At 39.4% G+C, this 72,089-nt stretch overlaps 1 pseudogene; it reads right to left on the bottom strand.

The window, feature by feature from the left end:
* Positions 1–17,395: 17,395 nt before the first annotated feature.
* On the bottom strand, positions 17,396–45,139 carry LOC123332476 (annotated as a pseudogene).
* Positions 45,140–72,089: the final 26,950 nt, after the last annotated feature.

The following is a 72,089-nucleotide window of genomic DNA, read 5'->3' as shown; positions in this document are numbered from 1 at the left end:
AGTTTTAACCATAAATGGGTGCTGAATTTTGTCAAAGGCTTTTTATGCATCTATTGAGATTGTCATATGGTTATAAGCTTTCAATTTGTCAATATGGTGTATCACATTGATTGATTTGCATATATTGAAGAATTCTTGCATTTCTGGAATAAACCCAAATTGATCATGGTATATGAGGTTTTTGATGTGTTGCTGAATTCTTTTTGCTAAAATTTTGTTGAGGGATTTTGCATCTATGTTTATCAGTGATATTGGCCTGTAGTTTTCTTTTCTTTTTTTTTTTTTTTTTGCATTGTCTTTGTCTGGTTTTGGTATCAGGGTGATGGTGGCTTTGTAGAATGAGTTTGGAAGTGTTCCTTCCTCTGCAAGTTTTTGAAAGTTTTAGAAGATTAGGCATTAGCTCTTTTCTAAATGTTTGATAGAATTATCCTGTGAAGCCATATGTTCCTGGACTTTTGTTTTCTGGGAGATCTTTGATCATAGCTTCAATTTTAGTGCTTGTAGCTGGGTTGTTCATAATTTCTATTTCTTCCTGGTTCAGTCTTGGAAGATTGAACTTTTCTAAGAATCTGTCCATTTCTTCCAGGTTATCCATTTTTTTGCTATATCGTTGTTCATAATAGGCTCTTTTAACCCTTAGTACTTCTTCATTGTTTGTTGTAACCTCTCCTTTTCATTTCTAATTTGGTTGAATTGATTTCTCTCTCTCTCTCTTTTTTTTTTTTTTTTTTTGATGAGTCTGGCTAAAGGCTTGTCAGATTTGTTTATCTTCTCAAAGAACCAGCTTTTAGTTTTATTAATCTTTACTATTGTTTCTTTCATTTATTTTTAATTTATTTCTGCTCAAATATTCATTTTTTTTTTCCTTCTACTAATTTTGGGGGCTTTGTTCTTCTTTTTCCAGTTGTTTTAGTAAAGTGTTGGTGTAACGTGTAAAGTTGGTGTAAAGTGTAAAGTTAGACTGTCTAGTCAATGTTTTTCTTTCTTTAAGTAGGATTGTGTTGCTATAAACTCTCCTCTTAGAACTGCTTTTGCTGCATCCCATAGGTTTTGAGTTGTTGTGTTTTTCATTTTCATTTGTTTCTAGAAATTTTTTTAATTTCTCTTTTGATTTCTTCAGAAACCTGTTGGTTATTTAGAAACCTGTTGTTTGATCTCCATATGTTTGCGTTTCTTACAGTTTTTTTCTTTTAATTGATATCTAGTCTTGCAAGCACTGTGGTTGGAGAAGATGTTTGGTATGATTTCAATTTTCTTAAAATTACTGAGGTTTGATTTGTGACCCAAGATGTAGTCTATGCTGAAGAATGTTCCATGTGCATTTGAGAAGAAGGTGTATTCTTCTGCATTTGGATGGACTGTCCTGAAGATAGCAATGAGATCCACCTCATCTAATGTATCATTTAAGACTTGTGTTTCCTTATTAATTTTCTCTTTTGATTATCTGTCCATTGGTGTGAGTAGGGTGTTAAAGTCTCCTACTATTAATGTGTTAATGTCAATTTCTCCTTTTATGTATATTACTGTTTGTCTTATGTATTGAGATACTCCTATGTTTGGTGCATAAATATTTAAAATTGTTATATCTTCCTCATGGATTAATCCCTTGATCATTATGTAGTGTCCTTCATTATCTCTTGTAAACTTCTTTATTTTAAAGTCTATTTTGTCCAATATGAGGATTGCTACTCCAGCTTTCTTTTGCTTCCCATTTGCATGAGATATATTTTTCCATCCTCTAAGTCTATATGTATCTCTGGTCTGAAGTGGATTTCTTGTAAACAGCATATATATGGGTCTTGCTTTTGTATCCATTCAGCCATTCTATGTCTTTTGGTTACAGCATTTAATCCATTTACATTTAAAGTAGTTATTGATATATATGTTCCTCTTGCCATTTTCTTAATTGTTTGGGGTTGATTTTGTAGATCATTTTTTCTTCTTTTGTATTTCTTGACTATACAAGTCCCTTTACCATTTGTTGTAAACCTGGTTTGGTACTGAATTCTCTTACATTTTGCTTGTCTGAAAAGCTTTTTATTTTTCCATCAGTGTTGATGGAGATCCTTGCCAGGTCCAGTAATCTTGGTTGTAGATTTTTCCCTTTCAGTACTTTAAATATATCCTGCCATTCCCTTCTGGCCTGCAGAGTTTCTGCTGAAAGATCAGCCATTAAGCCTATGGGGTTTCCCTTGTATGTTACTGCTTGCTTCTGCCTTGCTGCTTTTAATATTCTTTCTTTGTGTTTACTCTTTGTTAGTTTCATTAGTATGTGTCTTGGCTTGTTTCTCTTTGTGTTTATCCTGTATGGGAGTCTCTGTGCCTCTTGGACTTTATTGACTATTCATTTTCCATGTTGGGGAAGTTATCAACTAAAATCTTTTCAAAAATTTTTTCATACCCTTTCTTTTTCTCTTCTTCTTCTGGGACCCCTATTATTCGAATGTTTGTGTGTTTGATATTGTCCCAGAGGTCTCTGAGACTATCCTCAGTTCTTTTCATTGTTTTTACTTTATTCTGCTCTTCAGAAGTTATTTCTACCATTTTATCTTCCAGATCACTCTTTCATTTTTCTGCTTCAAATATTCTGCTATTGATTCCTTCCAGAGTATTTTTAATCTCAGTAATTGTGTTTGTCTCTATGTGTTTATTCTTTAACTCTTCTAGGTCTTTGTTAATTGATTCTTGTATTTTCTCCTTTTTGTTTTCAAGGTTTTTGATCATCTTTACTATCATTATTCTGAATTCTTTTTCAGGTAGTTTGCCTATTTCCTCTTCATGTATTTGGACTTGGTATTTCTAGTTTGTTCCTTCATTTGTGTAGTATTTCTCTGCATTTTCATTATTTTTTCTTTAACTTACTGTGTAACTTACTTGAGGTATCCTTTTCCTGGGCTTCAGTGTTGGAGTCTTTCTTTCTTTTGGTGTCTGCCCTCCTGCTGTCAGTCCAGTAGTTTGTGTAAACTTCATATAGGGTGAGATTTGTGCTGAGATTTTACTGGGTTGTTTGTTTTTCCTCTGATGGGAAAGGCTGAATGAGGTGGTAATCCTGTGTGCTGATGATTGGGTTTGTATTTTTATGTTGTTTGTTGTTTAGATGAGGCATCCTGCACAGGGTGCTACTGGTGTTTGGTTGATGCTGGGTCTTGTATTTAAGTGGTTTCCTTTGTGTGAGTTCTTACTATTTGATACTCCCTGGGTTAGTTCTCTGATAGTCTAGGGTCTTGGAGTCAGTGCTCCCACTCCAAAGGCTCAGGGCTTGATCTCTGGTCAGAATGAAGATTCCACAAGTGGTTTGTTATGGCATTAAGTGAGATTAAAATAAATATCAAAAAACAAGAAACCAAAAGTGAACCCCAGACAAATGGCACTTAAAAAATCAGACAAATAATAATTAAAATAATGGAATATACACATATACAGATACACCCATGAGCAAAGTCAAAACAGTCCAAAAAAATAAAGTACAATTGATTGACCCAACAAAGGAAAAACAAAACTAACTAAAGCAGAAACTGAAACACAAAACCAAAGCCAAGTGCCAAGTCAGGAATAAAGCAATGAAAAAATTAAATAAAAAAAATAAAATTTAAAAAAGAGAGGAAAAAAAAAAAAAAAAAAAACAGAAGAAGAAAGAAAAAAGGAAAACTCCACAGAACTGCAAAAGCCCAACATAGAGGCAGAGGTTTACAACAACAATAAAAACTGTGACTGAATATACACATATACATATACACCCATAAGCAAAATTAAAACAGTCCAACAAAAATAAAGTATATAGATTGACCTGGCAAACAAACGAAACCAAAACAAACTAAAGCAAAAAAACTGGAAAACAAAACCAATGCAAGGTGTCAATTTGGGAATAAAGCAATGGAAATAAAACTAACAAATGTGTTGAGAGGAAAAGAAAGAAAGAATAGATATGTAAAGTAATTAGAGGTAGATGTGATTCAAGGGGTTGCAAAGAGTCAGATATGACTGAGCGATTGAACTGAACTGAACTGAACTGAAAGATTTATATACATGAAAGATTAACTGCAAGTGGAAAAGAACAGTAGGAAAAGCACACAAACAAATAAATGTAGAAATAATAGTAACAGGTTTAAGAAATTAAAATTTTAAAAAAAGAGAAAAGAAAAAATTAAAAAAGAAAACTGCACATAACTGCAAAAGCTCAGTGTAGAGGAAGAGGTTTCTAACAACAATAAAAAAGGGTGACTGAGAAAAAAAAACTGAAAAGCTTAGTTAGATTTCATAATGTCAAAAAAAATAAACAACTACAAGAGAGGGGGAATAAAAATTTAAAAAAAAAAGAAAAGAAAATTCCAGAAGAATCTACAGAACAAGTCAAAACTTAAGAATAATAAATGTTTTTGAGTCACTGCTGTGAGAGTCCTTTACCTCACTGGGAGACACAGTCCACTTCAACTCCCTAGGATGCCCTCCAACACTGTGCTGATCTCTGGAACTGCTGTGGGGGCAGCTCAGATTCCAATCTGGATCTACTCCTATGTGTTCTTGCCTCCAGTGCTCACGGCTATCAGAACTAGTGTGTTTTCTTTTGTGGGAGCTCTCAATGACCTTTTATATATTCCATAGACACAGAGTCTGCCTGGTTGAACATGTGGGTTTAATCTGCAGCTTGTACAACTGGTAGGAAGATTTTTGGTCTTCCTCCTTAGCGACACTGTCCCTGGGTTTCAATTGTGGTTTTATTTCCACCTCCACATATGGGTCATCCACTGGGGTTTGCTCCTGAGGCTGCCCTAGAGAACTTGAGTTTGCCCCTGTGAGGGCCAGGTGTGGAGGCTGTGCAGCTGCTTGGGTCACAGGGGTTCTTGCAGCACCAGGTACTCAGGGAATTTGGTGACTAGGGCAGCAGGAACTATAGTGCTCTAGAAGGGTATGGCAGCCAGTATTGGCCAATAAAGTCCAGTATTCTTGTCCGGAGAACCCCTCTCCCTGACAGAGAAGCCTGGCAGGCCGCAGTCTACAGGGATGCAAAGAGTCGAACACGACTGAAGCGACCCTGCACACATAGATGCAAGACTTTTTTTGCCTGTGGCAGCTCTGCCCCACTGAGAGTTGAGCATGAAGGTGGCACAGCTGCTTGGCTTGAGAGGACTCTGGCAGCACTAAGTGTGCAGGGACACAGACTGCCTCCCTCGCAGGAGTTATGGTCCTATCAGAGTCTCTTGTATCTGGCAATTAGAAGGCCTCTTTGGCCAGTCTTTCCCTGTAGCTCTGTCGGTTGGGGTCCTTCTATGTTGTTTGGTGAGTCAGGCACATCCAAGGGCCTCCTTGGTTGGGGTCCTACTCTGTAGATCAGCATTTCAAGAACTTAAGGAGCACTCTGGTTGGGGTCCTATTCTGTAGTTTAGTGCATCAGGCGTTTGGTGGACCAGCCTCTCTATTCAGCTGCTGATGCGGGCATGTGGGGAGAAAGAGGTTATGGTGATGGCTCCACCCACTACACGTGACTCAGCAGTAATCGACTTGCTGTCATGGCTACCCAGCTTTCCTCCAAAAGCATTTCCCACCACAATCTCCTCCATCACATCCCCTCAATCCATCTCTTCACAGTCAACAGCAACCCTTGCCCTGGGATTGCTTCAAAATCCCTAAACTCCAGCTCTCAGTTGCTGTGCCTTCCAGGGGACCTGCATCCCTGTCCAGGGTATGTATGGCTGTGGAGGGCTGTCTGGCTCTCATTCCACTTAGGCTGCCACAGATCAGCTGTTTACTCTCAGCCTTAAATGTTTCTCCTCTGACTCAGACAGTTTCTCCAATGTGGTGATCGGACCCCTGCTTCAGTTCTCCCATCCCCCAAGGGCAGGTCCAATCCTACTAACATTCCTGTTTTTTCCCCTACTTCCTTCATCCTACTGAGTTTTGTGTGGTTCTAGATATTCTTTTCCTCTGGTCAGGTACTCCTGACCACTCTCAGCTGGTGTTCTGCATGCACTTCTGTGTCTGAAGATGTATTCCTTATGTCCGTGGAGAGAGAGGTACTCCATGTCCACCTACTCCTTCACCATCTTGTTCTTGCCTCAACTGGGGTTTTGATTTTAAAATTATTTCACAGTCATGGGTCTTATGCTCAGCATTTGCTAAAGCCCACTAATAGGCTAATAACTGTTTCTCAAAGGCAGTGATCTTTTTAGCTGACTGCAGGAATTTATGAATCTAAAGTTTCAGTGTGTGCCTCTGGCCTGGAGTGGTAAAGCCACTTTACCTCTTTACCACTCAGCTGGCTCAGTGGTAAAGAATCTGCCTGCCAAGCAGAATATGCAGGTTTGATCCCTGGGTCAGGGAACTCCCCTGGAGAAGGAAAATGTAACCCACTCCAGTATTCTTGCCTAGAAAATTCCATGGACATAGGAGCTTGGCAGGCTACAGTCCATGGGGTTGCAAAAGAGTTGGACATGACTTAGAGACTAAACAACTAAAAGGTGAACCAGGAGGTTGACAAGACTGTAGCCCAAATGGTAAAATAGTTCAGTGGGTCCTGAGGAAGTATGGCCTGGGTGGCCCACTGAAGCATTTCCAGAGCATTCTTTGACTGGGACTTCACTCAAAGATAATAGCTTATCTGAGATTCTGGTGTCACTCATGTCTGGACTTTGTTCTGATTTGTTGGGGCAGAAAGGGCCAAATGCTTGGCAGCCTCCTGAAATAATATACTGTTTTCCTTTCAGATTATGCCCAGGAATTTTGTTTGGGTGTTTGATTCCTACATATTGCCTATGCTAAAGTATAAACATATAAGATTCTATTTCCCTGTGGTACTTTTCCATCTCATACTCAAAGAAGATTTGTTCTTTCTGCACCTGTGTTTTCAGATGTAAAGTAGAAAGCAGTGTGGAAAGAATGACAGGGCATATCAGATAGTTCAGTTCAATATTGTTACAGCAGATGAGTTCTTGATCCATTCTACTGTGAAGAAGATCTAAGCACACTTTATGTCCCTGATGTTCTGAGCACTTAGCAGTTTATCCTTCATGGGTGAATTGCAGGTTTTAACCCCAGGAAAGTGTTATATACTTGTGAGTGATAATGCCAGCTGACCAGTATCAGCAACAGCAGAGCTGAGGGTCACCCATTCTATCTCTTCCATTCTGCTCACACCAGTCTTCCTTAATTAGTACATTTGTGTAATTACTCATTCAGCCCATCTTCCTTGGTGTTTTGAAGTTCAAGGCTAAGAGATATTTCAGAGCCTGCAATTTCAGTGAAGGGATCAAGGTTTGAGATGCTCAGATCTGCACAACCATTATTGCTGACATATGGAAATGTATCAACTAAGAGTATAAACCTTAAATTTGATCCAAATTTCAGATATTGCAGATTTTCCTTATTGTTTATATTTGGGATTTCATTGTAATTGTTTCTTACTTTATTGGACTTTTTTTTGTTTTGCTTGTTTGGTTTGCTTATTTTAAATTGAAATGTTTACTTATTAAATTTTAACAGCTTTATTGAGGTATAATTGGTATATGAAAAACTGCACATATTTAATGTATACAGTTGGATAGATTAAACATATGCATGTACCCATTCAACTATCACCACAAACATATTCATCACCTCCAAAGTTTCCTCTCATCTCCCTTTTTGATTTTTTTAAATTTCCGTAGCAAGAACAGTTAACTTGAGATCAATTTTCTTAACTTTTTCCATGTACAATAGGGTACTGGAAACTTATATGCATTATGTTATATAGCAGATGTGAAGAAATTATTCATGTTGCATAACTGAAACTCTTCTGAATATGTAGATTTTACCCTCTCTTTTATGCTTTTGGGTTGTGAATTTTTGCTTTCCAGAGGTAGGGTAGATAAGTATTTCCACTCCCCATCTTAAATAAATGTATAAAGCATCATATATTTTAATCTTAGAAATACAATAATTACCTCAAAAGAAATATTGTTGAAGAATTTATCATTTTTCTTCATCCTTTGTTAATATTACCCTGTTAAAGAGAGATGCAAATTAAATTATTTTTTGCAAAAAAAATGCTTAAATTGCTCTTCAGAAATTTAAGAATGTCAGTGTTTTTAGTATCATATTTGTGGTCAGATCAGATCAGATCAGTTGCTCAGTCATGTCCGACTCTTTGCGACCCCATGAATCGCAGCACGCCAGGCCTCCCTGTCCATCACCAGCTCCCGGAGCTCACTGAGACTCATGTCCATCGAGTCAGTGATGCCATCCAGCTATCTCATCCTCTGTCATTCCCTTCTCCTCTTTCCCCCAATCCCTCCCAGCATCAGAGTCTTTTCCAATGAGTCAACTCTTTGCATGAGGTGGCCAAAGGACTGGAGTTTCAGCTTTAGCATCATTCCTTCCAAAGAAATACCAGGGCTGATCTCCTTTAGAATGGACTGGTTGGATCTCTTTGCAGTCCAAGGGACTCTCAAGAGTCTTCTCCAACACCACAGGTCAAAAGCATCAATTCTTTGGCACTCAGCCTTCTTCACAGTCCAACTCTCACATTCATACATGACCACAGGAAAAACCATAGCCTTGACTAGATGAACCTTTGTTGGCAAAGTAATGTGGTAACATTTATCAAATTTGTGGTAACATTTATCAAATAATTAAGGGTAGATCTAGTACTGTTTTTAAATACAATGCTTGAGTTAACAAAAGAACTATTAATTTTCAACTCAAGTATATTTCCTTGTGAATTGTTTTCCAGAATTAAATATTAGATGTGCTAGTTACTGCAACTTCAAGTGAATAAGAACAGTAATGCTATGCAAGAAACTATGTGTGAGTTGCTTCATCTTCTTAGTGTATTACTCAAATACACTAAGAATGTATAGTTGAATGGCTGTAGTTATTTGTATTCACATTCTACAGATAAGGAAGCTGAAGCTCTAAGAGTTTAAGTCACATGGCCAACTTCATATAAATAGTAGATTGAAACCATCATCCCTGTTCTGGGAGATTGTTATAGCCTCCCAACTGATCTCTATACTCTCAGTCTATTCTTAACCAAACATGTAAGTTACTTCTAAAAAGTAAACCAAAACCACAGTGAGATATCACCTCACACCTGTTAGAATGGCTATCACCAAAAAGTCAAAAGATGACAAGTACTGGTGAAAACGTGGAGAAATTGAAACTCGTATATGTTTTCAGTGGGAATGTAAAATGCTGGAGCCATCATGGAAAACAGTATAGAATTTTCTCAAAAACTTAAAAATAGAACCACATGGCCCACCTAACAATATAATTTTGGGTATATAAAGCTAAAGGAAATGATTGTCTTGAGGAGAGATCTATAGTCTCATATTCACTGTAGCATTATTCACAATAACTAACATATGGAAGCAAGAGTCCATTGATGGATAAAAGGATAAATAATCTATGGTTCCATACATTTGTTTTTGTTGTTCAGTTGTTACATCATGTCTGACTCTATGAGACTCCATGAACTGCAGCACACCAGACTTCTCTGTCCTCCACTGTTTCCCAGAATTTACTCAAATTCATGTCCACTGAGTCATTGATACTATCTAACCATCTCATCCTCTGCCACCCTCCTCTCCTTTTGACTTCAATCTTTCCCATCTTGAGGTCTTTTCCAGTAAGCATACACTGGAAATACAACAAAATGTTATTCAACCTTTAAAAAAGAAGAAAATCTTGCTATTTTTCATAGCATGGATAAATATAGACGACACTAGGCTATGTGAAATAAGACAGGCACAAAAAGACAAACACTGCATTATTCTATTCATGAAAGTGAAAGTGAAGTTGCTCAGTCGTGTGCAACTCTTTGTGACCCCATGGACTGTAGCCTATCAGGCTCCTCCGTCCATGGGATTTTCCAGGCAAGAGTGCTGGAGTGGATTGCCATTTCCTTCTCCAGGGGATCTTCCCAACCCAGGAATCAAACCCCGGTCTTCCGCATTGCAGTCAGACGCTTTACCGTCTGAGCCAATACATGAACTCAAATAATGTCAAGCTTATAGAAATGGAAAGCAAACTGGTGATTACTAGGGCCTAGGGTAAAGGAGTGAAATGGGGATATGTTCGTTAAAAGGTACAAACATGCAGCTATAAGATGAATAAGTCCTGGAACTTTAAGGTACTTCACGGTGATTAGTAATAACAAATTAATATAATGATGTTTACTAAAAGAGTTGATCCCATACACAAAAAAAGTATAACTATGTATGTTGATGGATGTGTTAATTAATTTGACTGTGGGAATCATTTTATAATGTATTTATATAATCAAAATATCACTTTGCATATCTTAAATATATACAGTTTTTGTTAACCATGCTGCAGTATAGCTGTGGAAAAAACCCAAACAATTAGCAGGTAAAAATTTATGTTAAGTCACTATTGGGAGGCAATTCTCCATGTTTCTTTTATTTCTGCAAAATTTGGATCTTCTAAGCAAAGGACACATTTGAAGAATAAACAGTATTCTATAGGTTCCTCCAAAGATGTTTAGTAACCTACCATCTCAAAGACATCCTGTGGCAATAGAAATAAATTCCTACTACCCTCTTCCCAAAGATATATCCTTCCTTTTCATGGTTATGAACAATCTCTCACTTCGAAAAGGAGAAAAGGGAAAAACAGGATATATAGCAGCCCTATGAAAGCTCATAATTGTCTATGCTTCAGATGAACTCTACTGCCCATTTGGGTTACAAAGGGCACTCATCCCCTTGCCTTGCTGAGCTTTGGTCATGGGACCATCATGAGATGCTTCCTCCATAGCTATTGATTTTGTTTTAAGTAATAATGGTCTGAGTCTCAATCAGTACTGTGGCAGGATGACTTGTTAATTTGTAAGTAGAGTAAAAGCTCAGATCCTTCACAGTTTCTAACAGTCACTTTTCTGCTTAAACACAGCCATGATTTTCCCATCTCAGACAAAGAACCTCATCATGACTTTACAAAGCTTCATGTAACTCACTTTCCATTAGCTGCATATTTTCTCTTCTGTTTGCTCACTCTACTGATTTCTTTGCTGATGCTTAAACACACCAGGCAGCATCTCACAAGTGTTTGTATTTGCTGTTCTTTCTGTCTGAAAAGCTCTTTGCTCATATATCTGCACGTCCCATTCTCACAACGGCTCAAATCATTGTTCAAGCTTCACATTCTCAATAAGGCCCTTCTCTGACCAACTTTTTACAGTTGCAAACTCTCAGTATTCCTCACCTCTGTTATCTGCTTTATTTCTCCACATCTCGCCTATTCCATGTTTTATTTATTTATCTTATTTATTGTCTGTTTCCTCTAGTCAGAATGGGAACTTGATGAAAACAGGTATTTCTGTCTTCTATACTAACCGCTGGCTGTAGTTACTATACCTAAAATAGTACTTGGCCAACAGCAAAATATTACAGAGAATTTTAAAAAGTATACAGAACTAAATGCTGTACATTTTGTACAAAACCAACAGTTTAAAAAAATTGAAATCAATTCAAAGACATACGTGCTCTGGGCAGATCCTTTAACCATTTTCTAGGAATCAGGGGAGCCTCCTTTCCCAGATAGTTAGGTGACATTTTGAGTTCCAGAATATTTGATTCTAAGATATTTCACTACAAGACAAGCTAATCATCTAGCCTCAGTAAATGGCTTAAAATTTGTTTTACTCATCTTTTGGGGTCAAGCATGGTCCAGAAACCCTTTCCTTTACAAAATATGTGATATGAGCCACTTGGATATGATTCTTTCAATTGTCTAAAGGGATAATTTACTAGGGATAATTTACTAGGATTGTCAGAGAAGGGCCTTATTGAGAATGTGAAGCTTGAACAATGATTTGAGCCGTTGTGAGAATGGGACGTGCAGATATATGGGCAGAGAGCTTTTCAGGTATGAACAAGTCATGAGTTGGTAGGTTCCAGTTGGTTCCATTGGTTTTATGAAAAAGTAAGGATGGTGAAAAAAATGCCAAAGAAAATGAAATTAGTGTGTTTTTTACTCCTTCTGTAAGAGGCTTGGGCCTTAGCCTACCTTATCCTAGCTTTCTTACAAACAAAATGGAGAGGGTAACATCTGTGTCTGAGAATAGACAAGAAATAAAGGTGGGAATTGACATACATACATTCATTTCAGTTGTTCAGTTGTGTCCGACTATTTATGGCCCCATGTACTGCAACACGCCAGGCTTCCCTGCTGCTGCTGCTAAGTCGCTTCAGTCGTGTCCAACTCTGTGTGACCCCATAGATGGCAGCCCAACAGGCTCCCCCATCCCTGGGATTCTCCAGGCAAGAACACTGGAGTGGGTTGCCATTTCCTTCTCCGATGCATGAAAGTGAAAAGTGAAAGTTAAGTCATTAGTCGTGTCTGACTCTTCATGACCCCATGGACTGCAGCTTACCAGGCTCCTCTGTCCATGGGATTTTCCAGGCAAGAGTACTGGAGTAGGGTGCCATCGCCTTCTCTGCCAGGCTTCCCTATCCATTACCATTACCAACTCCTGGAGCTTGTTCAAACTCACGTCCATCAATTCTGTGATTCTATCCAAACATCTCATCCTCTGTCATCCCCATCTCCTTCTGCCTTCAATCTTTCCCAGCATCAGGATCTTTTCCAATGAGTTATTTCTTCATATCTGGTGGCCAAAGTATTGTGGCTTCAGCTTCAGCATCAGTCTTTCCAATGACTATTCAGGAGTGATTTCCTTTAGGATGGGCTGATTTGATCTCCTTGCAGTCTAAGGGACTCTCAAGAGTCTTTCCAACACCACAGCTCAAAAGCATCAGTTCTTCAGTACTCAACTTTCTTTATGGCCCAACTCTTACATCCATAAATGAGTACTGGAAAAACCATAGCTTTGACTAGACAGACCTTTGTTGGCAAAGTAATGTCCCTGCTTTTTAATATGCTGTCTATGTTGGTCATGGCTTTTCTTCCAAGGAGCAAGTGTCTTGTCTCTTAATTTCCTGGCTGCAGTCAGCATCTGCAGTGATCTTGGAGCCCAAGAAAATAGTTTGTCACTGTTTCCATTGTTTCCCCATCTATTTGCCATGAAGTGATGGGACCAGATGCCATGATCTTCGTTTTATGAAAGCTGAGTTTTAACAACAACATCAACGAAACTCAAGAACAAAACTCAACATATTTATACACTACTATGCATTAAATAGATAACTAATGAAAACCTACTGTGTAGCACAGGTGTCAAAAAAAAGAAGGTACAATCTGTTTGTGGGGCCTATATTAAGTTAACCTTAAAAAGGCATTCTAGTATATGTTGTGTGTGTGTGTTAATCATTCAGTTGTGTCTGACTCTTTACAATCCCATGGACTATAGCCTGCTAAGGTCCTCTGTCCATGGAATGGTTGCCAGTCCAGGTTCCATGCACGATACTGGATGCTTGGGGCTAGTGCACTGTGATGACCCAGAGGGATGGTATGGGGAGGGAGGAGGGAGGAGGGTTCAGGATGGGGAACACATGTATACCTGTGGCGGATTCATTTTGATATTTGGCAAAACTAATACAATTTTGTAAAGTTTAAAAATAAAAATAAATTAAAAAAAAAAAAAAGGAATATTGGAGTGCGCAGCCATTCCCTTCTCCAGGGAATCTTCCTGAACCAAGGATCAAACCCAGGTCTCCTGCTTTGCAGTTAGATTTTTTTAACCATCTGAGCCACTAGGGAAGCCCCAATACATATTACCTGCAGACACATGCTGTTTGATTCTATTTATATGAGGTACCTAGAATGGTCAAATTCACAGAGTTAGAAGATACACTGGAAGGTGTGACCACCCCGCTAGGGGTGGTCAAAGGGTGGAAGAGGGAAGGGAAGTTAGTGTTTAATGGGGACAGAATTTCAGTTTAGGAAGATTAAAAATCCAGGAGATGGATGATGGTGAGAGTTGTACAACAGTGTGAATATATACTAAGTGTCACTGAATTGTAATGGTTAAAATAGTATATAATTTATTACGTGACTTTTACCACAACAACAACAACAAAAAATGGAAACGAATAAAAGTTCTACAATGTTATACAGATCCAAGGATTCAGTATGGCAGAAAGAGAGAGAGATGAGATAGTTGATAAAATACAGATGTCAGCTTTTCATCCACACTGAGACACATTTTCCATCTACACTGAGATACATTTTCCAAACCTCAGACAAAACCTGGATGTTTTCTATAATCTGTGTGATAGGAGGTGATTAGTGGTAAAACTAGACACATTCTAGGAAACACTTTTCATCGCGACTGAAGGAATAATAAAACCTACTCCTATGACTAACACTCTGTAGTCAGAAGCACCTACCTGACTTGTGAAATCCCCTGAATCTGAAATTTAATATGAATTCAAATTGCTGAGGCTCTCCTACATGTTTTTGAAAGATCAACCTTCTGCTTTTTAGGAGAAGCGTAGCCAAGGGATCATTGTATCTGAGTATGACTGACTGTGTGTGTGTGTGTGTGTGTGTGTGTGTAAGCATGGTGTTGTGTGAATGTGAGTGTAGGTGAATGTGATTGCATGTGTATACATATCAGCATGTGTGTGAGGAAGACTATGTATGTATGTGTGAGTGTGATGTGTGTGTGTGAGTGTGTGTGTGTGTCCTCAACTCTCTGCCTCCTCTTTTCCTTTTGTCCTTTAACAGAATGGCAGAGGGAAGAAAAACCACCATAAGTATCCTCAAAGGAGAGAGTCTTTTTCAAAGATGAAAACATTTACTCTCTTACAAGTAAAACATAGTATGTAAAATTATAAAATCAATGTGGCTAAAAATGTTAAAAAGAATCATCCTTTCAACTTGATGACACAAGAAACAGCGTAACGCAACAGCTACAACAACCTCAGTACTTCATCCAACTCTCCAAGTCTTCATGACTTCAGATTCTCATCTCTAATCCTCTTCTTTCCTGAAAGAAATCAGAACTTCTTAATGAGTGTTTTACTCCAGAGCACATGGCAGTGAAAAGTTATGTTGTTTCCAGGAAAGATAAAGCTCTTACCCTTTAAGGCTGTTTGTCACTGTAAAAGCTGAAAGTACACAGCCAAATTTTGACAATTTGAGTGAGCATCAAAATAATAGTAATAAAAATGATAAGTTAAATTGATGAGATCATAAACTCATAATGACACAAAAAAGAAACAATGTTATAATATGGAAAGAGAGAAAGGCAAATCAAAACTACAGTGAGTTATCACCTCACATGGGTCAGAATGGCCATTATCAAGAATTTTACAAGCAATAAATGCTGGAGAGGGTGTGGAGAAAAAGGAACCCTCGTGTACTCTTGGTGGGAATATAAACTGGTACAGCCACTATGGAGAACAATATGGAGGTTTCTTTAAAAACTAACAGTAGAGCTACCATACAATCTAGGATCCCACTCCTGGGCATATATCTTTAGAAAACTATAATTTGAAAAGATGCATGCACATCTTTATATAGTGTTGTATTAAATAGTGCTGTATTCTCCACAGCACTATTTGCAATAGCCAGAGATTGAAGCAACCAAGCAGTCAACAGATGAATGGATAAAGAAGATGTAATATACATCTACATAGAATATTACTCAGCCATGAAAAGAATGAAATAATGCCATTTGCAGCTTACCAGGTGATTCAATTGTAAAGAATCTGCCTACCAACAAAGCAGGAGACATAGATTTGACCCCTGGGTCAGCAAGATCCCCTGGAGAAGGAAATGGCAACAAGCTCCAGAATATTTGCCTGGAAAATTCCATGGACAGAGGAGCCTGGCAAGCTACAGTCCATGGGGTCGCAAAGAGTTGGACACAACTTAAGGAACTAAACAACTGCAAACAATGCCATTTGCAGCAATACAGATGGACCTAAAAATTATCATGGACTTCCCAGGTGGTGCTAACGATAAAGAACCCATCTGCCAATGCAGGAGACATAGGAGACCTGGGTTCAGTCCTTGGATTGGGAAGATCCCCTGGAGGAGGACATGGCAACCCACTCCAGTATTCCTGCCTGGAAAATCCCGTGGGCCAAGAAGCCTGGTGGGCTGCAGTCTATAGGGTCACCAAGCATCAGACACGACTGAGGCAACTGAGCATGTGCATGTCCAGAGCTTATCATACTAAGTGAAGTAAGCTGAACAGAGATAGACAAATATCATATGATGTCTCTTATACATGGAATCTAAAAACAGTGATACAAATGAACTTATTTACAAATAGAAATAGACCTACAAACATAGAAAGCAAACTTATGGTTAACAACAGAGAAAGAGGAGGATAAATTAGGAATTTGGGATTAACATATATACACTAGTATATATGAGCTAGGTAACCAACAAGAACCTATTGTATAGCACAGGAAACTATACTCAGTATTTTGCAGTAACTTATAAGGGAAAAGAATATATGTATATATGTATCTCCATATATTTATATATTTTGTCCATGCTCATGCTCAGTTGTGCCCAACTCTTTGTGACCCTTTGGACTTTAGACAACCAGACTCCTCTGTCTATGGGATTCTTCAGGCAAGAATACTGGAGTGGGTTGCCATTTCCTCCTCCAGGGGATCTTTCTGACCCAGGGATTGAACCCATGTCTTCTGCATCTCCTGCATTGGCAGGCAAATTCTTTACCACTGAGCCACCTGGCAAGCCATTCATCTAGTATCCAACATAATATTTACCTACATAGATTATACACATATATACTTTAGTCAGTGGGAAGAAAATTCAGTCTTTAGTACATTTTGATTTGATAATTAGAAAGCAACTACTATGTTTCCAGATGAAATATGACCACAGAGTTAGTTCAAAAGAATAGAGAGGAAGAAAATGGAGCCAGAGTAGAGAGGAAATAAGATTGGCCAGGAGTTGATCATTGTTGACATTCAGTGGTGAGTCTATGTGGGTTCATCATACTGTTTTGTCTATTTGGGTTTGAAATTTTCCATAACAAAAAGATTTCTTAAAATATAAGCAATTAATATAAGCAACAAAGACCTACTATATAGAACAGGGAAATATATTCAATATTCTGTAATAATCTATACTGGAAGAGAAGGTAAATAAAGAAAATATATATTTTATATATGTGTATAATTGAATCACTTTGCTGCACAGCAGAAACCAACACAACATTGTAAATTGAAAATACTTCAATAATTTTTTTAAAAATAAACAATTACAAAAACTATGCAATTACATTTTCTTTTGAATTATGATTCAAACACTAATCACAAAGAAAAATAAGAAAAGAAAAAGAGTATCAAGGAGTTTTTATGTCTCTACTATAAAACACAAAAGCCCAGACAAGCCACAGGTTAATCTAATATACATGGGTTTCTCAAAATAAAATAGCAGTAACATGGACAAACCTGGAGAAATCCACAATGGCGGTATCTGTCAAGAAAGCATAATCGAACATATTGTCACTTTGTTACATGATTGGGGTAGGGATGTAATATTTACTAGCATCATCACTGAAGAAGAGAATAGTTCCAAATTGTTTTGAGTGTAAATTCCAATGTCCTGGTAAGGTCTTCATCATTCACCACTTTATCTGTGTTGTACTCAACCAGGCAGCCATCCACAGGGGACCATTCTGTGTTGATGGCCCCTCCTCTAACTGTGGGTGGGAACTGCTTTACCCGTTCAATAGTGTCTTGATTGAGTTCTTTCATTCTTTCTTCTACTTTGTTCAGAAGACTCAACTTTTTTGCCTTGCACATCACTGTCATATCTCTGAAGGTCCAGGAACACCAATCCATGCAGGTAAATTCTCAAATAGGCAAAGTTGCCTTTTTCGTTTAGGCAGGTTGCTAAATAGCTATGGTCCTGCTAGATGTGCCCTGACTCTGTCAACACTCTATTGCTGGGAAACGGACTGGAGGCATTTCAGACTGGTCTCACTATCAGCTTTGGCACTGGGCATGAACTCGAGGGTGCTGTGCAGTGCTGCTTTTTCAGTCTGGCTTTAGATAGTATATACATGATTATAACATGTATATATGTATGTGTACTTGCATTTATAAAAACTATGTATATCTCCATATGGCTAAAATGTATTATACATGTAGCAGACTTATGGACTCATCCGGAGGTTGGAAGGAAGGTAGTACAGTAGGAGAAAGTTTATTAATCTAGTTGTATTATGTGAGTCACTCAGTCGTGTCTGTCTCTTTGCGACCCCATGGTCTATCCATGGAATTCTCCAGGCAAGAATACTGGAGTGGGTTGGCATTCTCTTCCCCAGGGGATCTTCCTGACCCAGGGATCGAACCCAGGTCTCCTGTATTACAGGCAGATTCTTTACCTTCTGCTGCTGCTGCTGCTAAGTCACTGTAGTCGTGTCCAATTCTGTGCGACCCCATGGACGGCAGCCCACCAAGGTCCCCCGTCCCTGGGATTCTCCAGGCAAGAACACTGGAGTGGGCTGCCATTTCCTTCTCCAATGCATGAAAGTGAAAAGGGAAAGTGAAGTCACTCAGTCGTGTCCGACTCTTAGCCACCCCATAGACTGCAGCCTACCAGGCTCCTCCGTCCATGGGATTTTCTAGGCAAGAGCCCTGGAGTGGGGTGCCATTGCCTTCTCTGTCTTAACCTTCTGAGCTACCATCATATCACTGTTGTATTAGAGTTCATTTAAATCACTATCCAATCAATCAGACTCACCTAACTTTGCAGAAGTCTCACACCTGGGCAGCCACTGATAGCTGAAGTTTTACTCTGAACTACTTTTTTGAAATAATATTTGAAAGCAGATGGGAAACTTATTTGACTTTGACATGGGATGATATTCTCAAATAGAACTGTTCTTTGATGTGTACTCAGTATGGGGACCAGACCTTCAACCTGCAGTTGGTTGACCAGCAGAGAGTCTTGAATTTTCCACTAGCTACTTTTCTTTAGCCAGTATACTCTTTGAATAATGGTGAAAATTTATTCACAGTTTAGTCAAACACTCTTTCTTTATATATGGCAACATGAAGGGCAATTTATCAAAGCAACAGCAGCTCTCTTGGAAGCCTGCAATTCATCATTTGGAAAAAATAAAAATAAAAAAAACCTCTAAATGATACTTTATAGCACTGGTGTGGATGCAAATTTCTCTAAAATCAGAAACCAAAGAGTCCTAAGAAACAGATGAAGAAAGAGTCTCCCTGTGTTCTCACAAGGAATTTGCATTCTAACCAGAATCCTCTGTTCTCTGTTTTAATCTCCTAATAAGAAAGAATATGTCAGAGGCTGCTTTCTGACCTTATTCAAGTGGAACATTTGGGCTGAATATCTTTTCACAGTCTTTCACTGTTTTCATTTTCCAAAACTTCTCTATAAAATATAGGTCCTATGAAAATGTAAGACTTTTAAAAGTCAAAAATAGTTTTTTTTTTTTTAAAGGAAAAAAAGATAGGGATCGAACCCAGCAGAACTCAAAAGCCCTAATTCTTCTTGTCAGTTTTCCACTGCTTTCTAAGCAATCAGTTCAGTTCAGTTCAGTCGCTCAGTCGTGTCCGACTCCTTGCGACCCCATGAATCGCAGAACGCCAGGCCTCCCTATCCATCACCAACTCCCGGAGTTCACCCAGAATTGATGGAAGTCTGGAAGACTGAGAGTTCTAAGAGAGATTGTACTTGAAGGAGGGTAGTTCAGGGGGGTGGGAATGGTTCAATGCGATGGTCCAAGATTCTTAGGGAACAGGAGTTAACTTCAAAATAAAGGTGAGGATTTATTTTTTGATCAATGAATTATAATCCAAATGGAGACTGCATCGAAGATCAGTTTTTTAAGTTAACTGATCAAATAGCTGGTTATTTTATTTTAGGGGATAGGAAAAATATTCAGCATTTAAGTAATCTTTCTTATGACCCCAAAACTATAATCATTTTTGATAAATATAAGTAGCAATTCAAACACTTTAATAATGCAGATATGACTACAGCATGCATTTTCAAGAGGGGCAATGCTACTCCTAAAGGACTGAAAGCTTGTTTTTTTGAGGGAGAAATTATTAGATATTACAATGATTTGTGGCTCTTTGAAGCCAGGCTTGCCCAGTAAAATCTTATTTCTTAATATTTCATTTCTATCATTGGATTTTCTTGGATAACACACAGCAATGCTGATATTAACTTAATGGCATTGATCCGAAACATATGCAAAGTCAGGTTACAAGGCTGTGGCAAATCGATGCCTGTGAGTGGGAGATTTTCCATCAGCTGTTCCATATGAGTCACACAGTGCAAGAGTTAGCCTGTGCCCCTTGTCTCCTCTGTGGACCGTGTTTGTTTGATCTCAGCAATCTTATATACCACTTTGGTTTTGAGGGCATTGAGAATTCAATAAAAATGTTTAGATTTTATCATTTTATTCTAAAACTGTTATTTAGTCCACCATTAATTATGTCAAGTGGTGAAAATAAAAAACAATTGATAATGTCTGAAAGAGAATTCAAAGTTATCCTCTTATATCAAATAAGAATTTCATTTTGCTACATTTTTAAGAAATTAATTTTTAAGTTATTTTACTCTTGCTGAGAAAATAAAGTTTTGAATGATTTTTTAAATGTGTACAATACTATTTTATGTATTTATATGTAACTAATAGACATTGAAATTTAAATAAATTACATTAAAACTTGTTCAGATAATCAAGTTAAATAAAATGTTATAGCTTCTCACCAAGGATTTACTGTACAATGGGGAACTATAATCAATATCTTTTGATAACCTATAATGAAAAATAATCTGAAAAAATATATACATATGTATGTATATATATCACTAAATCACTTAACTGTGTACCTGAAACTAACACAATATTGTAAATCAACTATTCTTCAATTAAAAATAAATAAAATTTTAAGATATAGATTTTAATTTTTATTTTAAATTTGAACTTAAAATTTGTGTTTAGTTATTTTTAAGATTCAGGTAATAAAATGAGTAAGATTCATGCTTAGTATTTTTGTATAAAGCACAATGGTATACAACACATAAGCAGATGCATATCAATTGTATTAAAATTTCTTGAAGGTGATGAATAGGCAAAAAGTAGCTAAACAGGCTTTTGGCCTATGTTTCTGGATGGAGGTGGAAGAAGTTGTTAATAATAAGGGGAAAACATTTTTAAAAATGCCCTACTAGAGAAAGATACTCAAACACCAGAGGTGTTTCCCCACCACCCATCCCAAGGTTCCAGGAGCCTGATGGCAGTTTGTCTGGTGGTGCCTCCTGCAAGAACAGAGCAAGACAAGAAGAGAAACTGATCAGGTTGACAGTCTGAAACTTGGTTTCAGCCACTCGCCAGTCTCCACCCCAACTCCAGCCAGTCGCATCTTTCTCCTCAACAGGCAAGACCCTGGTTCCACTGCTCTGATGTTTGCTCTATGGAGGGTGCTCACTTCTTGGAGGTTGCAGTTTACTCTATATCAATTTCAATTCACCTGATATCTGTTTTCTCTTCCCTGTATAGTAAGGTAATGTAATATCAGCGTTAAGCAAAGTTCAGACTCTCAGTAACAGAATTTGAGACATTTAAGAAATCCTCCCTAAATTAAAAAGTTGGTGAATTTTTGGTTATCCAATCTGCCTCTCTTTCCCTGAGATGTCATGAATACACTGAAATTGGTTTGGATTATCTTGGTCCATGATTTTTTAATTTTTCTAAATATGAATGTACATATAGTGCATCAAGTAATGAGTTACTAGAGGCAGAATTTTTTGAATGAACAGTCACTGATATTTGTTCCCACAATCTGGATAAAATTAAGCTTCTGGGCTGGGTTCTTGCTATAGGCCTGATTTCTCTGACCCAGTCCTGATGACCTGTTAGTAAAAGCTCCCTTCTGTGTTCTAGTAGTTTGGTCATTGGGAAACGTAGGAATTCTAGCCATTTCTATCTTGAGATTGAAAACTCAGTTTTTCAAAAAAGCCTTCACTTTAAGATTTAAATTTTCCCCAGAAGCTGAGTGGTTTGACATGGGGAGCTGCCCTAAACATTTTTCTCTGCAAGCAAGTTGTCACTGTAATATTTGGATTAACAAGATAGGCAATCAGTGGAGCAGAGCAGGATACATATTAAAGACAGCATCATCCCTCAATTTACATCCATGTGATTTAGACACACAAATACATGCACACATGCACAGAACTTCATAGATGCAGAAGGACACATTTGTTTTTTCCTAATGGCAGAGTATCACCTGTGATCTAATCCATCTCACAGAAAGAGCCTCTTGTTGTAATGACATTGTGAACACTATATTCACTGTGGAACTACAAAAGTTAATCTCCAATTTCTCTTACTGCCAATTCCCAAATTGTGTATCCTTTAGCAAAAGAAAACTCAGGGGACATTTTTCTCCCCCTGAGATTCCTGTTTGCACCTTAGCATGTGTCTGTCTGATAATTGCTTGTCTTCTTGAGATGACATATATCAAGTACACAGTCTCTCAGCACCCACTTTGTCATAAAATACCAGAAGCTGGTCCCTATGACTCATGTCTGGCAAGCCTGAGATTATTTTCCCTCATATTTACAGCCTTGTCCACGGAGACTTGGGCGTGGTCCTGCTGTGCTGAGAGGGTCTCCAAGGAGAGCGTCAGCTGTGACATATCCCCAAGACCACTTGGGGTTTTGCTGGCATTTGCTGATGGATACTCCTCATGGTCAGCTTCTAGTTGTATAAGAATGTGTCACTTTTCACCTAAAGGATTTGTAGAAACATCTAGAAGCACTCTTTACCTCCTATATATATGCAGACTAATGTCCACATTCGTAATTTTCTCTGCATATCAAGATGTCCCGCCCATCAGGAAATCTTTCAAGCCAAACACAAGCATTTACTGTTCCTTGAATGTCTCATATGCTTTAAGCTGTATTAGTTATCTATTGCTTCATAACAAAATACTCCCAGAATTTAATAGCTTAAAACAACAGCCATTGTGTTTGCTTTGAATTCTGTGGATCTGAGCCTGAACAGAGTATGAAGGAGGTAGGTCTCTGCTTCATATGGCACCAGCTGAGGCAGTCGGCTGTGCTGCAGACTGGTGGGCACTGCTCTACCAGGATCCCACAGCTGGTTCCTTGGTGCTGTCAGTTGGCTTCCTGATTCTCTTGAATGTGGCCTCTTCATGTGTTCTGCTTGGACTTTCTCACAGCACGGTGGTCTCAGGAAGTAGGATTTCTTAAATGGTGACTGACTTCAGCCAGAATGCAAAAGCAGTAGCTTCAGCATGTTAAGTAGTAGATTTAGACTTGGAACTGGCACAGTCTAGTGATTAAAGCAAGTCCCTGGGAAAGATCAGATTCTAGAGGAAGTGGGACTACCAGGAGATATGGTACATCTGAGGTCCCCAAAGCTTCATTTGATTCCTTCTCCCTGGAATGGCTATGCCAGTTTCTCTGAAAGCTTATACTTTACCCAAATATCAAAAATGGCCTCACACAGTCCTTCCTAAACTCAAATTTTATGATACAGGTTGGTACTGTGGATCAGTAACTGCTCCGAAAGGAACAGGTGTTTACAAGGCAATACTACTTCCAAGCTTAAAAATTATTTGTAAGGCCAGTGTGTTAGAAACCAAATGTATACAATTCTCCATCTCCTTGGTATATTATTATATATCTATACACTCTTAAAAATTCACAACATACTGATGAAAAGATCATAAACATATAAGAATAGTAGGAAGAGAAGTAAAGATATCATTATAATTTGGAAAATAATAACTATAGAACCAAATATAAAAGGATTCATCTTCACAAAACTAGATTTTAAACTTAGTTCTAATATTTGATATCTCAATTCTAAAAGCAATTAAATCATTAATGATAATCATTCCATTATTATTGCTGCTTTCCATACAAAGGTAGTAACATCAATTTGTGCTATACATGGTTACTATGGATATTACTTATGGGTATTACTTATTTGCAGATTTCTAACATAAATTTGTGTCATGACAAGATAATTTCTGAAAACTGCTTCTGTCCATTGAAGATTTTTGAAATGAATATGGAAGAGGAAAAAAATTCATTCTTCCCCTGGAGATCTAAGCCTATTAACAGGTGAAGCACTAAGCTTATTATTTTGCTTCCTGTGCACTAATGTCTGCTTTAGGGCAGTCCTTCTGATCTGCCTAAAATGAAGCATTCTGATACACATATAAGGTCCTTTGGGATTTAAGAAAAACTCGCAGTGGGAAAGAACGTTAAAAGATCAAGGCTTGTGTCAAGTAACTGAAAGAAATTCAATTTTTTTTTACATATCAATTTTGCCTTGGGGACATTCTGGGTGGCATAGTTCTTCCTTTAGAGGGACTACATTCCATCCTTAGCATGCTTCCCTGCTTCCAGGATGGTTAGCCTCCTCCTAGTGTATGCTGCTTTTTCTTCTCCAGTCATTGTGAAAGCCAGAAATCTCACCATGTGCTCTCTGGGCAGGAATAACATTTTGGGATTGAGAACCATTGAGAGACACTGTGGATGATGCTCTTTAAAACGAAGACAAAAAAAAAAAATGTAGCTTCTGATTACCTGTTTATTTCTATCTTGGTCAAGCAACACCCAGTGTCCTCTCCACTCTCCAAAATATAAACCACCCTAGTGCTAGGGAGCACAGCAACTTGAAGATTTTGGCTAAGTTTGTGCTTGCCTCCTAGAAGTGAATAAAGCCATGAAGAAAAACTTAGCCTTAACAGTTTCTTGGGGTTGCTGCAAGACCATTACTCTCATCCCAGGAGTGTATGAGTCCCTGTGGGGATGGTTGGGTGGAGGACAATGGTTCTGGGTCTCTCCACACATTCAATTGCTCTCCTGTGAATGGGAAGTACATAGGGCAGGGACTCTATTTTTAACCTGTCATAAAGTCCACTTGGCTTACTAGCAGACATGTAGAACTAAGGGCTGTTTTTTCTCAAAAGGCTTTGACACTGACATGCCACCGTCTAGGGAAATGCCTACCAGAAAATAGAACATTATGAGCATGTTATATGCTGGGAAAAGATGGAGACAGAAGTTGGGTGAGGTTAATTATTTAACACAATGAAAACTCAAATTACAACATTTTGCTTGTTTAAAGTTTAACTTCTTTTTATTATTTTATTTTCTTTAGGTATTTATTTATTTGACTGTATCACACGCTAGTAAAGTAATGCTCAAAATTCTCCAAGCCAGGCTTCAGCAATATGTGAACCGTGAACTTCCTAATGTTCAAGCTGGTTTTAGAAAAGGCACAGGAACCAGAGATCAAATTGCCAACATCTGCTGGATCATGGAAAAAGCAAGAGAGTTCCAGAAAAACATCTATTTCTGCTTTATTGACTATGCCAAACCTTTGACTGTGTGGATCACAATAAACTGTGGAAAATTCTGAAAAAGATGGGAATACCAGACCACCTGATCTGCCTCCTGAGAAATTTGTATGCAGGTCAGGAAGCAACAGTTAGAACTGGACATGGAACAACAGACTGGTTCCAAATATTAAAAGGAGTACGTCAAGGCTGTATATTGTCACCCTGTTTATTTAACTTCTATGCAGAGTACATCATGAGAAACGCTGGACTGGAAGAAACACAAGCTGGAATCAAGATTGCCAGGAGAAATATCAATAACCTCAGATATGCAGATGACACCACCCTTATGGCAGAAAGTGAAGAGGAACTCAAAAGCCTCCTGATGAAAGTGAAAGTGGAGAGTGAAAAACTTGGCTTAAAGCTCAACATTCAGAAAACAAAGATCATGGCATCCGGTCCCATCACTTCATGGGAAATAGATGGGGAAACAGTGGAAACAGTGTCAGACTTTATTTTTCTGGGCTCCAAAATCACTACAGACTGTGACTGCAGCCATGAAATTAAAAGACACTTACTCCTTGGAAGGAAAGTTATGACCAACCTAGATAGCATATTCAAAAGCAGAGACATTACTTTGCCAACAAAGGTCCGTCTAGTCAAGGCTATGGTTTTTCCTGTAGTCATGTATGGATGTGAGTGTTGGACTGTGAAGAACGCTGAGCGCTGAAGAATTGATGCTTTTGAACTGTGGTGTCAGAGAAGACTCTTGAGAGTCCCTTGAACTGCAAGGAGATCCAACCAGTCCATTCTGAAGGAGATCAGCCCTGGGAGTTCTTTGGAAGGAATGATGCTAAAGCTGAAACTCCAGTACTTTGGCCACCTCATGCGAAGAGTTGACTCATTGGAAAAGACTGATGCTGGGAGGGATTGGGGGCAGGAGGAGAAGGGGATGACAGAGGATGAGATGGCTGGATGACATCACTGACTCAATGGACGTGAGTCTGAGTGAACTCTGGGAGTTGGTGATGGACAGGGAGGCCTGGCGTGCTGGGATTCATGGGGTTGCAAAGAGTCGGACATGACTGAGCGACTGATCTGATCTGATCAAGCCTTAGTTGAGGCATGCAGCAATCTTTTATGAGGCATACATGCTCTTCGTTTTGGTGTACCGGTTTCTCTCTCTAGTTGTGGCCCATGGTCTCTAGAGCTTTCAGACTAATAGTTTCCTCGAGACACGTGAGATTTTATTTCCCTCATCAGGGATCAAACCTATGTACCCTCTCTTGAAAGGTGGATTCTTAACCAGTGGACCATCAAGGAGTTCCTCTATTATTTTTCTTTTCAGCCCTGATCTCCTGCTTCACTTTTGCATTCAATAGTTATTCATGTTCATATTTTTAAAAAGAAAATGATGAAAGTTATCTTTTATTTCATTTATATAAGATTTATCCCATCCTAGCACATCAGAAGTAGACAATTAACCCAAGGTTGCCTGTTTGCTAGGAAATCACTGGTAGCATGTTTTAAAGTGAAAAGAGCCATCCAAGCCAAGCAAGGTTGGGGGCTCCTATTAAGCCCAAGACCCTCCCTCAAAAGAGGCATTTATTTTCCAGGCTAATTTTAATCTTCATAACCACACTATGATAAAGATATTTTCATTTTATTTTTATTTCTACTTAATTTTATAAAGGGTGTGGATAACACCCAGGGTATTTGAAACCAATCAGGCTAAATCCAAACCCTGTGTCTTTAATCTGCACATTCTGCTGTCCTCTTCTCTATTGGATAAGGCTCCCCATCATCTAAGGGCTCAGTGGTAAAGAATCTCCCTGTAATGCAGGAGATGCAGGATACTCGTTTTCAATCCCTGGGTCAGGAAGATCCCCTGGAGGAGGGCATGGCAATCCACTCCAGTATTCTTGCCTGGAGAATCCCATGGACATTGGAGCCTGGCCAGCTACAGTCCATAGGGTCACAAGGAGTCAGACATGAGTGAAGCGACTTAGCACACACGTACCATCATCTAAACTGGTCTTGATAAGATACTCAGTACAGGAGAAAGTAGACACAAACATCAGACAGAAGAGACTATACAAAACAAAACATTATAGTCCTGAATTTGAATTGAAAGTATGAATTCAAGGCACATTTGACCTCATAAACAAAAATCTTAGCTTTATTCACAGAAATGTTCTAAAATCCAACCCCTGGACTGTTGTCTTGAAATAGCATTGCCAACCCAAAGGACCAGGGCCTTGTGGAGACATGGCTGATTCCAGGACTAGGGCAGGAAATGTACAAGTTAAGCCTGAAATATCTTTTCATATCAGAATGCAATAAAGTTGTCAAAGATTACCAGGGTCATGTCAAGAGGGCTAGGAGCCAACTCACACAGGCTCCCACTGGCCAAGGAAAAGAGGACTTAAACTTCAAAATGGATAGACATTGCATAACTGTTGTGACTTTATAGCTTTATCAGTTAGATCTCTATCCCAAGATACTACAGTTCAGTTTGTTTCTTAGATCTCCTTATATTCTAAGTCTTTTTTTAAAACACAATTTTTCTTATTCTTATAATTTATTCATTGAAAAACTCAGGCCACTTGATATGTAGTCTCTCACAGCTTGGATTTCATTGATTCAAACTCAAAATCCAGGTTAGGGTGTCTCTTTGTCCTGTATATTTCTTGGAAACTGGCAACTATATCGTAGGTTCAATTAAACTTGGATTCGATTCTTTTGAATAAGACTACCATGTTGTCAGTGATGGCATTTCATTTCATCACGATGTATATGAACATCATTAAGGTATGTTTCCTCTCATTTTTTCTTTACTTAACCAGCAGTACAGCTCATTAGGAAAGATAAACGCTAATTCTATTTCCCAATTTCCAACCTAGCAAATTGATTCTTCACCATCCTCAGGGAATCATCAATTATATTTCATATTATGATTATGAATTCATGGATTTAAATATATTTGAATATGTAATGTGCTGTAATTACATCTAGAAATAGTTAAAGCAATTTGTGAGTTCATATTGGTATTTCCAATTTAGATTTAGGACTACTGGATTTCACTTTACCTTCATTACAGTATGTCTGAATTTCCTTTCTTCCACAGTGAAAGTCTGGCATTCAAAAATACAAGAAGTAATAGAATTAGAATATCTCATAATTGCTAATTTGTTACTTCATATTACATGTACAATAAACTCAGAATTACAATGTGGTCTACTGCTATTATTATAATTACTAATTACCAGAAGGCAATAGCACCCCTCTCCAGTGTTCTTGCCTGGAGAATCCCAGGGACGGGGGAGCCTGGTGGGCTGCCGTCTATGGGGTCGCACAGAGTCGGACACGACTGAAGCGACTTAGCAGCAGCAGCAATTACTAGAAACAGTTGATTTTTTAAAATATGTATCTCCTTCTTCAATAATTTTTAAAATGGTCATATCAGATCTACATTGTCAGATGACATACCTATTATATATTAATATAGTGAGTATATTAAATACTCACTTTTAACCCTCATTTATTCTTCTATAGGTAGTTAAACATTTAATGTTCACCACTATTAATTTCTCTCTGTTTGGTTTTCTGGGGCTCTTTCTCTAGTAGAGTCCTCAGAAATATATTCCCTGGGTTCTTGTAGATTAATTATACTCTTTTTTCCCCTTAGTATCTTTAGTATGGTAGTTTGTGTTTCTTCTGGCATTGTTGTCAACAAGTCTGATGATAGCCTAATTTACTTTTCTTACAAATCATAGACTCTTTTTACCTAGATGCCTTTTAAGTTCAGTCATTTTACTAGAAATATCTTTATGTTGGTCATTTTGGATCAATATTTGTAGATACCCAGTGTTTCAAAATATAGATTAAAATCATTTTATTTAAACCTAAGAAAAAATTTAAATTATAGTTTTAACTATTTGTTTCTCTCACTTTGGTTTCTCCTTTAAGGATTTCTATTATTTCTGTGTCGGATCTCATTTGTCTACATTCAACAGTATCACTTCTCAATCTTTTTTTTTTTTTTTTACGTCTTTAGTCATTACTTTTTTATTTCTTTTTTCCCTTAGTGCTCTGTGGTTAAGTGTGAGTCTTTATTTCTCCTTATTTAGTGATGATGGATGCCACCTCCTCTCAGAATTGTTCTCAAGTTTACCTGCTGCACTTTGCAGTGAGTACCTGCAGACTCTGCTGGGTCCTCCTACCTGCAAGGCTGTCAGATGTTCTCCTGCTTCCCTCAGCTTTCTTCTGCATGGACATAGAAATATCTAGGTATTGTAGCTCTTTACAGTTTGAGGACCTTCAGAACAAATACCTGGTTATGTTGTCCATAGATTGTAGCTTTCCTATCTAGTTTTCCTATCCAATTTTTCTGCCTCTTCTTACTTGGGAATTTGGGAAGATTAAAAAACTAAAGTAATTTCCAGTGCTGCCCATACTACCACAGAATCTCTTTGATTTCTGTCTTCTTTTCTTTGAAAATGCTCTTTTAAGACAAGAATCTGGGCCTAGAGATGTTCTTTGCTACTGAATTGGCCATGGAGTTTATTTTTACCATGCATAGAGCTAGTCCTTTATCAGGCATGGAGCTAAGAAATTACATAATAAATTAAATTTGAGCATGATCAACTCTAAATCCAGCGATTAATAAGAAATAGTATACATACCACACGAAACAATCAGCAAAATGCACATTATGAGAAATTCTACAGGACAATGAATCAAGCCCTTGTCTTTCAATAGCATGCTTTTAAATTACTTAGTGGGACAGTTTATTATAAAACACAAAAAGCAAACAAACAAAAAATAAAGAGAGATCAGCATGGGGGAAATCTATAAATTAAAATTAAAGGACACCAATTGTGATGTATTCATCCCATGTTTATCCTGATTCAAACAGACATTTGCAACATGATATTTCTGAGACAATCAGAAATTTGAAAATTCAAAAGCATCATTTAGTAGTGATGATTAAAATATTTATGATGATGAAGTTTAAAGGACTAAAACTCAGGTGACAAATAGTTACTTTAAAGGGGAAAAACAGTGACTTTCATATATATTGATTGGTTATAGTGTGCCAGGCATTATACTAAGCAATGTATGTGTATTGCCACATTTAATCCCCAAGACTCTGGGGTAGGGTTACATCAACCCATGTTATGTATAAGAAGAAACTGATTTTCCAATTTTCTAACTAACTTGCCCAAGCTTACAAAAATTAGCATATGAGAAGTAGAGATTTAAGCGCGTGTGTTTCTTTAAGGCTCTACCAATGATCCTCTTTTACAAATTTGTAAAGAGAGGGGGAAAAGTGAAATTAACAAAAGCCAGTAATGTACATGTCTCAAGTAAGTGTAGCTTATAAATTTATCTTATCATCTGCACTGTAAACAGCTATCTGAGAGTTCAGGAACCTGGATCCTTGACTTGCCACAAAGTCCCTTCACCCAATTTCCAAGAATAGTGTTCCATCATCTTTTGGAAAACAGTGTTCCATCACTTTCTCCTTAATGTGTGTTGTCTCGAAACTGTAAATTAAGTCATTCTATGGGGTTGCAAAGAGTCGGACACGACTGAGCGACTGATCTGATCTGATCTGATGCTCTCTTAGCAAAGAGTTGAGTCACTGCCCTCAGTTAGCCTAGTGGAATGGCATCCTGGAAATTTGAAACCTGAATGGACTGATGCTAGGACAAAAAATTGTTGTTTATGGATTTTTCAAGTGAACTCTAAGAAGATAACCAAGTTGTTGGCACCTGCCACTCAGACCCCTGGAATTGCCCTGTGCCCTGTCCACGTTCAGAGCTTGGATTTCCAGATTATGGTTCATTCTGTAAGGTATGATGTACACCCTTTGTACATTCTGTGATACTTCTGTACCCATTTTGCAATTATTAGCCAAAGATAACATCTGTAGTCTATTAAAGGAAACAAATTTCAATGACATTTGTTATAGCATTGCAAGGAAGATTTCATTCAAAGTGATGGGGATGTCACAGTGGGTGCCAAGACCACTGCAATAGGGTCTTACAGTGAGGGAGACAGGTTGAAATCAACTCCAAATACACTAAGGAAAAGTGAGGATTTATAACCAAGGAGCATGGAGGGAGTTGGTGAATAGAAAATTACTAAGAGCATCAGAGGTAAGTGGGGTTCTGGCTAACCTCACCTAAAAGGATTCTTGCTGTGGACAGGCCAGGGTGAGTGAACATCACCTGGGACATGGTGAGGGATGAGGGACCTCGTTAGACATTGAGAGTGATCAGATATGAAGCATGGGAGGATTCTAGTTAAACGGATGATTCTCACTAAAATTGGATGATGCACATAATCCAAAAGTTATGCTTAGCTGAAAAAGAGTTCAGGGATGCTGAGTAGAGTTTGGTCAATGAGAGACCCTCATTATCTACTAACAGAATAAATTGGCAAAGAATCTCCTTGTCAAAACTTTAGTCAGGTTCCTCTGCATCCCCTAGGCCTTGACCTTGGCATCCATCCTTGCCTGGCCTGCATTGCCCAGTTGTGGCCAAAATCTTGCCAAGTCAGTTTATGGGGAATCTTTCACCCAGACACCAAATCTGATCATCTTTGATATCTGATCAAATTCCTCATCCCCTCCTTTGATCTCCAAGCTATCAACCTTCCTTCCACAAAAATTCTCTTAGGTTTGCTTAACCAGAGCCCCCAACTCCTGCTGTTTCTGTTAGTAATGTTTCATCTAATAACCATTTTCCATCCTGGGCTATACTAAGGTCTTTTTTCCACTTTTGCAATAGTTCCTGAATGAAATCTGTTTTTACCACTCTAACTACTGCCTGGCTCTAGTTTTTCTTTAATAAAATACAGTTATTATGTTGGTTGTTTCAAAATGAGAACATAGGATATTGCACATGGTTTTCTCCTCTCTTTTATTTAAGTGGTATTTCACTTCCTTGCTTCATGTGCAGGGGACATATCTTCCACATCCTTCCTTATCCCCATTACTCTTCTGCCTTCCCCTTTAGGAGATAAGAAGCTCTGTCACTCAACAGTCACCTTATGATTTAACATTTTCCTTCATGTATATATTTATCAAAGAATAAGAGATTAAGCTAAAGTATTTTATAGAATCCAGTAATCTTTTGCAAAATCAAAGGTTCAGTCTGTACACCCTTGGTGCCCCAAAAGCTCTGGGCTATTGCAACATCAAATAGGCTTTAGGTTATTTTAAACATACTCCTTCCTGGGTCTTAACTTTTTGGTTTTGTTTCTAATGGAAGGGCAATTTAACAGCTGACCGATTTAGGAAGAGAATAAAATAATGCTACAAAATATCTGATAACATCCACCAGAAGGCAACCCTAGTGCTGAAGCTAAGGGGAGAACCTTTGGAAATGGAGAGATTAAAGTGAATCGACTTCCAAAAAAAGTGGTTCTTACAAAATGGTGAGGCAGGCATGATTCTCAGTTTCTAACTCATACAAGCAAGACATTGCCTCTTCTTTTTATCAATTACATCAGTCCCCATGTATCTGATGAAAATCTACCTTCATAGTTATTGAGGTCCATTCTTCCTACCTTACCATGGGGCTTAGAATCCTGATGGCTTCCTCAGTCCCTGCAAATGATGAAAGAGCATCTAAACTCCAACATAAGTTAGTTGCCTCTGGCATCAGCATTATGAAAGCTTTTCAGTAGGCAATTAAACACCAGAACTCTTTTTTGTGGGCCATTGTGAGGAGAGAGCAAATTAGCCTATATGGGGTGTTTAGGCTCTCTGGCTCCATGTTTGTAAATAATGACTATGTGACAGCTGAGATCATTTATAGCACTGTGCACGCAGGTCACGAGGTACTCGCTTGGTCACCACTACTTTGTGTGGTACGGATATGTGAGCTCCACCCAAAAAAGAGTGGGAATTATTGCTGCATCACAGCTGTGTCTATTGATCAGCCAGTAGCGGAGAGAATATAGCATGTCTGCTGTTACGGCTGCTCTGTCAACCAGGAGAGAATACTGTTATGGTTGCTTTGTCAACCAGGAGAGAGGTTGTGTACAGTTATGTTGTGTTATGTCATGTCTGCTGCTACGGCTGCTGTGCCAGCCAGAAGAGGATAAATGTGTCTGCAGTTCCCATGGCTCCTAGCGACTTCTTTCAGCCACTTAACTCTTGCCTTGTCTAACTTGAGTTCAGTCAACAGTGCAGACAGTGTGAACAGCAAAACAATTGGCACTCTGAACAGGATGAGAAGCAATACAGCTATTATAAAGAGGGCCCTTTGCTGAGCCTGGGAACCCCATTGTTAGAGCTCCTGACCCGCTGAGACCACCATAGCATCAGCATCTCTAGGATCTCACCTTCTCTCCCAAGAAATGCAGAAGAAATTGCAAATGCTGTTGATATTGTAGAATTCCTAGGCCCCTCTCTGCTTCTCAGCTGGTCTCTCTCTCCCTTGCCCATACAGAATGCCTTGCATGCATTATTTCCTCTGCAGCTGAGGCTTATGTACCAGATAGGTGGCCAAAGGCTGCCTCTCTTTCAGGCCAAAATCCTCAAGGCAATTTCAAAGCCTTGATATCTTCTAGAAATATGAATCAGATACTTGAGGAAAAAAGAATAGATATTTAAAGTCAAATTGATGCCTCCAATGTCTCAGCACTTGTCCAGAGATGTATGTGACTAATAAACTAGGTTTTTTTGTTTGTCTGTTGTTTTTTTGATGGAAAACATCCACTTCCCCTGTTCTAGTTACTGCATTAAACCACAGAATGCTTGGTCCATTGAAAACAACAATAGCCTTCCTCTACATCCCCAGGGGATCACTGGGGTTTCAGCCTGCTGCAGAGTCCTTGGAGGTAGAATACCTGTGTATGGAGGGCTGATGTAACGCCAGGGCTGCCCTAGACAAAAAGAAGGACTGAAAGGTGGGTATCTAGATTAGTGTGATGATGAGAGTGCTTACTCAGTTCTGTTAACTTAGTTTGGCTAGCTAAGTATAAAATTTAGATCCAAAGCACAATGTGTGAGTTAATCTATAGATCGTCGTGGAATTCAGTGGCCTCCTTTTCAAGGAAGCTACAAAGCCTCCATAATATCCAGCACCTCTGCAGTTTCATACTTTGTAACAATGGGCCTTTCAAGTCCCCAGAGCATCACTGCTTAGATGAAGAACACACAGCTCACCACCATTCTGCTTTGATTCAGGAAAACCTGAAGAGGAGCTTCTCAGATATAATTTCAATGAAATCTAGCAAGATGATGCCTCATGTGCTTTGGAAATGTAAAGAGAAGATCATCACTGCAGTTCATTTTTCCTGATCAGACACTGAGGTAATTAAAATCCCAAAGATGCTATGGAGAAAATCAACCTCTGAGGTTCTTCTGAGTCTCTGTTTTGAGCTTCTAAGATGTTGCTTGGAATGTAAACTTTCTGACTGCCAGTGCCTGCATTTCAAAGACCCCCACTGAAGTCTTGTGATGAATAAAGAAGACAGGGAATATGGAATCACAAATGCAAACCTGGCTTTGAAGAACTCTTGGACAAATGTTTCACTCAGAAATGTTGAATCAGAATTCTCTTTTTCTTCCCCTAGATTGTGAGTTGAGTTACCTGCTCAATATGTTATACATATTTGAAAAGCAATTTGAAAGCAATATTGCAAAATGCTATAAGCCAACACTCCTGTAGTCTCTAAAATTTAATTTCCAGGAGCTGTAAAGTAGAACTTCAGTGGGTCCAGTCTGGTATAAAAATATTAAATTAATAGAGTCCCCCAAATTGCCAGGATATGCCACCAGTCAATATAGTAGATTCATATTTGAATTGTTTGTGAATTCAACTAAAATTACACAATAACTAAACCCAAGGGCAGTGGAGAACACCCCAGCAGGTTTGCTCTGTTCCTATCCTACCCAGAGTGCCTCTGCCCCAGGAACAGCAGGCTAAATGAAAAGTGGATTTGTTGTAGAAAAGAAGCCAATTCTGACTTCATATTGGAAGTTTCTTTGACTTGGTTTCCATTGCATTTGTTATTACAATCATACATAATGGCCTGCCTCAGAGGACCCTGCCCCTCTGCCTGACTGTAAACTAAAGTGCCTTTGTTCAACTCATAGACAGATAATTTGACGCTGCCCACCTATAAATAGAAGAGATTAACATATCCCTTCCAAAGGCTGACCCTTCCCAGAGATGTTTTGCAAGACCTGTCTCACTGACTCTCTCTCTGTATTCTGCCTTTTGACATGAGTTCTCACTGCTTCTCTTTCTCTATGACTCTATAAAAGAATCTGGCATCCAGATCCAGACAAGATGGTTACTTTGAGACATTAGTCTGCCATCTTCTTGGTCAGCTGGCTTTCTAAGTAGTCGTACTTTGCCTCAACATCTTGTCCCTTTGATTTAGCAGCCTCTTGTGAGGCAAGCAGAGTGAGCTTGGATTTGGTAACAAATTTACTCCTTATCTCACTTCCCCGGTGGAGTATTCTTGCCTGGAGAATCCCATGGATGGAGGAGCCTGGTGGGCTACAGTCCACGGGGTCGCAAAGAGTCGGACACGACTGAGCGACTTCACTTCACTTCACTTTACTGCTTATACTTCTCACTCCCCATGAATCTTGCATTAAATGAGCACACTTCCAGGTTAAAGGTGATCATAAATTTCTAGGAGATCAGAACATGCCATTCTGAAATGCTTCACTTTGGCATAAGGGTTATCTGGAGCTGGAGACAATTGAGAAACAGCAGACACCACAGGTCTCTGCCCTGCTCACCATTTGCACAAAAGCAGGCTTAGAGATTTACTTCATCGGAGAATCTTAATAACTCAGAGAGAGCAGGAGAGGACTCCAGGTGACAAAACTAAACAAACAGCTGTTTTGTTCCATTATTTCCCCTCATATGTTTGCTTTTATATATCTGCTAAAAGCTGGATACCCTTTTCCTGTGTCTTTTCATATATGTACAAATATGTTCTTTTATGTAGGTCCAAGTTCGAATCAATCCTTCGAGTTACTCATCACTGAGTGCTCACATCTAAGTGCAATGTACACATTCATAAATGCTGTTTGCTTTTCACTCTTTCATCTTCCTTTGTCAATCTAATTTTCAAGGCCCCAGCTAAAAAGATAAGGCAAATGTTCTTTTTCTTTCCTTATAATTGTAAAATGTATGGTTTCAGTTTAATTGACATTCAAAGTAAGAAGCTGGCCTGCATCCATAGGAGGGAAGAAAACCACTGTAAAACTGTGTTGTGATCTGTGCACATGTTGGAAAAGAATTTCCAAACATGAGGCAAAATGAGAAGGGAATAAAGTTTATTAGATTGGAGGATGCAGTTAGAACAGGGGGGTTGGCTCAAGGGAGAGTTGAACACTTTCACAGGCTAATGGCCAATTTTTATAGACAGAAAATTCCTACTGGAATGGTGGCATTAGGTGGTTGGTTAGGATGCTATAAGGTGGATAGTAGGTTGGGTATTTTACCTAATATGGGGTCAGGAAAGTGGCCAGTTTAGATTCTGAGGCTCATGGCAGCAATTGCTGTGGGAGTTGGTCAGTTCCACAGAGTTTTTATCCTGTGACCTTGGTATAAGGCTCCACACCTGTGATCTTGATGTGCTGCTGCTGCTAAGTTGCTTCAGTCGTGTCCGACTCTGTGCGACCCCATAGACGGCAGCCCACCAGGCTACCCCGTCCCTGGGATTCTCCAGGCAAGAACACTGGAGTGGGTTGCCATTTCCTTCTCCAATGCATGAAAGGGAAAAGTGAAAGTGAGGTCGCTCAGTCCTGTCCGACTCTTCGCGACCCCATGGTCTGCAGCCTACCAGGCTCCTCTGTCCATGGGATTTTCCAGGCAAGAGTACTGGAGTGAGGTGCCATTGCCTTCTCCAGTGATCTTGATGTAGGGCTCCACAAATCGGTAGATAAAGTTTATCCTTCAAGCTTAACTTCCAAATTGTCCTTTTCCCAAGAAGTTAATCTTCTTGTGTAGTATTGCTTACATATGATTTTCCCTTATGCAGACTCTAAGCATGGATGGTGTGTGTGTGTGCTCATGTGTGGTATATGTGTCATGCATGCATGTATGTATATGTGTGTGTATATATGTGTAAATTCTAGATTGAAATTTTATTATCTACTAAGTCTAATAAAAATTTCTACCTAGAGTGGGATCACATACTACATGGGAGCTCTACTTTCACATTATTAGAAATCCAGTGACCCTCAACCTTGCTCTCCTTTTCAGCTGCGAGAAAATCCTTCCTTCCATAGATGTTTGCACACATGTTTCAGGATCAGCAAGCTCTGTTCTGGCCTTCCTAATATCTGATTTGTAAGGTGGTAAAATTCCTCTCACTTAATTATCACTATAATGTGGCTTATCTCCTTCTTGTGCTCCAAGTCATGGTAATTAATTTGACTGAAACTCATTAATCAGGCGGAAGTTGAGCTGTGCAGATACCTAAAACCTGAATCTCCTTTCCTGCCCTAAATCATCCAAGTGCCAAAGGGGTACATTTTCTGCTGCTTCCTCAGGTCAAAAATACATCATCTTTTATTAAGGAAATTCCCAAGTCACTTGTGAATCTTAGCAACAGCTCCATGACCCTGGCCTGGAGGGTATAATTATCTTAATGGTCTTTTGACTGAGCATCAGTCTCCCATTGTTAAAAATGTGTTCTCTGTGTGACAGGAAAGCCCACCCATCCTGCCTTGCACAGCAAAAGATAATTAAAAGAGGGAGTTCTCTTGCAATAAAACTCAAGGCAGAGAGGTGAGCTTTCTGCATGATAATGAAAAAAAGCCATGACGATAAAAATAAACCTTTGCTAAGCAAAGGTTAATTGGGGGAACAGCAGAAAGACTGACTGTGTCTAAAGTTATCTGTGTTGAGGCAGTGGTCTCTCTCCTCTAAAGTCCCTGAGCTCTGTGCTGGCATTAGGCTCTATGTTTCAGGGAGATGCCAGGTTTTCATCCAGGACTACCGAATGGCAATATGTTGCTCTCTGCTCCCCGACCAAGGAATGGTCCACAGAGCTGGGTAAGGATGTTAAGAAAAGCAACAGTAATACCCTACTGATGCCCCAAGAAAAAAATAATGGGGCTTGAATTTTCCCTTGGGGAAGAATTGGGGAGTGTGGGGAGAGGATAGGGGAAAGATGTGTTGACTTAAAAATTACACGTCATGAGAGTTATGAGTTAAGTTTTATTTGGGGCAAAATGAGGGCTACAGCCTGGGAGACAGCACCTCAGTAGTTCTGAGAAACTGCTCCAAAGAGGTATAGGGGGAAAGTCAATATATGTGGTTTTAGTGAAGGGGGTCGGGGGAGGGTTCATTCAATCAAGCACTTACCTTTACAAAAGGATTTCTGCTGTCACCCTGAAGGGATTTAGTGCTTTTCTAGATATGAGGAGATGCAAGGATTGGACTAATAAAATCAGTTCCTGAAAATATCTATCTGAAGACTGATTCTGCCAGTTTTCCTGGAGCATGGAGTGCCTCATTCATGTCCTCCACCCTGAACTTCCTACAGGCCGTGTCGAAGGTCTACAACTGAAGCAGCACAGGCTCCAGTTCTCACAGAGTCAGATGGCAAATGCCCTTGGCAAGTGCCAGTTCATAGTTGACAGATGTGAGTCTCTGCCAGATGTGCTGGGTAAAGTGATGCTGGGGAAAGTGTTTGCACAGCTGGGCAAAGGAGCTTGGACTATGCATGATGTAAGTTTACTGGGTCAATGTCCAATGAAATTCCATGAGGAAGAAGTCCCAGAACAGTGGCCTCTAATCCCCCAGAGACCTATAGAGAAGGCTTAGAGAAAGCAGTGTTGAAATAAAAATCCATGCTTAGCTGTACCCTGGCAGAGCTGATGGAAGCTCTCAGGCCTTCACTGGATTCTGTGGTGGCTGCTCCCAAACCACGGTCAGGTGACAGGTCAGGGAGGTAGCCCTGTTCCATGCCACCAAGTACCAGCAGCTCAGGCTACTTATGTGGAATGCACTTGGGTGTTTGGGAAGGAGGAGAAGTTGGAAGGAAAACTGAATACAGGATAGTGAAAGGACTTAGAGGCTGGCGGGTCAGGAAGAATCCTCCAGAGCCACAGGGAACTTGGGCTAAAGATTAGGGATGAAACAACTATTCGTTGCATGATGGTTCTCATTTCTGGGCTTTCCTGGTAGCTCAGCTGGTAAAGAATCTGCTTGTAATGCGGGAGATCTGGGTTCTATCCCTGGGTTGTGAAGATCCCCTGGAGAAGGGATAGGATACCCACTCCAGTATTCTGGCCTGGAGAATTCCATGAACTATACAGTCCATGGGGTTGCAAGGAGTTGAACATGACTGAGCAGCTTTCACTTTCACTTTTTCTCATTTCTAGAGTATGAATTGATGAGGATATAGAGTGTCCAGGAAACATTCTCCATATTCATGGCCACTTGGCAGCTATAGGCCAATGTATTAAGGGCATCCCTCATGATCCTAGAGTATGGCCCAAGCATATTTTGATGGAGGTTAAGCTGCTACCAATTTTCAGTTGGTTAGTGATCCTCACTTCTTTGCAGACTTACCATTGGGGTGCTTTAGGTATGCACCCAATGGCTTGGATATAGCAGTACTATATCAAAGTGAGTTGTGTGATCCTGTAACCTCTGAGAAGCCAGAGCCTCCATTCTGGTGCATGCACAAACTGAAGTTAAGTGCCTCTGGTCGTCCCTGTCTTCAAGTTTCCGGTAGCCCAAGGTACCAACTGGCCATTATTCTGATATAATCACTTGTGTGAGTACAACCTGATGAGGGAAACCACTTCAATGTGGGCTGTTTGTGATTTTTAAGCCCAATGCCCCTTGGGGAGATAAGTCAGCAGAAGTTTCAAGCTCTGTGCGTTTCTGAGAAATGAAAGGAGACACTGAAGGAAACTATAAACTATGATTCATCCTTGGATAGTGACACAATGACCAGTGCTGCAAGGAGCCTCCTAGAAGTTTGCCGTCTAAGATGGATAATCGTGCCAAAAGTCTCAAATGCCATCTCGGTTGGGCACATAAGGTAGGAAACATTTAAAGTATGATGTATGTACGTGGATTGTCAGACTCTAAATCAAAGGCACACAGCACACCAATATCCTGTGAATTTAGTGTATTCTAGACTTTAGGGTGGTATTCACCCATGGCTTCATGCTATCATTTTGCAGAATAAAAATAGCAGAGAGGAAAGTCTGTTGCTGATATATTTAAGCGCACCTGTTGGTGACAGAGCTTCCTTTCAGGCATCTGAGGTTTGGCAGCCAGGCTCTGAACAAAGAGGGATGCCACCTACTCTGATTCACATGGGAGAGGGTAGAAGAAGCCAATGAGCTTGCATCTTCATTAGTAGGGAAGTACCTTGTCACTTGCAGAACTGACTTGTGAATCCAGCATAGAAGGCAAATGAGTATTGTATACAGTAGTGGTTTTGAACTTCACTCTGCAGCAGAACCACCCAGAGGGCTTATGAAAACACACTTGCTGGACCCCCCAGTACCCATGAAGTTTCCAACTCAGCAGGTCTGAGGTAAAGCCAACGGATTTGATTTCCTAATAGGGTTCAGATAATGCCAATGATGTGGGTCAGTGGACCCCACTTTGAGAACCACTACTGTCTATCTTAGGAGAAGGCAATGGCACCCCACTCCAGTACTGTTGCCCAGAAAATCCCATGGATGGAGGAGCCTGGTAGGCTGCAGTCCATGGGGTCGCTAAGAGTCAGACACAACTGAGCAACTTCACTTTGACTTTCCATTTTCATGCATTGGAGAAGGAAATGGCAACCCACTCCAGTGTTCTTGCCTGGATAATCCCATGGACGGAGAAGCTGGTAGGCTGCAGTCCATGGGGTCGCACAGAGTCGGACACGACTGAAGCAACTTAGCAGCAGCAGCAGCAGCTGTCTATCTTAAGGATGTGGAAGAGCAAAAGTCAACTGCTAGCTGAGGACCTCTCAGATAGAGCTGATATCTGTTTCATAAAATAGGTTCATCAGCTCTACAGAGGGCCCAGAAGCAGAGAAGGGGCATGTATAAGACAGAGAGGAAGTGCCTCATGGAAACTCTCACTAATGGTAATGTGGATATTGCTGGGCTGTGAAAGGGCACCTCGGTCAACAATGTTACAAAATGCAAGTTCATGTGCCTAGTGCACAGTGAAGCCAAACAAAGCAAAGCACTGGGGTTGGGCACAGAGAAAGATTCATTGCTCAGCCATACAAGGAGAATGGGTGGCTCATACCCCACAAAACCCTCAGCTCCCCAAAGGTTTCAGCAAACCATTTTCAAAGACAAGATGAGGGAGGAGCAGGGTTAGTGGTTGTAAACGTCTTCTCATCAGAAGTCTGTTCTTGCAGCTATACACGTAGGTTAGGCCATGATATTTCTGTAAACCTCCAAGACAAATATTATTCTCTGTTCTGGAACTTTTATCTCTATATGAATGGAAAAGTGTTATAATATACCCTTGAGGATTATAACCTATAAGTTATAATATACCTGTTCTGTATATTTCAGGTTATTCACAACATTCTTAACTGAATGCTAAAGCAATAAAATACAAAGGTTAAAGTAAAAGAAACATCTAATAAGGAGTCAGATTTGTTCTTCCCCATTACAGCAGCACAGTCCAGAACTAGAACTTTCCCCAGAAGCTATGGATCCTCTCACCCTGAGCCAATCCCTGTTGCCACAGACTGGGAGATAACATGGACAAAAATAAGTGTTGAAGAGAGACGAGCATAAGCCCTATTCATAGTCATAAGGCCCTGCCCAGAGAAGTTCCTGATAATAATGGAATACTGTAGAGAGTATTGCAGCAGACCCCTAAAATATTTATGGAAATAAAGAGTACTTCCTGAGGTCAGCCACAATGCTGATAAATTTGGAAAACAGAAGGATTGATTTTAAGGATAACTAAGATATAGGTTTTTTATTTTTTTTAAATAAAATTATAGATAGATGATATTTATTAAAAAAAAAAGAAAATAAAAACAAAACAAATCTGACCCCCTGTACCTGTTGTATGTAGCAGAAGGCATTGCTCACAAAAACCACCTGTCAAGATGATTCAGGCCAGGAATTCCTTGGAAATAGCATACCTTAATATGCTGTCCTCAAAGCTAGACTTGAAACCAAGACATTGCATTCACTACAATGGATGACTTAACTTACAACTCCTAGAAAGAAACCTAGCTCAGCACAGATATTGGAGGAAAATCTTCTTGGGTTTTGCTCTACCCAGACTTATCCAGAAAAAGTGGGTGCATTTGGGATACTGTCAAAACGGAATGCAAGCATTTGGTGGGAACAGAAGACAGAAGACTGAGGGCTTTGATGAAGAACTCAATGCAGAGAACAAGGTACACCTTATCATGTAATAGGGAAGAACAAATCTGACACTATATTATATCTGCTTCTTTTAATTTAACATTTGTATTCTCTTGCTTTTGCTTCAAGTTAATAATTCTACCTATAGCCTGAAATATGGAGAAGGAAATGGCAACCCACTCCAGTGTTCTTGTCTGGAGAATCCCATGGACAGAGAAGCCTGGTAGGCTGCAGTCCATGGGGTCGCACAGAGTCGGACATGACTGAAGCGACTTAGCAGCAGCAACAGCACTCTGAAATACACAGGATAGCTCATGCTCAAGACCTGACTTCAAGGGTATAATACTCTTCCATTCATGCAGAGAGAAAAAGTTGTAGAACAGAGAATAACATTTGTCTTGTTCAAGGTTTACAGGGATATTGTGACCTGATCTATGTGGATGGCTGCAAGAACAAAGAATTCTGAAACCAAGAACTCTGCAACAATCAACCACACCCCCTCCCTTTTTTAGTATAAAGGAAGCCTGAATTTCACTTTGTCCACACTGTAGCTGAAATAATTTACAGAGAAAACTTGAGTTTCTGAGGGTAAGGTACTTTATTTCAGATAAGATCCTAATCATAGTAAAAGTGGTGGAAGAAAAGTTGATTTTTAGGGTTACTCTAGGCCAATCAAGGTTACAAATATAAAATTATAAATACAAACTATTTTTATGCATTTGAATCTCTGTAGTATTGTTTGCATTTATGTAAACATCTTTGCTAACATATGCTCTGCAGCTGAAAAGTTTCACTATCCCTGATAGTAAATGTGATACTGTTGTATTATATATGTGAACCTATAAAATTGAAGATATTCAAAAGTGTTTCTTTAAATAGCCAGATTTGCATTACTCTTGGGAACCTATCTTCACTAAAATAAAACATAGGGTCAGAATATTAAGACCATTGCCACAGACTTTGCATTTGAGTGAGGATAAATACAAAGTCCACCTCATGGGAAGAGTTGACGCATTGAAAAAGACTCTGATGCTGGGACGGATTGGGGGCAGGAGGAGAAGGGGACAACAGAGGATGAGATGGCTGGATGGCATCACTGACTCAATGGACGTGAGTTTGAGTGAACTCCGGGAGTTGGTGATGGACAGGAAGGCCTGGCGTGCTGCGATTCATAGGGTCACAAAGAGTCAGACATGACTGAGCGACTGAACTGAACGGAATTGAACTGAAATACATAGTCAGGGAGTAAGGTAAGATTAAAATAGTAAACACGGCAGCACTGCTGCAGACTAGGGCATGTTAATATCTCTTTATAATAATATTCTGATCCTGTATATGTCAGCATTCAATTTTATTTGGGATTACTCATTAAGTGTCTAAGTCAGCACCCTAAAGCATTAAGACTGATTATCATCCTACATTTCTAAGAAAAAAAGAGATGGTTAATATGATCAAGAAACAGTTATTTGACACAATTCTGACTTGTTTGTCTTTTTCCTTTCAGTTTATTATATTTTGAAAATATTCAAACACAGAAATGTTGAAAGAATGAGAAGGTGAACATTTACATAACCACCACCCAGGTTCTACATTTTTTTTAATTTTATTTTATTTTTAAACTTTACATAATTGTATTAGTTTTGCCAAATTTCTATACCTGCTTGTGTGCTTCATCCATCCTTCCTTCTATTCACTCTATCCATTCATCAGTATGAATGAACATTTTTGATGCATTTCAAAATAACCTACAGACATAATTTTCTTTCACTCTGAAATACTTCGGCACGCAGATCATCACCTTGAGTTCAATATTTGTTATCTGTATTATATTATTTGTGGTTAAAAGTTCAAATCTGAAGAAGACCATTTAACATTTTGACCAATGCATGCACCTGTATAACCCACATCCCTACCACCATACAGAACTTTGCATCCCTCCAGAGGATTTCATTGTGCCTCTTCCCAGTCAATTCCAACTGCCTCCATCCTACCAATAGGGCCACTATTTATATCTTTTCAACCATTGATTAGATTGCCTATTGGTCAGTTCATTTTTGTCTCTCTTGTGCAATTGAATAAAAAACAATTTTAAAGATTTTGCTTTCAGACTAATGAAACTTCAATATTTCATTGGATACTCATTTTTTAATATTTAGGGACAATTTCTAATAACAATAGAGAAAAGTTCTCACAAACAATGTCAATAAAAATTTCTGATGTGTTTGAGGACAATGCAGTCTCTTAAAGGAGGCAGATCTTGCCAAAAGGGAGCAGGATTTATTGTGTTCCTCGAGGTAGCTTGACTGTTGAGGAGAGAAAAAAAAAAAAAAAAGGAAAATTCATTTGTTGGATATTTCCTGAGGGAAAATCGAAACAACTCTATGTTTTCATTTGTCCATGACATGATGGTGTTTTGTTTCTCTCACATCACAGGGCAGCAGAGCATTTTTTTTCCCACGAGCTCTGCTTGAGTTCTTCTTCCCTGTTTTACTTTCAGAAGGCACTTACCTGAGACAACAGGACTCTCTGCAGGCTGCATGATTTAATCGGCAAAGTGAGATATTTCAGAATCCAGAGGCTTCTTTGGCCTTGCCTCCTGGAGAACACAGAGAATTTACCATAGATTATTTCCAGTGGGCTGCCCTGGCAAGCCCAGAATAGAAACACAGTGGGAAAGTGGCAAAATATATGTCTCATCTCTCTTCTCTGTTCTTGCTCAGCAAGTCAGTTGAAATTGGAACATTGTGTTTGTCAAAACCCCACACTATTCTGGCTGTGTACCGCAGCGTTCCCACACTTTAATCAACCCTTATTTTGCCATCAGCTACAAATATTAATTCACTTATTCACTCATTCATTCATCAATTTATCCATTCCTAGTATTGGTTGTTTCCCCAGGTGTCATTTGTTCAGCAGGAATACAGTGACCCATGAAAAAGAAAAGGCTCCTGTCCTCCTAGATAGTCCACTTTAGGGAGAAGAAATACCCAGAGAAACATGTTGAAATTTTACATAATGCTGTGAATCAAAGAAATTCAAAACTAAGGCTCATGTAACATGATATGAAGAAAGAGAGCAACAATTTAGTGTGTAATCATGAGAAGCTTTTTTGAAGTTAAGCTGTTGCAACCAAGATTCTAATAATGAGAAGAGATGGTCATGTGATGGTCTGGTTGGGACTTTCAGGCAGAGTGGACGGAATTGGCAACACCTTACTTTTATCTTGGGCACCCCTGGTGGCTCAGAGGTTAAAGCGTCTGCCTGCAATGCAGGAGACTTGGGTTCCATCCCTGGATTGGGAAGATCCCCCGGAGAAGGGAAGAACAACTACTCCAGTATCCTTGCCTGGGAAATCCCATGGACAGAGGAGCATAACAGGCTACAGTCCATGGGATTGCAAAGAGTCAAACCTGACTTAACAACTAACATTTCATTTACTTTTATCTACCATCACGTTTACCTTGGTCCAACTAACTGGTCTACCTTGATGTATGGGTGCTCTGATATACTATGTCTTTCATACTAAGCTTTCTGTAATGTAAACCATATTCCATCAATTTCCCTACCCTCTTGTCATTCTCATCAAAATGTCCCATAGCTCTCTACTACTTTTTCAGGGAAACAGTCCTTAACGTAACAACAGGCAACCAGACCATCCAGGGCCCACCTTGGATTCCTCTCCAGCTACATGTTACAACACAATTTCCTGGTCTCACTGACCTTCTTTCAGTCTTTCAGTCCACTGGGCTTACATAGATGACATTTCCCCAGTGTCAGAGTGGCCCATTTATTCCCCTATTTTTGAATTAATTCAATTTCATCCTGTAAATTGCAAATCAATCATCACTATCCCAAGAAAGCCTTCCCTGACCTATTTTTTAGAACCAAATGTCCAAATTACATGTTTTTAGGGAACAATTGTCTCCCATGTATGCACTTCTCACTTCAGTAATTTTCGATCTAGTTTAGTTTATTTGGTTTATCTCTGTCTATAAGATTCTATGTTTATAAGAGGAGCCTCCTTGGGACATTACTTAGAACATAATTTCTCTTTTTTAAAATGTTAAATTGATTAATCATGAATAACTTCTGTGAATTTGAAAGTTGTCAGCATAGAGAAACCATTGTAAGAATTACAAAGGATGAGCTCACCTTGGGAGATGATAAGCAGGATCAGTACTGGGCACCTGAGCCATGGCCAAGTCCACCTTTACAGAACCAAAGAAGAAGGAGGGTCAACCAAGGAAATAGAAGTGGAGCAGCCAGAGGGGCACTCCCTGAAAAGGGAAAGGGGAGAACTCTGTCTCCCACATCAGGAAAGGAACTCTCCTAGTCTATTTGGGCTACTGTAACAGACACTTATAAGCAACAGAAATTTACTTCTCACAGTTCTGGAGAACAATTCCAAGATTAAGTGACCAGATCCAGTGTCTGATGAGAGCTCTCCATCTGGTTCAGAGATGGCCATCTGCTCACTGTGCCCTCATGAGGCAGACAGGGCAAGAGAGCTCCCTGGGGTCTCTTTATGAGGGTGTTAATTCCATTACAAAGGCTCCAACCTCAAGACCTAATCACCTCCTAAAGGCCCTACCTCTGAATACCATTACATTGGAATTAGGTTTCAATGTATGAATCTGGGGGAAGCAAAACTTTAAGTCTATAGCAGAGAGTGTGCTGAAGAAGAGAGAGGTCAGTCAACTCTTTGGAATTCTGCTGTATATGACAGTGTTTTAGGAAATAAAGAAACAGAAAAAGAACATAAATGGAAATAATTCCTATACACAAATACACACACATACATGCATACTATGTTTGGGAAATGTTCTTAGAAGACTTTTAAGCACCTAACCAAACTGTGCTTGAATGTGAGTGTGTGTGTGTGTGTGTGTGTGTGTGTGTGTGTGTGTGTATTTGGGAGAGGGAGTAATGAAGTGATGCTACTACTGCTAAGTCACTTCAGTCGTGTCCTACTCTGTGCGACCCCATAGACGGCAGCCCACCAGGCTCCACTGTCCCTGGGACTCTCCAGGCAAGAACACTCTGGAGTGGGTTGCCGTTTCCTTCTCCAATGCATGAAAGTGAAAAGTGAAAGGGAAGTCGCTCAGTCATGTCTGACTCTTTGCGACGCCATGGACTGTAGTCCACCAGGCTCCTCCGTCCATGGGATCTTCCAGGCAAGAGTACTGGAGTGGGGTGCCATTGCCTTCTCCATGAAGTGATGAGCATTATTAAATAATCCTCTCATCTCAGAATTATATATTTTATTAGCTGCTAAAAGAAAACAGATTTTTGTTTTGCTTAGTTTTTAAAACATTTTTCTTTAGATTTTTGTGACAGCACTGTTCTAACAAAGTATTCGTTTTTTGCAAATAATAAGTCATATTAAATAATCTTAAAGGAATAATAATCTTAAAGTCTAAAATAAATAATCTTAAAGGAATCCTAAAATAGAACTGAATACAAATCAGGTAAGTTACTATTTAATAAAGAAGGTATATAAGTTACACATAAGAGATCCCTTGGTAAATTTTTTGAAAATAAGTTTTTTCTCCTGCAGAAATTATTTCTTATATTTAATATAAAGCAAGAAATCTAATTTTCTCAAAAACGTGCAAACAGTTTTCATGACATAGCAGCTTCGTGTGTCGAAACAATCACAGGCGATGTGTAGAAATAGTACTCCTCTGGCTCTGCCCCCAGACTCTCTGAAGGAGCATTACTGACCCTTGGTGGTCGTGAAAATCCAAATCCTGAATCCAGGGTACTCTTAAGAGTCCTTGTGGTTACCTGCCAGTGACCAATGAAGACTTCAGGTCTAGTGCTGGCTGCCTGATGTTTGCAGCAAAATCAGTATTTCTGCATGCCCCCAGACCCTTTCCCTGTGCAAACTTTAGCCCCTCAAGGCTGCAGGCACCAGACCACTGCCCTCAGTATTCAGAAAGATTTGGTAAAAAGAGATATTTTGTTTACAAGTGATTACTCTTTTATTGATCACACTGGAAACAAACCATGCTTGGACTGAAAAACAATCTAAGCAAAAATACCTTTCCTGTACTCCAAATAACAACCTGCAACCTTCATTTGCCAAGTGAAATCACAATATAATCTTCTTTGAAACCAAGAACTCAGATAAGCTCAAAACAATTCTCCCCATGAATCTAAGGCAAACAATTCCTGACCTGATCCTGAGCCACAGAGGAAAATTGTGAAACTGACTTCAGCTGGAGATAAAACCCCAAACTAGTCCATTGATCAGAAATCAATAGTTTATGTAAACGGGTCCAGGGTGGGTAGCTGGCTACTCATTGGAGTGACAAGGATGCTGAGACCTACTGTTTTTTCCCCTTCTGCCTTCAACAGCTTCCTCTGTGACCCTCTAAACTTATTACCACATATTTATCAGTACACATAAAATGAAGATAAACTAGGAACTGATCATAACACTTTTCATCTCTCCACATTTATGCGAGCTTAAGTTACTATTGGGCTTCCCTGGTGGCTCAGTGGGAAAGAATCTGCCTGCCAAAGAAGGAGAGGCAGGTTCAATCCCTGGGTCAGGAAGATCTCCTGGAGTAGGAAATGGCAACCCGCTCCAGTATTCTTGCTGGGATAATCCCATGGACAGAGGAGCCTGGCAGGCTACAGTCCATGGGATCGCAAAAGAGTTGGACACAACTCAAACAACAACACAACAAAATTACTGGGAATTTATCTTCATGCATTGATTTGCTATTTTTTGTGAGCCTCTGTGTGAAGATAATAGCCTGTGTCTTTGGGAGAATAATAATTCTCTGAAAAAGAGAGTGAGCAGGAAACAAGAGAAGAGAGGCAGGGAAGCACTCTGTGTAGGTGATCACTTTTACTGAAATTGCAGAGCTGTAATTATCCATAAACTGAAAGGTTTAGATGGAACATTTTCAGGTCATTTCTGCAGAACCTCAAGGGCTAGAATTATTTACAATACTTAAATATTTAGGTAAAAAATTCAGGAAGAAAAAACAATGTATCTTTCTTTCAGCATTACTAAGCCTAAGGGTTTTTTAAAACCTCACATAAAAGTGTCACTTAATTACTCTTAGGGAAAAGGTGAGTTCAGAAGGCTTTTTATTGTAGTTCAGCTTTCTGGGAAGAAGTAAACTCACGTTAAGCAAATGATAGAGGAAAGTTCTCTATCTCAAAACATGGCTAACGGGAGAGCGGTGTTTCTGGCTTGGGATGCACTGTATCAGGGCTACAGGAATTATATACTGTGTCACTGCTGTTCATCATGGGAAGAAACCTAACATTTCCCTAATGGGAAACAATTGCTGCAGAGTGGGCTCTGACGCCTTTATTTGTACTGAGGAGCGTAGCTATGTTCACCCTGTAATTACAGTGGCACAACAAAGCTTGGCAAACGCTGGCACAGCAGAGCAACCTTCATCGCTGCGGAGTCCTGAGATGCTGGAGTTCTTGGAGTCATGCAATCTCTCTCAGTGGCTCGCATTGACCTTCCGCGGTGTCATTTCCAATACTTCTATGGAGCTGCGGTCCATCACCGTGTCTTAAACTTTCCCGACAGAGAATCCAGAATCAGTTTTTGATACAGAGGGATCGAACCTCCTCCACAAATCAACCACATCGAAATCTCCAGATTTAAGAATTTGAATGTGGACACTCACTTTTCAGAAACACTGAGAGATCCCTGAAGCTCCTTCCAGGTCTAAACAGTCTGTGAGGATCTCAGCTAGTCATTCTAAATAAAAACAGAGGAGCTGGCTTTTGAGAACCACCCAAGGAGCCTTGTCAGAACACAGATTGCTTTTTCTCCCAACCCTCAGTTACACTGAAGTCTCTGATGGAGTTGGTTGTACATGTGTTTTGAAGTGACTTCCAAAGTAGTTACAGCCTCCCTAGGCAGCTGCTCTTCTAGGACTTTGATATGCAGGATGCCAGCTCAGGTGCTGCTCATCCAGTGAGTGTTTTGTTTTGTTTTGTTTTAATGGAGCACCCACCATTTACTTATTCAGAATATTTTAGTGCTTATTGTTTCCTACTCCCACATATTTCAAGTCAAATAAAACCATCATGCACATCATAGAGTTTTAAGCTCTGAAGATAAAAAAAAGAAAATACAATTTGGTGACACCATGACCCATGACACTTACAGTCTAGTTAAACAAGAAAAAGAAAAACAAAAGAACAAAAACAACAAGGAAAATGCTTCAAAGAGAATGTATGTCAAGCAATCAGGAGACTCCAGTTACAAAAGGGAGTGTGGTTGAGGCTCAAGAAACAATAAAGTCAGTAGTTGTCTTGAAGAGGAAGACTTCACTCTACTCCTTGAGAAAGCAACAGTGGGATAATACCAGGTAGAGAGAAAGGGAAGGCAGCATAATGTATGGGGAAACTGCTGTCTTAAGAAAACACAAAAATTAACAAAACTGTATTGTACAAAGCTAGTGGAGGTGAAGGAATTCCAGTTGAGCTATTCCAGATCCTGAAAGATGATGCTGTGAAAGTGCTACACTCAATATGCCAGCAAATTTGGAAAACTCAGCAGTGGCCACAGGACTGGAAAAGGTCAGTTTTCATTCCAATCCCAAAGAAAGGCAATGCCAAAGAATGCTCAAACTACCGCACAATTGCACTCATCTCACACACTAGTAAAGTAATGGCTCAAAATTCTCCAAGCCAGGCTTCAGCAATATGTGAGCTGTGAACTTCCTGATGTTCAAGCTGGTTTTAGAAAAGGCAGAGGAACCAGAGATCAAATTGCCAACATTCGCTGGATCATAGAAAAGAGAGTTCCAGAAAAACAGCTATTTCTGCTTTATTGACTATGCCAAAGCCTTTGACTGTGTGGATCACAATAAACTGTGGAAAATTCTGAAAGAGATGGGAATACCAGACCACCTGATCTGCCTCTTGAGAAATCTGTATGCAGGTCATGAAGCAACAGTTAGAACTGGACATGGAACAACAGACTGGTTCCAAATAGGAAAAGGAGTTCATCAAAGCTGTATATTGTCACCCTGTTTATTTAACTTATATGCAGAGTACATCATGAGAATCACTGGAATGGAAGAAACACAAGCTGGAATGAAGATTGCTGGGAGAAATATCAATAACCTCAGATATGCAGATGACACCACCCTTATGGTAGAAAGTGAAGAGGAGCTCAAAAGTGAAAGTGGAGAGTGAAAAAGTGGGCTTAAAGCTCAACATTCAGAAAACGAAGATCATGGCATCCGGTCCCACCACTTCATGGGAAATAGATGGGGAAACAGTGGAAACAGTGACAGACTTTATTTTGAAGGGCTCCAAAATCACTGCAGATGGTGACTGCAGCCATGAAATTAAAAGATGCTTACTCCTTGGAAGGAAAGTTATGACCAACCTAGATAGCATATTCAAAAGCAGAGACATTACTTTGCCAACAAAGGTCCGTCTAGTCAAGGCTATGGTTTTTCCTGTGGTCATGTATGGATGTGAGAGTTGGACTGTGAAGAAGGCTGAGTGCTGAAGAATTGATGCTTTTGAACTGTGGTGTTGGAGAAGACTCTTGAGAGTTGCTTGGACTGCAAGGAGATCCAACCAGTCCATTCTGAAGGAGATCAGCCCTGGGATTTCTTTGGAAGGAATGATACTAAAGCTGAAACTCCAGTACTTTGGCCACCTCATGCAAAGAGTTGACTCATTGGAAAAGGCCCTGATGCTGGGAGGGATTGGGGGCAGGAGGAGAAGGCGATGACAGAGGATGAGATGGCTGGATGGCATCACTGACTCGATGGACATGAGTCTGGGTGGACTCCGGGAATTGGTGATGGACAGGGAGGCCTGGAGTGCTGAGATTCATGGGGTCGCAAAGAGTCGGACACGACTGAGCGACTGAAATGAACTGAACTGACTACCGTAAGCACCACCAAAATAAAAAACGGAAACAGAAGTGAGTCACCTGCCTGATGAGTCTTGCATAAGTGAGAAAAATAAGGAAATATATTGGTCAAAGGCCACATGAAACTCAGGAGCATTGAGTGGAGAGTTGTCCTAGATTGTTTACTGTAGGAAACTGGGCTTAGCGCATTCACATGTTTTTCATTTTACTTATACATGGAACTTTCTGGAAGTAACATCTGAAAGTAAGTGCAAACCAATTTCACCTTAGGTTAGCTAACCTTAAGGGAGAGTGTAGCAAGACTTTGTTCCATTCCCTAAAAGAAGTGGTAGGAAGCAGGAGGGGTCACCCCCAACAAAAATCCGCCACCATTGCTTTAAAAATCGCTGAAATTTATGAGACCTGACACCACAATGGTGGGATTCCTGTTGATCTCAAGATTCTAGTAATAGGAAGAGCAGCAAGTTGGGAGGCAGACTCAAATGTGAAGACTGCAAGGAATCCTGTCTTCTCTCAGTTCTTTGCCATAATTGATAGGCATACACCGACCTCATCAATAGCTGGCTCCTGGCCCTCAAGTATTAACCTTATACTCATGTTCCCACAGTGTCCTTGGCAGTACAGTCTTCATTCATGGTGAGGGAAACCTTTCCAAGTGAAATAACATATCCTGTTTGCCTCCACATGGGAAATATTTGAAATATACCCATTGATGTAAGTTGTAAGGAAATTGGCATATATATTAATTGGTTATAAGTATTATTGCCTATTCATATAATGCTGCACTATGTTGTTATTAAAGGCAATTATTTTTATTGCCATTAAGAGATTTCCTCAGTTAAAGGTTAAAGAATGACTAGAAGTATGAAATACAGTATGATCTTATATTTGCACATACAGACACACACAATACACACATTCACATAAAAAACCACACACCATACATACATATACATTCTATAAATTTTTTAAGTATGAACTTACTCAAATTCATATACTCTTACATTTTTGTATGACAATGTTAAAATTCTTCCTAGGAGTCAATAAACCAAAATACTAAGACTTGACCTAAGGATACTGTGGTTATCAGTGATTTTCACTTTTTACCATTTTTTAGCTTTTCAAAGATGTGAATTTTTTCTCCAACTCAAGATGGATTTTAAGTAAAGAGCAAATGTTTCTTTGAGATATTCATAGTTTATATCATCACCCTTCATTTCAAAAAGTTGCCAAGAGTGCATCACGTCCGTGTCAGGAGGAAGCGTGAGCTGATGGGCACGTTCAGACGGAGAAGGAGGCTGCTGAGAGAAGAGAGAGGTGGCTACAGATACTGCAGGCTGACTGTGCTCTTTCCAGATGCAGCACACCACTCAGATACCAGATCTCACATCATTTTGCTGCCCAGTTTGCCAATTGCCCGTGCCAACCAACAGTAATAGATGAAACTTAGAGCACTTATACCACCATAGTCCCCATCCCAAACCATCCTAGGGCATAAAAGGGCATTGCAAACACTCATGGATCCACATGGGGAAGGGGATTGTGCAGGGCCAGGAAGTAGGCTTGCTCCATTGGGGTTGAAAGTTCTAGAGTCCTAAGAACCTTACAGAGGGAACTGAGAGGAAGACTATGCTGAGAAAGAACATGCCCTGTCAGTACCACCGATGCCTAGCCCCATGGGGAATAAAAGACTGAAGGAAGCCTGGAGTAAGGACCTGTAGGGCAAGAGGGCTAGAGTAAAGATGACAATTGTCCAGGTCCATGGTGTTATGGTAAATCACTTCTCTTTTGAAAAAATAAAAATTTAAAATCATTAATTTGTAGGATTTTCAGATTTTAATGATGTAATTCTCTATGGCCAACTTTAGGCTGCTAATAGCTATATAAAATAATGTTTAATACTAACCTCTAGCCAGCCAGCACACGCTGACTCTACTTCTTTGTTCCTAGTTTCAGTTCAGTTCAGTTCAGTTCAGTCGCTCAGTCATGCCTGACTCTTTGCGATCCCGTGAATTCAAAAGCAGAGACATTACTTTGCCAACAAAGGTCCGTCTAGTCAAGGCTATGGTTTTTCCAGTAGTCATGTATGGATGTGAGAGTTGGACTGTGAAGAAGGCTGAGCGCCGAAGAATTGATGCTTTTGAACTGTGGTGTTGGAGAAGACTCTTGAGAGTCCCTTGGACTGCAAGGAGATCCAACCAGTCCATTCTGAAGGAGATCAGCCCTGGGATTTCTTTGGAAGGAATGATGCTAAAGCTGAAACTCCAGCACTTTGGCCACCTCATGCGAAGAGTTGACTCATTGGAAAAGACTCTGATGCCAAGAGGGATTGGGTGCAGGAGGAGAAGGGGACGACAGAGGATGAGATGGCTAGATGGCATCACCAACTTGATGGATGTGAATTTGAGTGAACTCCGGAAGTTGGTGATGGACAGGGAGGCCTGGCGTTTGGAAATCCTCATAAACAGACAAGTAAAAGAAATAAACATCATTCTCATTACTCAGAGACCTAAGCCTTTATAAAATGTCATGGCCTACCCCTATTTTCCACTCACAAAATAGTCAGCAAATACGCCCCCTTTCTTGATAGCCTCATAAAAGATCCTCCTCCTCCAGGCATATCACTCTAGTCTTTGAATTCCTTTTTCTTTTTTAAAATTAGAGTGTAGTTGATTTACAATATTGTGTTAGTTTCTGCTGTGTAATGAAGTGAATCACCTATTTGTTGTTGTTGTTCAGTCACTAAGTCTGTCTGACTCTTTGTGACCCCATGAACTGCAGCTTGCCAGGTTTCCTGTCCTTCACTATCTCCCAGAGTTTTTTCAAATTCATGTCCATTGAGTTATTGATGCCATCCAACCCTCACATCCTCTGTTGCTCCTTTCTCTTCCTGCCTTCCACCTTCCCCAGCATCAGGGTCTTTTCCTGATGGTCTTCTCTTCACATCAGGTAGCCAAGAATTGAAGCTTCAGCTTCAACATCAGTCCTTCCAGTGAATATTCAGGGTTAATTTCCTTTAGGATTGACTGGTTTGATCTTGTAGTCCAAGGGATTCTCAAGAGTCTTCTTCAGCACCACAGTTCAAAAGCAACAATTCTTTGATGTGCAGCTTTCTTTATGATTCAACTCTCACATGACTCCTGGAAAACCATACCTTTGACTATACAGACCTTTGTCAGCAAAGTGATGTCTTTCATTCTTAATATGCTGTCTATGTTTGTCATAGCTTTCCTTCCAAGGAGCAAGCATCTTTTATGGCTGTAGTCACTGTCCACAGTGATTTTGGAACCCAAGAAAATAAACCTGTCACTGCTTCCACTTTCCCCCTTTCTATCTGCCATGAAGAAATGGGACCAGATGTTGTGATCTTCATTTTTAGAATGTTGAGTTTTAAGCCAGCTTTGTCACTCTCCTCTTTTACCTTCATCAAGAGGCTCTTCAGTTCCTCTTCACTTCCTGCCATTAGGATAGTATAATCTGCATACCTGAGCTTGTGGACATTTCTCCTGGCAATCTTGACTCCAGTTTGTGATTCACCCAGCCTGGCATTTCACATGATGAACTCTGCATATAAGTTAAATGGGCAGAGTGACAAGATACAGCCTTGTACTCCTTTCCAAATTTTGAACCAGTCAGTTGTTTCATGTAAGATTCTAACTGTTGCTTCTTAACCCACATCCAAGTTTCTCAGGAGACAAGTAAGGTGATCTGGTATTTTTACCTGTTTAAGAATTTTCCACAGTTTGTTGTGATCCACATAGTCAAAGGCTACACACATACATATATACCCTCTTTCTTGAGCCTCCCTTCCTCCACCCTATCCCACTCCTCTAGGTCATCAGAACACTGAGCTGTGCTCCCTGTGCTATATTGCAGGTTCACACTAGCCACCTATTTTTAAACATGGTAGTGCATATATGTCAATCCTAATCTCCCAATTTGTCCCACCATCACTTCCCCCTCCACCCTCCCCAACTGTGTCCACACGTCTCTATTCCACATCTGTGTCTCTACTCCTGTGGTGGAACTAGGTTCATCTGTACTACTTTTCTAGATTCCATATGCATGTGTTAATATATGATATTTATTTTTCTCTTTCTGACTTCACTTTGTTAATCTCTAGGTCATCCACATCTATACAAATGACCCAAATTGTTCCTTTTAATGGCTGAATAACATTCCACCTGGAGTAATAGGCAAGTTTGGCCTTGGAATACAGAATGAAGCAGGGCAAAGGCTAAGAGTTTTGCCAAGAGAACTCACTGGTCGTAGCAAACACCCTCTTCCAGCAACACGAGAGAAGACTCTACACATGGACATCACCAGATGGTCAACACTGAAATCAGATTGATTATATTCTTTGCAGCCAAAGATGGAGTCAGCAAAAACAAGACCAGGAGCTGACTGTGGCTCAGATCATGAACTCCTTATTGCCAAATTCAGACTTAAATTGAAGAAAGTAGAGAAAAGCACTAGACCATTTAGATATGACCTAAATCAAATCCCTTATGATTATACAGTAGAAGTCAGAAATAGATTTAAGGGACTAGATCTGATAGACAGAGTTCCTGATGAATAATGGACTGAGGTTCATGACATTGTACAGGAAAAAGGAATAGAGAACATCCCCATGGAAAAGAAATGCAAAAAAGCAAAATGGCTATCTGAGGAGGCCTTACAGATAGTTGTGAAAAGAAGAGAAGTGAAAAGCAAAGGAGAAAAGGAAAGATATAAGCATCTGAATGCAGAGTTCCAAAGAAGAGCAAGGAGAGATAAGAAAGCCTTCCTCAGCGATCAATGCAGAGAAATAAAGGAAAACAGCAGAATGGGAAAGACTAGAGATCTCTTCAAGAAAATTAGAGATACCAAGGAAATATTTCATGCAAAGATGGGCTCGATAAAGGACAGAAATGGTATGGACCTAAAAGAAGCAGAAGATATTAATAAGAGGTGGCAAGAATACACAGAACAACTGTACAAATAAGATCTTCATGACCAAGATAATCACCATGGTGTGATCCCTAGAGCCAGACATCCTGGAATGTGAAATCAAGTGGGCCTTAGAAAGCATCACTATGAACAAAGCTAGTGGAGGTGATGGAATTCCAGTTGAGCTATTCCAAATCCTGAAAGATGATGCTGTGAAAGTGCTGCACTCAATATGCCAGCAAATTTGGAAAGCTCAGCAGTTGCCACAGGACTGGAAAAGGGCAGTTTTCATTCCACTCCCAAAGAAAGGCAATGCCAAAGAATGCTCAAACTACCACACAATTGCACTCACTTCACATGCTAGCGAAATAATGCTCAGAATTCTCCAAGCCAAGCTTCAACAGTACATGAACCATGAACTTCCAGATGTTCAAGCTGGATTTATAAAAGGTAGAGAAACCAGAGATCAAATTGTCAACATCCGTTGGATCATTAAGAAAGCAAGAGAGTTCCAGAAAATGATCTACTTCTGCTTTATTGACTACACTAAAGCCTTTGACTGTGTGGATCACAACAAACTGTGGAAAATTCTGAAAGAGATGGGAATACCAGACCACCTGACCTGCCTCTTGAGAAAGCTATATGCAGGTCAGGAAGCAACAGTTAGAACTGGACATGGAACAACAGACAGGTTCCAAATAGGAAAAGGAGTACGTCAAGGCTGTATATTGTCACCCTGCTTATTTAACTTATGTGCAGAGTACATCATGGGAAACGCTGGGCTGGAAGAAGCACAAGCTGGAATCAAGATTACTGGGAGAAATATCAATAACCTCAGCTATGCAGATGACACCACGCTTATGGCAGAAAGTGAAGAGGAACTAAAAAGTCTCTTGATGAAAGTAAAAGAGGAGAGTGAAAATGTTGGCTTAAAGCTCAACATTCAGAAAACGAAGATCATGGCATCTGGTCCCATCACTTCATGGGAAATAGATGGGGCAACAGTGGAAACAGCAACAGACTTTATTTTTGGGGTCTCCAAAATCACTGCAGATGGTGACTGCAGCCATGAAATTAAAAGATGCTTACTCCTTGGAAAGAAAGTTATGACCAACCTAGGTAGCATATTCAAAAGCGGAGACATTACTTTGCATAACAAAGATCCATCTAGTCAAGACTATGTTTTTCCAGTAGTCATGTATGGATGTGAGAGTTGGACTGTGAAGAAAGCTGAACGGCAAAGAATTGATGCTTTTGAACTGTGGTGTTGGAGAAGACTCTTGAGAGTCCCTTGGACTGAAAGGAGATCCATTGCAGTCCATTCTGATGTCCAGAATGGATAAGTAGTCCATTCTGAAGGAGATCAGTCCTGGGTGTTCATTGGAAGGACTGATGCTAAAGCTGAAACTCCAGTACTTTGGCCACGTCATGCTAAGAGTTGACTCTTTGGAAAAGACTCTGATGCTGGGAGGGATTGGGGGCAGGAGGAGAAGGGGACAACAGAGGATGAGATGGCTGGATGGCATCATCGACTGGATGGACGTGAGTTTGAGTGAACTCTGGGAGTTGGTGATGGACAGGGAGGCCTGTCATGCTGCAATTCATGGGGTCACAAAGCATCAGACATAACTGAGTGACTGAATTGATCTGAACTGCACATTTCATTATATATATGTACCACATCTTCTGTATCTTCTGTATCTATTCATCTGTCAGATGACACTTAGCTTGTTTTCATGTCCTGGTTATTGTAAATAGTGTTTCAATGAACACTAGGGTACATGTGTCTTTTTAAATTATTTTTTTCTTAGGGTATACACCTGACATAGTGGGATTGCTGAGTAGTTCTATTTTTAGGTTTGTAAGGAAGTTTCATACTCTTCTGCACAGTGCCTGTGTCAATTTACATCTCCACCAACAATACAAGAGGGTTCCATTTTCTGTATACCCTTTCCAACATTTATTGTGTGCATATATTTTGATTTTAGCTATTCTTACTGGTGTGAGGTGATACTTCATTTACAGTTTTCATTTGCCTTTCTCTAATAATTAGTGATATTGACCATCTTTTCATGAGCCCCTTGGACATCTATATGTCTTCTTGGTACAAAACAGAAATATAAATCAATAGTATAGGACAGAAAGTCCAAGATAAACCCACCTATGATAAACCAATGGTCACCTAATCTATGTCAATTAGATTAGGTCACCTAATCTAGGTAACCTATCTAACTCCCTGATGCCTCAGATGGTAAAGAGTCTGCCTGCAATGCAAGAGACTCAGGTTTGATCCCTGGGTTGGGAAGATCCCCTGAAGAAGGAAATGGCAACTCACTCCTGTAATCTTGCCTGGAAAATCTCATGGATGGAGGACCGTGGCAGGCTACAGTCCATGGGTTCACAAAGAGTTGGACATGACTGAGCAACTTCACTTTTTCACTTTCAGTCTATGACAAATGAGGCAAAAATACACAATGGCGAAAAGACTGCCTCTTCAGTACATTTTTCTGGGAAAACTGGACAGCTACATGTAAAAAAAAGATATTAGAATACAACCTAAAACAATACACAAAAATAAACTCAAATGGATTAAAGTCCTAAATGTAAGACTGGAGACTATAAACTTCTCAGAGAAAAACATAGTGAAAAATCTCTCTTATATAAATTACAGCAAGAGCATTCATGACCCACTTCTTAGAGCAACAAAAATAAAAACAATAAAAACTGGGTCTTCATCAAACTTAAAAAGCTTTTGCAAAGCAAAGGAAACCATAAAGAAGATGAAAAGCATCCCTCAGAATAGGAGAAAATATTTACAAATGAAGCAACAAAGGATTAATCCACAAAATATACAAACAGTTCATGCAGTTCTCTCTCTCTCTATTATATATATATATATATATATATGAACATGCACAATGCCAGACTGGATGAAACACAATCTCAATTCAAGTTTGCTGGGAGAAATTTCAAAAACCTCAAATACACAGATGACACCACCCTTATGGCAGAAAGTGAAGAAGAACTAAAGAGCCTCTTGATGAAAGTGGACAAGGAAAGTGAAAAAGTTGACTTAAAACTCAACACTCATAAAACTAAGATCATGGCATCCGGTCCCAGGACTTCACGGCAAATAGATGGGGAAACAGTGGAAATGGTGACATACTTTCTTTTGGGGGGCTCCAAAATCACTGCAGATGGTGACTGCAGCCATGAAATTAAAAGACGCTTGCTCCTTGGAACAAAAGCTATGACCAACCTAGACAGCATATTAAAAAGCAGAGACATTACTTTCCAACAAAGGTCCATCTAGTCAAAGCTATAGTTTTTCCAGCAGCCATGTATGAATGTGAGAGTTGGACTATAAAGAAAGCTTGTCATTGAAGAATTGATGCTTTTGAACTGTGGTGTTGGAGAAGACTCTTGAGAATCCCTTGGACTGCAAGCAAATCCAACCAGTCCATCCTAAAGGAAATCAGTCCTGAATATGCATTGGAAGGACTGATGTTGAAGCTGAAACTCCAATACTTTGGCTACCTGATGCAAATAACTGACTCATTTGAAAAGACCCTGATTCTGGGCAAGATTGAAGGTGGGAGGAGACAGGGACAACAGAGGATAAGATAGTTGGGAGACATCACCAATTCAAAGGACATGAGTTTGAGCAAGCTCTCTAAGTTGGTGATGGACAGGAAAGCCTGGCGTGCTGCAGTCCATGAGGTCGAAAAGAGTCAGACATGACTGAGTGACTGAACTGACCTGATAAAAGAACTCAATCAAAAAACAGGTGGAAGGCCTAAGTAGATATTTCTCCAATGAATTCTTGAGATTATCTTAAGAGGAGTGGAACGAGTGTTTACTATAGGTTGAAAAGAGCTTATAAGATCCAAAGCACTTCTGAATTTCAGTGCAGAGTATGTCTTTAGATATGTGATTTTTATCAAAGGATTAGAGCACTATAGTTGTTGTTTAGTCACTAAGTCATGGACACTTTTGCGACCCCATGGACTGTGGCCCATCAGGCTCCTCTGTCCATGGGATTTACCAGGAAAAAATACCAAAATGGGTTGTCATTTCCTTCTTCAGGGGATCTTCTTGACCCAGGGATTGAACCCACGTCTCCTGCATTAACAGGCAGATTCTCTACCCCTGAGCCACCTGGGAAGTTCTTAGAGAATTGCAGACTTTTTGAAATTTCAGTTGTAAATTGGTATGGCAATTACCAACCTCAAAGCTATGATTTTTACAGTAGTCATAAACAGATGTGAGAACTGGACCATAAAGAAGGCTGAGTGCTGAAGAACTGATGCTTTCAAATTGTGGTGTGGGAGAAGACTCTTGAGAGTTCCTTGGACAGCAAGGAGATCAAACCAGTCAATCCTAAAGGATATTAACCCTGAATATTGATTGGAAGGACTGATGCTGAAGCTAAAACTCCAGTACTTTGACATTTGATGCAAAAAGCTGACTCATTGGAAAATACCCTGATGCTGGGAAAGATTGAAGGCAGGAGGAAAAGGGGGTGACAGAAAATGAGATGGTTGGATGGGATTACCAACTCAATAGACATGAGTTTGAGTAAACTCCAGGAGATAGTGAAGGACAGAGATGCCTGGTGTGCTGCAGTTCATGGGCTCTCAAAGAGTCAGACATGACATAGAGACTGAACAACAGCAAGATTACCAACCTCATAAGGTTGCTGCAAAAATTTAAAGTGACACATGAACACAATTTGTAAACTATGAAATACTTTTAAAATATTATATAGTAGTGGTAGTTTTATTTATTTTGGGTATACAATCAATGGATCAAGAATTTCTGCCTAAAAAGGCTTAGGGATAGCATGGGAGGCAGAAGAACTCTCTTAACACCATGTTTTCTTACCAACTGCACTGTTTTCTCTTGATGATTTATTTGGAATGAGTAGAAGAATCTGCTGAACACTGGAGGAGGAATAAAATCCTCTGAGAAGTTCCTTTGCACCCCTACTATATTCAGGGAGTACAAGAAGAAGAAAAAGTACCTGAAGAACTGAAGAGATTCACCACACAGGATTTTCTTTCTTTGAGGAGGCGGTTAGTTTTTAATGCATAGGATCCAAATGTAGAACAGTACACAAAAGTTGCAGCAGCCTTTTAGAATGCTACCAGTGCTACTGTGTCGTTTACAATGAGGGAAAAAAGAATTGCTACACAGGCATCTTTTGATTTTTTTTTTTAAGAGGGTAGGTAGAATTGACTCCAGCAAGGAATCAGAACCTGTGCATCAATGTCAGGTGTGAGTGAAATTGCAACTTTCTCTCCATCTCCTATTGCTGACAGTCCTTCAGCTCTATAATCTCCCACCTCTTCTCCCTCCTCCAGTCAGTAACTCTTCTTGTCTGTACACTTGACACCAGCCTCTATATGCCAGCTGTTGCAATACTGTACTTTTCAAGATCCTATACTGTAAAATTAAAAATGTTTTCTTTATAAAAAATGACAACCCCCCCAAAATAGTATAATTTTACAACCTAAAGGACAAACATTTATGTGTGTACTTGTGTGAATATGCAGACACTCATAACTATAAACACACACACACACACACACACACACACACTACAGTGCTGTTTCTTCCTAATATGAAAAGATTAGAGCAGAATTACAAAGAAACCCTGCTCATTCTGGGCACCTGAATCTCAACTAGGTTTTTCAATATTTGGAAATATTGTTTTTAAAAAATATAAAAAAGATTGAGAGTGACTGGATGGAACCTATATTTTGCAGTGAGGACTTGTAAATGTACTTTACTAGAATGACAAAAGAAGCGTTAGCATCTATAAAACAAATTATATATAATGTCTGTGTTTCACTGGGATTAACGTATTCTGTCTCACCAGTCAGAATGGCTGCGATCCAAAAGTCTACAAGCAATAAATGCTGGAGAGGGTGTGGAGAAAAGGGAACCCTCTTACGCTGTTGGTGGGAATGCAAACTAGTACAGCCACTATGGAGAACAGTGTGGAGATTCCTTAAAAAACTGGAAATAAAACTACCTTATGATCCAGCAATCCCACTGCTGGGCATACACACTGAGGAAACCAGAAGGGAAAGAGACACGTGTACCCCAATGTTCATCGCAGCACTGTTTATAATAGCCAGGACATGGAAGCAACCTAGATGTCCATCAGCAGATGAATGGATAAGAAAGCTGTGGTACATATACACAATGGAGTATTACTCAGCCATTAAAAAGAATACATTTGAATCAGTTCTAATGAGGTGGATGAAACTGGAGCCTATTATACAGAGTGAAGTAAGCCAGAAAGAAAAACACCAATACAGTATACTAACGCATATATATGGAATTTAGAAAGATGGTAACAATAACCCTGTGTACGAGACAGCAAAAGAGACACTGATGTATAGAACAGTCTTATGGACTCTGTGGGAGAGGGAGAGGGTGGGATGATTTGGGAGAATGACATTGAAACATGTATAATATCATGTATGAAACGAGTCACCAGTCCAGGTTCGATGTACAATACTGGATGCTTGGGGCTGGTGCACTGGGACGACCCAGAGGGATGGTGTGGGGAGGGAGGAGGGAGGAGGGTTCAGGATGGGGAACACATGTATACCTGTGGCAGATTCATTTCAATATTTGGCAAAATTAATACAATATTGTAAAGTTTAAAAATAAAATAAAATTTAAAAAGAGAAAAAAAAAATACTGGGCATCAAATGAAGTGCTAGAGCTGAATATAGTCAAAGGAAATTCCATCCCCGAGCCGTTCACATCCTCCAGGTTTGATGTCAAGGACTGTCACACTCATGTCTGTGTGGTTCTGTAGTGCATGGGACACTTCATGGTATCAGGGCTCTCATATTTATTCTAATTTGACCTTGATAGTTCTATCTGCAATTCCTAGAGGTCCATACAGTTTTTACAAGGCCCCTAAATGTAACTTTGATTTTCTCTGATTAAATACTGCCTATGCCCATGCAGTCAGAATCACAAAAAATATGACTTTCATTGTGGCCCTCAATAGGCTGTCCAAGCTTATTTCTTGCCAGTGGCAGCTTACTGTGTATTTCACCCTGGGGACTTTTCTTGACTTTACACACAATCAGTTCTCTGCTCGGAAGGACTGAAGAGTTGTTTTGTGGTTGGACATTCTCTCCATTTGGTTTCCTTCCCTCTAGCTTTCATGAACACTCAAATAAGATAAAGGGAAAGGGAATGAGTCCTCTTCTAAGTGAGTATGATCTGAAAGAACTTCCTTGCACAGAAACCCTAGAACATGTATTTCCTATATATTATTTGTGAGTATTCTTTCTATCCTCAGCTGGATATTATTTCCATTTTCATAGTTCTCTGTGGGATTCTGGAGGTAAGACATTGAATTTTTAGCAAACATTTATTAATGTAACCTGATTGGCCTTCCATCCTCTCTGTGATGGAATCCCCTGGGCCAGAGGCTGAGTCAAGGGTTCCACTGCTGAAGTCCTCAGTCAGTCCTGCCTGATGCCCATCACACACACATGCATGCAGGCTAAGTTGCTTCAGTCATGTCTGACTCTTTGCAACCCCATGGACTGTAGCCTCCCAGGCTCCTCTGTCCATGGGATTCTCCAGGCAAGAATAATCGAGTGGTTTGCCATGCCCACCTCCAGGGATCACACACACACACACCCTCTTAAAAATCACCACCCTGTGCAAGACCACTCTGGAAAACTTACAGAGCAAATGGAAAAATGGGGTTAGTAGCACAATGCTTAATAACTCTGTGACTAAAAAAAGAGAGAGCTAAGAATCTAATAAAAATAGGGACTTCCCTGGTGGTCCAGCAGTTAAGACTTTGTTTCCCGGTACAGGGGGTGTATGTTTGATCACTGGTCAGGGAGCTAAGATCCCACATGCCTCATGGCCAAAAAAACAAAACATTAAATAGAAACAATATTGTAACAATTCAATTAAGACTTTGAGAATGGTCCACATCAAAAAAAGTCTTAAGAAAAAAGTAATCTAATGAAAATAATCCCACAACTTTTGTGTATTAATGTGGTTAAAAAACATAGCAATAAATATGACACCTAACCTTGAAAAAGACATACTTGCTTATGGCAGTATTGCTTCAGAACCCTGTGTGCAGAGGAAGAGAATAAAATAGAGACAGAAAAGGGGTGAGAGAAAAAAGCAAAGAGCAATAGAGACAAAGAACCAGAGGATGACTGCAAACTAGGCTAGGTGGCCAGTGGGGGTTCAGGGCAGGGAGGAACAGACCTTGTGTTCTGTTTGGAGTAGTCATCTGGGGGCAGTTTTCTGTACCACGTTGGGCTTCTTGCAGACAAAGTAATCAGTAAAGCAGCTGAGAAGCTTGGTGGTGCTCAGCTGATGCAAACACATCAATTCTGTTGGCAAATTTTGGAGAAAGGCCAAGAAGACCCAGCAAAGGAGCCACTTGCCAGCTGCAAGAGAGTGAAGCTCATCCAAGGGCCCATTCACAGGTAAGTTAACCTTAGGCTCTGAGGGTGGTAGGATGCATGCAGGACTTTCCCTGCCAGGGGCCAGCACCTAGCACTGTCAACTTAAAAATGTTCACAACCTAAAAACAGAGTTATGTCTTATTCAGTGGGAATTTTTAGGAAACTTCAAACCCAGTAGACAGCATCTCAGGTAGCCCTGAGAGAACTGCTCTAAGGAGGCAAGGGAAGGAGCCAGGTTATATAGAAGTTTCACAACAAAGGGCAGATAGTCTGTACATCAAAATATTATTGTTAATTAAGGAAAACCAGATATCCCAAGTTACGGAATTTAGCGTTTTTCTATGTATGGGAAAATATAAGAGTTTGGGCTCACTGAAATCATTTGTTTCATATGTATCTTGACTATCTGGGGCCAATATCTTGTGTTTTTCACATCCTGAGCTCCCTTGGAACTCACGGTAGGAAGTGGCTGCAGTCTGATAGCTGCTAGATTTTAGATTCTCTCCTCCTCCTTCAGTGTCCTAAGAGCTCATCAGCTCACATTGGAGGGCTGCAATCACTGATGACCGTGACACCCTTGTTTACTGATACGGCAGGAAATATTCCATTTCTCAGCACCACAAAGTGTTTACTCATCCAGTGCCTATGCTACCTGGTTTAAAGTCATTTCTGGCTGCTATGAGAGAGGCTGAGGAAACATACTGGGTGCATGCTGTGGTGACTGGCCAGGGATGAGAACAAGGGGCTGCCGTGGCAGCCCAGGGATGAGAACAAACCCCAGGAGCCTGTATCAGTACAAGCAGAGTCTGCAGCCAATGAGGATCTCCTCAACCTGTAGCAGAGTTTTGTTTCCAGTTGACCCTCTTGGGTTACAGTGGTCAGGACTGCTTCACAGCCCAAGGTGCTGTGTTGGGCACTTTCAACAATGAAGACTTTCATGGCCCAGGGCTGGTGCCAGCTCCCTCCACAACCATGCCCCATCTGATTACCTTTTCCAAGAAGCACGCTGGTTATCCTTACCAGTTATAGTTACTGTTTAAACTGACATTTGCTGAAGTTCTATGCATTTTCTTTTAGCTTAAATGTGAATTATGTGTCAGTTCCAACCCTGGCAAATTTAGCTATAATTTGAAAGAATTGTGCTCCATCAAAATGGAGAGCCCAATGGGGTTCCTTTCAAGATTTGCATTAAATAACAAAAAGAGCTTTTTAGAACTCTTCCAGCTGTTAAAATATTAAAATTCAAGAGCAGTAAAGGAATGTATAAAGGCAAAAGCATCCAGTTTATATGAAATGAAAACTTTTCTTAAAGTTCCTTAAGTATTGTTTTTAAAGGAACTGAAGAGCTGTTTTTCAACAACAAAAAAAACTTCTTCCCTGGCATCTTCAACTCCATCAAACTTCCCTCCCAATGCCTCAATTCACTTTGGAAACAGAAACTGTGCATCTATTCTACCAGCATGTCCCTTATTAAATGAAACAACTGCTGCTGAAAACTTTAGCATTACTAACATGGACAGAAGGACTGGAAACAGTCTTCTTCACAGAACAGTTTGAAAAGATACATGCACTGCCGTATTCATAGCAGCACTATGCACAGTAACCAAGACATGGACACAACCTGAATGTCCATTGACAGAGTAATGGATAAAGAAGACTTGGTACATATATGCAATGAAATATTACTTAGTCATAAAAAAGAACTAAATAATGCTATTTGCAGTAACATGGGTTGCTGCAACTAAGTGAAGTTAGAATAATGCTATTTGCAGTAACATGGGTTGCTGCAACTAAGTGAAGTTAGAAAGAGAAAGGTAAATGCCTTATGATATCACTTATATGTGGAATCTAAAATATGACACAAGTCAAACTATATAGGAAGCAGAAACAGAAACTTAGAAAACAGACTTGTGGCTGCCAAGAGGTCGGGGAGGGGGAGGGATGGATTGGGAGTTTGGGAGAAGCAGATGCAAATTATTATCTGTAGGATGGATGATCAACAAGGTCCCACTGTATAGCACAGGGAACTCTATTCAACATTCTCTGATAAATCATAATGGACAAGAATATGAAAAGTATATGTATGTATGTGTATGTATCTGAATCACTTTGCTATATAGCAGAAACTAACACAACATTGTAAATCGACTATACTTCAAATAAATAAGCAGTTCTCTTGAAATGTAATTTGAGTAAGTTCAGGTTTAGCAACCATATAAACCTTGAAATCAACCACAAAGTATTGAGGTGATGATGTGTGCTGTACCACTGCTGTCTGACTCAGTCAGATCTTAGGGTTCAGAAGCTCCTGGTTCCCCCAGAGCCCTGTTAATGGGGCACCCAAGATGATCTGTGGGAGCTCTCCTATTACTGTGGGGAATTTGGAAATGCTGAACTATTTCAACACCACCAAGTACCTCACATCTGTGGGCTGAAAACCAGTTTGCATTGCAATCCAAATTGTCAGAATTATAAACAGTGAAGCACAAAAATCTACACCCGACAATTTTTTATCTATCTAGATTTGGGAATGTTTTCATAAATGCTTAATGTAACAGGCAAAAGACCTAAAAAATATTGAACAATGTTTTTAAAACAAATATAATTTTTCATGAGTGAAAATATAAACATAAATTGTAGCTTGGAAAAGCAATCAGCTGAACTATAAAGCCAGGGGAACAAGAAAAAGGAGAAGCAGAAATATACAACCAGGGGAACAAGACAAAGGAGAAGCAGAAATATAAAGCCAGGGGAACAAGACAAAGGGGAAGCAGAATCTGAGAGTCCATTTCTGCAGATGGTTGAATTGCAGAGGCCTTTGTATAGGATGATTCATACAATGGTCACAAATCCTACTTCTAGATCCTTTTAAAAGATCCTCCTTTGTTTCATTTACCTTCACACTTTCAGAAGTGCTCTGTTGTTATTTTTACTTGCATAAGTGTCTTTTTTTTTTTTTTGATGTAATCAAGTTTGCATTTTATTTATTTATTTATTTTTTATATCTGGAACTCTCTTGCTTTTTCTTTTTCTTTTCTTTTTTTAAATTTTATTTTATTTTTAAACCTGAAACACTGTATTAGTTTTGCCAAACATCATGAGATTTGTCTTTTTTTCTCACTATGCTAGATAAAGGCACATTTTGTACCTACATTGTAAGTGAAAGTGAAGTCGCTCAGTCGTGTCCGACTCTTTGTGATCCCATAAACTGTAGACTACCAGGCTCCTCCATCCATGGGATTTTCCAGGGAACAGTACTAGAGTGGGTTGCCATTTCCTTCTCCAGAGGATCTTCCCAACCCAGGGATTGAAGCCGGGTCTCCCTCATTGTAGGCAGATGCGTTACCATCTGAGCCACCAGGGAAACCTAAGAAAGTCTAACAAATGTCAAAGATTTGAAATTAGACCAAATATGATTCTGTGACTACAGTAAACCTAGTTGTCAATAAAGAAACAAAACTGGAAAGCCTCTAAATGTAGCAATAATATTTTAAGTAGCCAATGAGTCAAGGAAATAATATGTTAGAAAATGTTTATATTAATTAATAGTGAAAACACAACAGATCAAATTATCAAACTCATGAAATACTTTTTTTCTAAATCTGTGCCTAGGGGAAAATAGCTTTAAATACACAGATTAGAAAAGAAGAAAAGCTGAAAAATCAGTGAGTACTAAGGCATTAAAAACCAATAATTATAAAAATTAAGTGAAAAGAAATAGTTAAAACAAGAATAGAAAAAGTTTTATTTCTAGATAATAAAATAGAAAGAATATTTAATGGAGAGGGATAATGTTTTCATCAAAATCTTCAGAAGATTAAAAATATGATAAACTACTCACAATGCTGATCACAAAAAAGAAAGGTACAAACAATATTAAAAATCAAAAGGGAAAGAGCTACAGCTATAATAGAAATGAAAATGATAATCAGAATATTATTTAAAAATTCATGGCAATAATTTTGGATTCATTTCTAGAAAAATACAACTAACCAAAACTCAAACAATAACAAGTAAAATTTTCAAGTATCCTGTAATAAAGCTCATTCCACAAAGAAATCTTCGATATCAGAGACCTTCATTAGAGAATTGTTAAAAAACATTAATAAAGAAGTAACATGAATGTTACACATATTTTTTTCAGAGTATTGAAAAATGGAGGAAAATTTGCCAACTTTATTAATGACAACAAAATAACCTGCACACCAAAACTTGTACTGAAGATTAAAATAAGATAAAATTTTAGATCAATTCTCATGAATACAGATACGATAGTCTAAAAATAGTGGCAAAATGAATAAACAAATATATGAAAATGATACTAGATCATAAAGAAGTTTATGTATATTTCTATTAACTTCAGGAATGTAAAGTTGGTTTAAAATTGAAAAATTAATCAATATAAATCACTACATTAACAGAAAAAGGAGAAAAAATGCATAACTTTCCCAAGAAATACATGAAAATAATTACATAAAATCTAGCCCCTATTTAGGAGTGCAATTTTCAGCTGAGATGTAAGAGAAAGGAACACCTTTAATCTGAGAAAAGATACTTAATATCAAATTTAATCAAACCATACTTTTTAATATATAAAATTTGGAAAACTGGAAAATTTGCTTAAAGGCCAGAGGTAAGATAAGAATGTCCATTATCGATATGCATAGTCAACTTTTTACTTGAGTTCAGTTGCTAAGTCATTGTCCAACTCTTTGCGACTCTATGGACTACAGCATGCCAGGCTTCCCTGTCACACATCGCCAACTCTAGGACCTTGCTCAAAGGTCCCTGATGGACCATGTCCATCAAGTCGGGGATGCCATCCAACCGTCTCTTCCTCTGTCATCCCTGTATCCTCCTGCTTTCAATCTTTCCCAACATCAGAGTCTTTTCCAGTGAGTCAGTTATTCACATCACTGGCCAAATTATTGGAGCTTCAGCTTCAGCATCAGTCCTTCCAATGACTATTCAGGACTGATTTCCTTTAGGGTTGTCTGGCTTGATCTATTTGCAGTCCAAGGGACTCTCAAGAGTCTTCTGCAACACCACAGTTCAAAAGCATCAATTCTTCAATGTTCAGCTTTCTTTATAGTCCAACTTTCACATCCATACATGACTACTGGAAAAACCACAGCTTTGACTAGATGGATTTTTGTTGGCAAAATAAAGTCTCTGCTTTTTAATATGCTGTCTAGGTTGGTCATAGCTTTTCTTCCAAGGAGCAAGTGTCTTTTAATTTCATGGCTCCTGTCACCATCTGCAGTAATTTTGGAGCCCAGGAAAATAAAGTTTCTCACTGTTTCCATTGTTTCCCCATCTATTTGCCATGAAATCATGGGACCAGATGCCATGATTTTGGTATTCTGAATGTTGAGTTACAATGTAAAAGTGCTTCACTCAGTATACCAGCAAATTTGGAAAACTCAACAGCAGCTACAGGACTGGAAAAGGTCAGTTTTCATTCCAATCCCAAAGAAAGAAAATGCCAAAGAATGCTCGAACTATTGCACAATTGCTTGCATCTCACATGCTAGCAAAGTAAAGCTCAAAATTCTCTAAGCCAGGCTTCAATAGTATGTGAACTGTGAACTTCCAGATGTTCAAGCTGGATTTAGAAAAGGCAGAGGAACCAGATAAAAATTAGCAACATCTGTTGGATTATCAAAAAAGCAAGAGAGTTCCAGAAAAACATCTACTTCTGCTTTATTGACTATGCCAAAGCCTTTGACTGCATGGATCACAACAAACTGTAGAAAATTCTTCAAGAGATGGGAATATCAGACCACCTGACCTGCCTCCTGAGAAATCCGTATGCAGATCAAGAAGCAGCAGTTAGAACTGGACATGGAACAAAAGACTGGTTCCAAATTAGGAAAGGAGTACTTCAAGGATGTATATTGTCTCCCTGTTTATTTCACTTATATGGTGAGTACATCATGAGACATGCTGGACTAGATGAAGCACAAACTGGAATCAAGGTTGCCAAGAGAAATATCAATAACCTCAGATATGCAGATGACACTACCCTTATGGCAGAAAGTGAAGAAGAACTAAAAAGCCTCTTGATGAAAGTGAACAAGGAGAGTGAAAAAGTTGGCTTACAACTCAATATTCAGAAAACTAAGATCATGGCATCCGGTCCCATCACTTCATGGGAAATAGATGGGGAAACAGTGGAAACAGTGACAGACTTTATTTTGAAGGGCTCCAAA

Source organism: Bubalus bubalis, chromosome 3 (genome assembly GCF_019923935.1).
Source record: "Bubalus bubalis isolate 160015118507 breed Murrah chromosome 3, NDDB_SH_1, whole genome shotgun sequence".
Lineage (NCBI taxonomy): Eukaryota > Metazoa > Chordata > Mammalia > Artiodactyla > Bovidae > Bubalus > Bubalus bubalis.
Note: the sequence above shows the minus strand (reverse complement) of the source record. Positions and strands in the feature narration are given on the sequence as shown.